The sequence below is a fragment of the Solanum lycopersicum genome, chromosome 9 (genome assembly GCF_036512215.1).
Source record: "Solanum lycopersicum chromosome 9, SLM_r2.1".
In the NCBI taxonomy this organism is placed as follows: domain Eukaryota; kingdom Viridiplantae; phylum Streptophyta; class Magnoliopsida; order Solanales; family Solanaceae; genus Solanum; species Solanum lycopersicum.
In genome coordinates, this window is record NC_090808.1 from 57,369,258 (window position 1) to 57,441,346 (window position 72,089).

Sequence of the window (72,089 nt, forward strand, 5' to 3'; positions counted from 1 at the left end):
GTCCTCCATATTAGAAGTATGTATGTGGATACAATGTGCATAATTTCTTAACACTAATCGGTTTATTACTCTATTCAGAGAGAGAGAGAGAGAGAGAGAGAGAAAGAGAGAGAGAGATACTAGCTTAAAGGTGATTGGTTTGTGGTTAAACTGGCATCACATCCTTACAACACAAGATCGAAAGGGAAACAGAAAATGGCCCCAGAGATGGAAATGAATCGGACAATGATGAGGAGATCCAAAACCAGATGACTTCACAAGAAACAGGGACAACAGAAGAGATAAGGGTGTTAAGACGACAAATGGAAGAGATGTACGAGGCTTGGATGAGTGGACAACCTCCACCATCTTCAATCCGAGACTATTTTAATACAAATATGTCTCACCCTATCCAGGTGTCGACAAGCGATCCGATATATCCCCCTGGATTCAGCCCCTATGCTAACACATTCAATGTCGCTGGAACTTCCATGGTGCGCCCTTCGAATACGCCTGTGATAAGTAATCCACTCTTTGTGTCAACTGCCCCAACTAACAGCATCCCGCAGCCAACGATGGTGCCCAAATCCAGCAGCGATCCTCTGCCCAAAGTTCGGCGTGATCAAAGTTACACTCTTGAAGAAGCCATTAAAATTCCAAGCTCTCATCCCCACATTCATCAATATAGTTCTCCTGTCGAAATTGAGAAGATGGTCAAGAATGAGGAACATGAAGAAATGACTAAGAAAATGAAGAGTTTGGAACAGAGTATAAGAGATATGCAAGGACTAGGAGGCCACAAAGGCGTTTCGTTCAGTGACTTGTGTATGTTTCCTCACATTCATTTACCTGCTGGTTTTAAAACTCCAAAGTTTGATAAATATGATGGTCACGGAGACCCCATAGCTCATCTAAAGAGATATTGCAACCAATTGAGGGGTGCAGAGGGCAAAGAAGCGTTACTTATGGCCTATTTTGGGGAAGGCTTAATAGGAATTGCATCTGAATGGTTCATAGATCAGGATATCACCAACTGGCACACATGGGATGATTTGGCTCGATGTTTTGTACAACAATTCCAATATAATATTGACATTGTTCCAGATCGCTCCTCGTTAGCTAACATGAGAAAAAAGACCACGAAAAATTTTCGTGAATATGCTATCAGATGGAGGGAACAAGCTGCTAGGATTAAACCACCGATGAAGGAGTCAGAGATGATTGACGTTTTTCTCCAGGCGCAAGACCTGATTACTTTCACTATCTACTTTCTGCCGTAGGGAAGACATTCGCTGAAGTTATTAAGGTAGGGGAAATGGTGGAAAATGGTATAAAGTCTGGAAAGATTGTAAGTCAAGCTGCCTTAAAAGCCACAACACAAGTGCTTCAAAATGGTTCTGGAAATATTGGAGGGAAGAAGAGAATGGAGGATGTGGTCCCTGTTGTATCAGCGCCTAGGACTCATGTCCAAGGTAATTCCTCACAACACTATTTTCCTTCCCAAGCTCCACAAGATTCTGTCCCATACACTCCATATCATGTTTTTAATGCACAACCAATTGCACCCCCTTCTTATCCACAATGGCGTGCACCAACTCGACAAAATCATCCACCACCCCCACAAGTTCATCAAAACACTGCTAGAATTCCTTTCTGTCCTAGAAGCCAATACAAAAAGGGAAATGGCGTTAAAGGTGAGTGCACTCCTATTGGGGAGTCGTATGCTAGCTTGTTTCAAAAATTAAGGACGTTGAATGTTTTGAGTCCTATTGAGAGAAAGATGTTTAATCCTTCCCCGAGAAATTTGGATTATTATCAACATTGCGCATATTGTTCTAATGCCCCAGGTCACACCATAGAGAGATGTTGGTATTTGAAAAGGGCCATTCAGGATTTGATCGATTCTAATTGAATTATAGTTGAAAGTCCGAGTGGACCCAACATCAATCAAAATCCATTGTCGAGGCGTACTAAAACAAACATGCTAGAAATGATGAAGGGTCATGAAGAGTTTGCATCTCCGTATAAGCCAATCCTTAGAGTTGGAACTGGCATTGAGAAGTCAGCAAATGTTGTTGATCTGACAAAAATGATGCCTTTAGGGGCGGAAAATGTGTTAGAAAAGTTGAGTCCATCAAACACACCCATCTTAACTGTGAAAGGAGCCCTTGAAGATGTTTGGGCAAGCCCAAGTAAGGCAAAATCGTTTGTTCCAAAAGGGCCAAACAAACCTATCTTAATTGTGCGAGGGGCCAATATTCCTCCTGTGATTATCAGGCCAGTACCCCAGCTCTCAATGACTAACCCCAAAGCTGTTCCTTGGAATTATGAGCTTACTGTCGTGACATACAAGGGAAAAGAAATAGATGAAGAAATAGATGAAGTGGGAGGAATAACCCGTTTAGGAAGATGTTATGTCCCGATGGAATTAAGGAAAACTAAAAATGACCAAACACAAATAAAGAGTCCGGTCACTGAAGGAGAGGCAGAGGAATTCCTAAGGAAGATGAAACTATCTGACTACTCCGTGGTGGAACAATTAAGAAAAACACCAGCCCAAATCTCTTTGTTGTCTTTGCTAATACATTCTGATGAACATCGTAAGGCTGTAATGAAAATTTTGAATGAAGCACATGTTCCTAGTAAAGTTACAGTGAGTCAGTTAGAGAAGATTGTTGGGAGAATATTTGAGGTAAACCGCATCACTTTTTCAGATGATGAACTACCCAAAGAAGGTACATGACATAACCAAGGCCTACATATCACTGTGAAGTGTGAGCTTTCATATGTCACTCAAGTTCTAATTGATGGAGGATCAGGAGCAAATATTTGTCCTTTATCAACTCTACAGAAATTGAATGTTAGTGCTGAAAGGGTCCGACCCAACAATGTATGTGTTAGAGCTTTTGATGGGTCAAAAACAAATATTATTGGTGAGATAGAGCTCGTACTAACCATAGGGCCTGTGGATTTCGCTGTGAATTTTAAAGTGTTGGATATCAATGCGTCCTACAATCTGTTGTTGGGAAGGCCATGGGTGCATAGGGCCGGAGCAGTCCCCTCAATGTTGCATCAAATAATTAAGTTTGAACACAACCGACAAGAGGTAATTGTTCATGGTGAGGGGGATTTGTCAATCTACAAAGACTCTTTCTTCCCTTTTATCAAGGCGGATAATGAGAATGAGGCACTAGTTTATCAAGCTTCTGAGGTAGTGGTTATTGAGCATGTCCCCAAGGGGACTGTCATTTCAAAACCAAATATGCCCATCGTGTCTGTAATGGTGGTGAATGAATTGCTGAAACATGGGTTTGAGCCGGGTAAAGGCTTAGGAATCATCTTGCAAGGAAGATTTTATCCTGTGAGTCTACGAAAGAGCATCGGTACTTTTGGCTTAGGCTACCAACCTAGATTTGAGGACAAAATGAAGGCAAAGAAGCAGAAGAGAGATGTATGGTTACTCACCAAGCCTATATAACCAATCTACAAATCTTTCATGAAAGCCCGCGCAACAGAATCTTATCAATCATCTTTTCCAGAGCCAGTGATGAAAGTTAGCGAAGAAATGATCAACTATTTTCAAGATTTATTTGTCGAGGTTGATATGGTGGAACTCGGAGAAGGTACTAGCGACAGAGATGTGCAACTCATTGGTCCTGATGTCAATCTAAACAATTGGGAGGCCACCCCTCTCCCCGTTAAAGACGAGTCTTGGTAGTCTGTCTTGTTTTTTCTTTTATCGTCCGATTCATTCAAGGATTGTAATTCGGATTTTATCTTGTCGTTTTATTTCAAACATTCTATTTCCCTTTCAATAGGATTTAGTTGCATCTTTATTTCAGTTTAATATATTTGTTTGTTTTCTTTTATACAGTTCTTTCTATGCCGATTCTAGTGATATGACATGCATGCAGAATTTTTCGCCAGATCTTAATATCCAATCTAATCTTCGACCTAATATTGAAATAATAAATCAAGAAATCGAATATGATGAAGACGGAGTATTTGAGGAAGTAAAGATGGATTTCAATCATTTTGAAAATAATCCAAATCCTAATATGAGTGAAACTGAGACGATAATTTGGGGGATCGGGAAATTATTAAGGAGACTAAGATAAGTGTACATGTTCGACATCAAAAGGACGATATAATCCAGGCCCTGCTTGATTACAAAGATGTTTTTGCATCATATTATGATGACATGCCTGGATTAAGCATTGACATGGTTGTAAGTTGCCAATTGATCCTAATTTTCCTCCGATAAATCAGAAGTTGAGAAAACTCAAAACCGACATGAGTGTAATAATTAGAGTGGAGATCACAAAGCAACTTGAGGCCAAAGTCATTGAAGTCTCTCAATATCCTTCTTGGTTAGCCAATATCATACCCGTTCCTAAGAAAGACGGCAAAGTTCAAATTTGTGTTGATTATCATGATTTGAATAAGGCTAGCCCAAAAGATGTTTTTCCTTTGCCTAACATCCATATTTTATTGGGTAGTTGTACTAAACATGAAGTTGCATCTTTTGTGGATTGTTACGAATCGTTGTGGAGGCTGAAATTGATGATGATGAATGGATCAAAACTCGGTTAGAGCAATCAAGTTTGATTGATGAAAAGCGTCTGACATCAGTATGTCATGGACAATTATATCAGAAAAGAATGGCACGGGCATACAACAAAAAGGTGCGTCACGGACATTAAGAGGGTCAATTAGTGTTGAGACGCATTTTGCCACATCATGCTGAAACCAAAGGCAAATTTTCTCCAAATTGGAGAGGACCATTCGTTGTTAAAAGGGTATTACCCAATGGTGCTCTTTACTTAGCAGATATAGAAGGCAAAGTGACACAAACGGTCATCAATGCTGATGCCGTGAAAAGATACTACTTATGATTGAGTTTCGACAGTAGAAACCCTTATGTTTGGGCTTGATATTTCAAGGGTTGATTCAACGGGATCTCTTGGTTATGCTGTGTCCTTGACTTTTCAAAAAAAAACAAAAAAAACAAAAAAAATATAATTAAAAAAAAAGAAAACAAAAACAAATTGCCTGAATTATGTTTGACCTGATTCTTGTTTCGGCAAGATACGTAGGCAGCCCTAATATTGGGTTCGTTCAACCAAATACAAATCCAAAAATTCATATTGTAATATACTGGGGAAAAAGTCATTTGTTTATTTATTCGGTCTCTCATCTCACAGCTCAAAATCAACCCCATCATCTAAAGTCAAAAAAAAAGTCTTTGCATCAGCCCTTGATATGTCGAGAATAAGTTGGTTAAAGGTAGGTAAAAATCCTGAATGGGCACCATAAGACAAATGTGAGTAAAAAGAAATAAAAATGAGAGAGTCTTATTGGTGAAAACCCTAAGTGGGCACCGTAAGGCGAAAAGGAGTTGAATATAAGAGAGTTTTATTGGTGAAAATCCTGACATGCACCATAAGGCAGACGTGAGCTGGAGCAATTAACATGATTGAGTTTTAGCGGCAAAGACCTTCATGAATACTACAAAGTCTATAAGGGTTCAGATTATTTATGACTTAGTGTTGGGATTCCACATCAAGATTGAATAATCAATAATGGTTGATGAATAGATTGGATAGCCAAGTCTGGAAATCAATTCAAATTGCATGGCATGATCAATAGACTCGGCTCCCACACTCAGATAAGTTTTTCTTTCTTCTTCTTACAAAAAAAAAATAGTCTTCATCGAATCTTTTCTTTTATTCTCATATAGTTCGTAATTTTCTTATACTTTTTTCGTCACTTTTTTTGGTATGTAATTGAGTTGAGTCTTTCTCAAAAAAAAACTATGAAAGAATTTCAAGACTCGCTACCAAGTCTCTAATCGGTACTAGACAAAGCATCAGGCTACTGAGTTAATATGTCTTCAAGTGTTGAATTCGAAAATTCTCTGATCCTATGAAGTCTAAACAATGAGTGTTGTGAGATAAAATACATTGGATTTAGGTCCTAAAGTAAGCAAATTCGGATGAAAGTACTATCAATCAATAAGAAGTATTGACCGTTGGAAACAATCAAAGCGTCATAAGTGTTTGAGCCGCCCTTGTCGAAAGATGGAACCTCAAACCAACCACCACCTTTTCAAACTCACAAATTTTCTTTGTTGAAGCAGGGACACAAGTTGTTTCATGATTGAGGATTCGAGGAACCTAGATGTTCAACCTAATTTGCAGCGAGCGAAATGGAAACCCTACAATAAAGATTTGTGGAATATTGTATGAAAATTGACTAATATATCAAAATAGCAATTACTTGAATGTTGGAATATTTATTTTATTTATTAATATTATTATTTTTTTCTCCTTGAAGGAACTTCCCAATAATGAAGATAACATTCACAATGTTTCGTTGGTATTATTAGTTTGTTGAAAATTATATTAGCAAGACTCTCCTGGATAACGGGATTAGCAGGACCCTCTTGGATAATGGGATTAGCAGGACCCTCCTGGATAATGGGATTAGCAGGACCCTCCCGGATAATGGGACTAGCAGGACCCTCCTGGATAATGGGATTAGCAGGAACCTCCTGGATAATGGGATTAGCAGGAACCTCCTGGATAATGGGATTAGCAGGACCCTCCTGGATAATGGGACTAGCTCCTGGATAATGGGATTAGCAGGACTCTTCTGGATAATGGGATTAGCAGGACCCTCCTGGATAATGGGATTAGCAGGACCCTTCTAGATAATGGGACTAGCAGGACCCTTCTGGATAATGGGATTAGCAGGACCCTCCTGAATAATGGGACTAGCAGGACCCTCCTGGATAATAGGACTAGCAGGACCCTCCTGAATAATGGGATTAGATTACTTTATCATAGGATTAACACTTCCTAGTCTAGATTTTTAGTTTTATTTTCTCCTGAAATAAACACTTCCTAGCCGAAGTTTATGTTTTATATTTATATTTGCTAATAACTCACAAAAAATTTTCCCAGTGAAAACTAAGGCAAAAATTTTATTTATTTTTTTGTTTGTGGTGGTTCTCAGGTTTCCTCAAGCGAGACCTGGATTTGAAATTCAAGAACAAAGTTTCAAATTTTTTTAGAATAATCAATTCCGTGATGGTTAGAATTAGCTTCTTCAATGCACGTAGCAGCTTGATTTCCACACATCTTTTACTAGTCAACTTTTGATCAAGAAAACACGCATTCATTCAAGAGCATTTTTCAAATTGTCATTTTTGAAGAATGTCAAAAGTTCCGCCTTAGTGGCAAGTTCAGCCTCCATTCCAATTCTAAGTTAAGATAATTACTCAAAAATCAGGGTGATATCTTAAAGTCAAAATTCAAGTGAAGATTCAAGAAAAGCTGCATGGATGGAAGTTTGTACATTTGTTTTTCTTTTGACTAATAGTTTTCAATTTTTATGTAAGGATAAGAGCCGCGATCTGGAGCCTCGATGGAATCTCACTTAACTTCCAACTCATCACTTTATCTCCTCGAACTACAAGTGGCCTGATTCCCTTATCACACGGGATATGTAGGATGTCCAAACAAGGACTCGGTCGCACAAATTTTGGTCTTTCAAATTAAAGTTCGGTCAAAACTTGTCACTTTGTCTACTTCTTTGTCTGAAAAACTCTTCGTGTTTCCAGTCAAAGAGGGGCAAACTGTAGACACGTAATTTTGACCGAATTTAAATTTAACACCAATTTTTAGAGCATAAATAATTTTATCAATCTAAATTAAATATATTTGACTTTTTTATTATTTTCATTAAGTTTATTTAAAAGATATAAAAATAAACAACATAAATATAATTTTTATTAGAAAAGTTTATTTTTGATTGTTAATATATATATATATATATATATATATATATATATATATATATATATATATATATATATATATATATATATATATATATATATATATATATATATATATAAAATTATCTATTTAGCTTTATTTATTTATTTACTCAAAACAATTAGCAATTAATATAATTATCATTTTCATATATATATTTAATATTTAAAAAAAAAGAAACACACGCACACAACCCACGATCCACTCCCCATCCCCACTTCCCCACTCACGCACACGTACACTACTACTACTATCTATATACATACAATTAAATAAAAGGGGGAGAGGGGATCAGAAAGGAGAAAAACACACGAGAAGGAGAGGGAAAAAAAGAAAGAAAGAAAAAGGGTGAAAAGAAAAAATACAAACAAAAAAAAAAGACTCTTCCACAAACAAAAATCAAAAAAATATATTTACATATTTTGCTTTGACTCAAAAACAAAGGTTGAAGTTGAGGTTTACTTTCGCGGTTCCTTATTCGAATTGTTTTCTTTTGGTGAAATAATTTCCACAAGAGGTAATACTAATTTAATTTTGTATTAGTTTTATGTCATGATAATACGAGAATGAATTGCAATATATATTAAAGTTGTTAAATTTCGCGTATGTTTAAACCATTAATATTTATTCATGTTATTGTATGAAGTATGTTCAAAAGTTCATATCAGTTTTATGTTTAGATCCTTGGTATAATTATATTTAGTGTGAAATTATTATATCAAACCATGATTTATTTTATATTTAAATAACCATAGTTTATTTTATATTTAAGTAAAATTATTGTCCAAGTCATGTAACTTTTAATATTTAGTTTATAATGATAACATGTGTAGCTATTATGTAAATATATTAATTTTAGTTAGTAGAATTTTTATTTAATGTTAGTGACATAAAAAAATCGAATAAAAAAAAAAAAAAATATAATAATAATAATAATAATAAGAAAAAGGGAAAGGGAAAAGTTAAAAAAAATAAATTGTGAAAAAGAACATACAAGAAAAAAAAAGAGGAAAAAGACAAAACAAGAAAAAAAAATAATAGAAAAGAAGTATAAAAATAATATAAAAAAATTCAATCGAAGAGGAAAGAATTTATTTTTATTTTTTTTGAAAGTTTCTTTGTCCAAACAAAAAAAAAGTTAAGTTGAAATCAAAAAAATAAATAAATAAAACCTCGAAAGTATAAAAAATAATAATAACAATAAAATAATAATAATAGCAAAAGATGAGAAGGTAAAAAAAAAAGAAGAAAAAAATGTAAAAAAAGAATAAAAAATAATAATAATAATAACAAAAGAAAAAGTAAAAATAAAGAATATCTTATTTTATTCTGCTTTGTTTGATTAAATTTATATGCGTATATATATATTTCTAATTAAAGGGCATAGATTAATAAAAATAAGGGTAAATGCGTTTGTCTTAATAATATAATATTCAAAAATTAGTTTAAGTCATAGAAGTCCATAAAGTGATCGTGCTAGAACCACGGGACTCGAGGGATGCCTAATACGTTCCCCTCGGTCAATAGAATTCCTTATCTGAACTGATTTGCAGACCAAATAAAGAGTCATTTCCTTTTGATTAGGGATTAAATAAAAGGTGACTTGGAACACCGTAACTCAATTCCAAGTGGCGACTCTGAAAAAGCTAAAATAATCCCCTAATTAATTACGTCACTTAAATTGGAAAAACCCTTAAGCCGCCGCGCGAAAAAGGGTTGTGACAGGGTAAAGTCTTGAAAGATTTACCTTGTGAGGGAGAATACTTTAGGGACTCTACACTCGAACAAAGTTCACTTGTTAGGCTCAAGAAAGTTCACTTGTTAGGCTCAACTTGAGTGCATCTAGTGAGGGAGAACCGATGGGAGACTCATCTGTCGAACCTAGTTCTTCTATTGAAAATCATATAAACTAGAATTTCGGATTGATGTCAAAAAGTATTATAGTTGGTGTTGCACCTGATAGTACCACGTTCAGGGAACAGATTGAGAGAACATGTTCCTTTTACAAATGATATTAAAGAAAATTTGTTCTTCTTACTGACTCTATTGAAATTAAAGATGAGTGAACTATTATTTCTGTAAATGGTACATTATTGATTGAACAAGTTCCTTGAAAATGATACAAAAAGAGAAGAAGAAAAAAAGAAATTGAGCGTGCATAGACCAAGAATACCTTTGAAATTGAGAAAGCTGCTTATTTTGTTAATCCAAAGATATTTTTGCTGCAGAAAAATGACTTTTATTTATCCTCTCATGCCCAATCTTTTGATATTAAGTAGACATTCTAACCTTTGACTTCCAAATTTTTCTCATCACAAGTGCTTGATTCTATCTTTAATTTTGATTACATTTGTAGTGTATATGCTTCTTGATTAATGCTAATGTTGGGTTTGAATTTCTGGATAACGTTGATCTCCTACGTTGTGCAAATGCTTTGCTATAGCTAACTGAATTCTTGACTTTTAATTGTTTGTGTAGGTGATAGCCCAGTGACCATGAGTATCAAATTTGTTTCTCTTAGTGTGATGTATGCCTTCACAGTGTTTTATGATGTCAAAAAGGAGAAGTGCATATTTGTGTAATATTTATAACCAATTGGTCTAACTTGATCCTCTAATGTGTTTGCTTTGTGGTTGAGTTTTAAGAAACTGAAATAAAACAGATTGATCTATTCACACAAGAAGCAATTGTTTGTCATCATAAAAAAGGGGGAATTTGATAGGTATATATTTTGAAGAATGACAAAGATAATATCATGGAACAAGTTTAGCATATGTGATTTGTGTTTAAGAAGCTCACTAGCAAGAATGATGTCTAAGAAACTCCGATTTCGTCTTAATCAAGCATCTGATAAATCAAGTATTTCTATCGATCAGTCTCATCTAATGAGAACTCTGATTTGGGTTACTAGAGCGGTACAATGAGAGCTAGATGAATGTCTCCTTGCTAGGTCCACTAAAAAGTCATCTGTCATGAAACGATGAAGCAAGGAAAGCAAGACTGCTGATGATAAATGTTAGTACATTCAGTGAAATACAACATAACTGCTGATGATAAATGTTAGTACACTCACTCAATGAAATGCAACATAGTGTAGTTACAAAATGCAGCATAAATTTGTCATAGTCAAAAAGGAAAAATTTGTTAAACTCATGTTATTTTGAAAGATGACAAAGTTGCATCGAACATGTACAGCAAATTCCAGTTTGCATAAGGAATAAAACACGTTTTAACAATTCAAGTTGAAGATGAAATAAGCAAATAAAAATATTTTCTTATTTAATTAAGGAAAACTTTGTGAAAGGTTTTCTTATTTAATTAAGGAAAGGTTTGTGTTATTACTTGGTAAAGACAAGTTCAATAAAAATTTGCTAAAGAAGATTACGTTGTAGCAGTAAGGGTAGAAACGAAGTTCCAAGTTGAGTGCAACGAGGATTTCTACGTGAAGAAGGATTTTGAGTTCAACAAGGTTTTGTTCAAATTGAGTTCGACAAGGTTTGTGTAGCGACAAAGAAAAAGTTGAATCAAACAAGAACTTGTTGAAGTTCTAAGTCTATAAATAGGGCGATAGGTTCGCTTGTGAAGATTGCGCACTTACGTTGAGAGAAAATCAAAACACTATCAAGAGTTTTGATATTAACTTGAGTATTGCGAGTTAAGTGAGAAGTTGTAAGATTATATTCAAGAGCTTTGTTTACAATCTGAGTTTTGTGAGTAAAAGTTGTTCGATAAGTTGTAGAACTTGAAGAACATTAAAAGATATAAAATCGGGGGATTTTGTGTCTTTGGATAGCTAGAAATTAGAGTTTACAATTTTATTAGAGTTTATAGTTCGTCTAAGAATTAGAGTTTATAATTCCTTAGGTTACAAAGATTTGTAATCGTTGTATTATTTGAAGTTTATAAATAATACAAAGTGTTGTTTGAATTGATTATCGTTAAGTTTCAAACAAATAGAAACACGTTGTCTGTACGTGTTTCTTGGAAGAATTTAGGAAGATAGAATTCTAACAAAAATATTGTCAATAACTTAAAAAGCGAAACTTTTATCGTCCAAAAATTAGTTTCTTCGACTTTGAAGTACTAGATTGAAGTTGGACTACCATAAATGTTTTTTTATTAGTTCACATTTGTTCCCAAGTCGTTTTTCTCCATTTAAGAAAAATAGAAAAGTGATGATGGCCTGTAAATTATAGAATTTCATAATAATAATAATAATAATAATAATAATAATAATAATAATAATAATAATACATATTTGAGAAAATAATAGAGGAACCATTTAATGCAACAGATTCATGGAGCTGTAGTGAGGGTTCTTTTTCCTCATTTTTAATACTTTTTTTTTTCAACTCCTAATTTTTAATTTAATAATACATATAAGTATGAACAAACTAAATCTTTGCCACAGAAATTATGTTTTTAAAATTTATTTATTAGTTTATGTTAGACTTAATTAATTATATGATCGATCATGGAGATTAAAGGACAGAAATAATTAATTAACATTGAACCAAATAGAGTCTCACATGGAGGGTTGTGTTAGCAATTATATGCCAGATAATTCTTAGTAGGAAGCCCATGTGAGCTAATATTAGTTATTAATCAATTTAATGGATCGGATAAGTCTTCTTATTTTCTAAAATTAAAAAAATATGAAAGATAAAATTAAGACAATACCTAATTGGATCATATGATAAAATTCATCAAGCTTTTCAAGATTAATTTTTTTTTTCTAAAAAATCAAGACTAGAAATATATCTGGTTATAGTATATGCATGCATAATTGGTATTTTAAGGAACTCTGTAGAAAAGACTTTGAAAATTATTTGACTCTAAAAATACGGATTTCGAGATAAGTCTATGCAAATTATATAGTATGCTCTACCTTAGAAATTAGTTATTTTCCAAAACATTTTTGGTGTTTAATTGAATAATACTAAGTACTATATAAGTTGGTGATGATACATGATCGTACAAAGCATAGTCGTATAGTGTACATGTAACATGATGCTATCTTTTCCTATTATATTTTAATTTTTAGTACTTAATTTGATAATAACATTTATATGATTGAGAATCTCAGGGCGTGTTCGGCATGAAGAAAAATATTTTCTTGAAAAATAAAAGTAAATAATTTTTTTACTTATTTAATTTGTAGTGGTTTTCTTATTCATTTAATTTTCAGTGCTCGATAAGTAAGCAAAATATATCATTCATATGATATTAATTTATGTGTAATCTAACAAAAAATTATATAGATGGGATAAGGTGGAGAGTAGCTAGGGGTTCGGGGTGGCGGGGGATGGTCAAGATGTAGTTGTGGGTGGGACATTAGAAGGAGATAATAAACTTGAAATGTCGCTTATGGAACTTGTTTTTCTCTATTTCTATGTCATTTTCCTCATTTTTAAGAAACCCGTTTTCCTAGAAAAAATATTTTGACCTATCAAACATGATAAACTGAAAAATATTTTATACATACCAAACACACCCTAATAACTCAATTAATTAGATACCTAAACCTTCCCTAAGAATTCTCATTTTATTTTCCCCTTTTAAGTGGAGGATTCATTTTTTTCACCACTCAAGGTAACTAAACAATAGACATTAATATTATCAAGGAATTTGAAACAATTTTGGAAATATCTACCACTCATATATGTCTTATAAAGACAGGCTGATTAATAGTCTAAAATCCAGAATCTTTTTTCTTGGTGTAGTGGAAGACCAATATGGAAAAGAATGGAGCACTTAATTAATTTCATCCCTAATGCTTTTGAGTTTGATCTCTACATTTAGTTTGATATTAGTGCTGTCTCTTTTATTTTACCTAATCATTTAGCAATTAAACATTTGGAATTTCACTTAATTAATGTCCTTAGCTTAATAATTACTAGTAATTTTATTATATTGTTTGACTTCAAAAAATAATTATTATTAATCTCCTTAATTGGTGTTTCAACATAACGTGTTGTTTGTTTCATATCATGGAGATTGAAAAAGAATTAACGAAAATAAAATGATAGCAACATTCTACTTATAACAACACTTATATTATAGTTATACACTTGTGTAACAAATATATTATGTGTAAAAATAAAATGATAGCACATAATAAAGTTTATGAATATCTAAAAGAAAAAAAATTATATTTAAATACTATACATCAGTTATGGTCATATCTTCACCAACAAAGGTTAATTGTGATGTTTGCCTTTTTTTAATATTTGTACGCTTTTTATTTTATTTGGTTAACACGTACATGTTTTCTTCTTTATACATAAAATCATTAAAATAAACTTTTCCATACTTTTGCTTATAACAGCTAAATGAGATTTGAACATTAAATATTGATATCCATATACATCACAATGATTATCTAAAAAATAATTTTTAGCAACAATTACTTAATAACATAGTTTAATTGTCTCTAAAAATATATTTTTAGCGCCATTTAACATTCTTTGCAAATGTACCTAAAGTCTATAGCGACATTGGATTCAATGACAATTAACTAATGTCGATAGATATTTTATTACTAATTGTTAATGTATATATTTATTATTGTTAAAAACTATTTTATTATAGTAAATCTCACCGTAACAACAATAAAACGGATTGATTCTTCAATTAATTGATTTGCGCAAATATATAGAAAAAAGAGTGGTTAATTTCTCCTAATGAAAACAAATTCTAGTTAGTTTATAAATTAATGACTAATCCTAGTCTCACGCATGCTTTTTTAAGTTGTTTTTTGAAGACTCTAAAATAGTAGTTAAAACATTTGAAACTAGGAATATTCGTAAAATGTTTCGATTAATATAGTATTAATCATCAAGACTAATTATCTTTATATATATTAATGAAAATTACATGGTCCAGATTCTGATAACTCTGATTAAGCATTAAGATGCTATCCATGTGAGGTTAGCACGTGAAAATTATTAAGGTCGTGTAATCTTATCTTATAAAAAATAAAATGTTCTGGGTGGCCAAAACGCAGATTCCCTCTAATTAATGCACAGATGGCAAGCAATGAATGAGACAACATAATAGGAGTAATATTATTCTAATGGAATTTCAGATTACTGAATAAACAAATACTATAGGTAATTAGAATATCTATCAATCAAGTAAAAAAAAATTAATAAGAGTATCGAATTTATATATATATATATATATATATATATATATATATATATATTAGAAGATAAAATATATTGTTGGTCCAACTTTTTCAAAATATCCACCGTGGAATGCTTTGTTCCATAAAAACAACAATTTGTTTCTCATAACATTTGTGTCCACTACCCATTTTTGAGGTTCTTTCTTTAACAAAATATGAAATCATTTTTCTTCTTCTTGTTTCAAAGAGATCGTAACCAAACCAACACCATACTTCAAGCTTTTTTTTTTTCAAAATTAAAATACAAAAGAAAGGTAATAAGATTTGATGTTTGATTCAAGTTAGATAATGAAAAAAAAGTTTGGGAATTAGATTTAGAGATATTCATGGCTTATGACTAGTAGCAGATTCAGAATTCAAACGATATACAATATTACTAGTAGGTGAATGTGACTTATAATTAGAGGTTATTTTTTATGATGATAATATTAGTCCTTTTTTTTTTTTACTTTTTTATTAAAGAGTTTGAGTTAGTATAGGTTTACTTTTTTTTTTTTAGTTTAAGTTAGTATATGTTTACACTATGTGATTGCTAACAATTTTATGTTAAAGGAGTGAGCACACATAATATTTAAATTCTAAATCCGCCAATGATTCAATAGATACTAAATTTAATTAAGGTATCTAAATGAATTAAAAGACAATTCTAAAAGACCATATATGACTTTAACCTTAATTTTGTGAACAAACCACGAATTCACGTTCTCCATTTTCAGGGTATAAACTCGTCCATCCATATATGTACGCAGGGCAAACAAATACTTCTCTCTCTTACCTTTCCATCTTTTAATAATCAGGGACTTGTTAGTTGTTAGGACAAAATAACTACCACTAGTACAATACTTTTTATTTATTACTTTCATCCTACGAAGATAAAAATATATTATTATTTTTTCATCTTTTTAGCCTACATATTAATTACTTCATTCTCTAAATTATTTTTTAAAATCTAAGATTATATTTAATTAATTAGAAAATACTCATATTAATTATAATTTTTTTACTAAACATGTTTAATATGAATAAGTAAAATTGAATAGATTGTAAATAATTAAATGTGTGAAGAAGTAGTTGTTCGTGGCAGGAGAGGAATATATAGGCAGTGCCGTAGCCACATGATGGTTAGACGTGTCTAATTAGACAGCTTTTGTTGAAAAAATATGATATATATATATATATAAGTAAAATGATATATAAAATAATTAAATATCATATTTTGGACACTCTTAACATAACAAGTTGTTATAGTCCACTAATTTTGCCTCCTTCAAATGAAGAAATGCTCGCTATTTCTTTATACCTTTTGTGAAATTTCTAGTCTCGCCACTTTATGGGACCCCTATTACCTTCCGTTAGGCAGCAAATATGAGAATTTCTCAGAAAAAGGCAAACACGCTTAAAACTAGAGAAAAATAGGCATGAAAAACTCAAACAACGAAAGGTATTGAAAGCTAAAATGTGGAAGAATTGACTGCCAAATAATTTATTTATGAGTCAAAACAGATTAACAAACAATTAAGTACCTTTTTGGTCTAGTTTGAGTTGGAATGCTCCCCCCCCCTCTCCCCCCCCCCCCACCCCTTTTTTTTTAAAAAAAAACACCGTAAATCACTCCATAAGAAATTGGTTGTTGACCTCTAAATCCTCCTTAATTTCTGCCTAATTAATCATCTGACTTTTCCTCCTAAATTTCAAATTACTAACTTGAAAAAATCATATAAGTAACGTAACTTAAATTGCGTTGATTAAGTATAAATTCATATACAAGTTTCAGATTATAGTAAATATATTTATTTTCCCGCTATTCGATCAAATTAAGCATGAGGTTTTCATGTTTCTCCTAACATGGTCAACCATTGTTATTAAATCAATTTTATTGAGAAAATTACGGTTTTAAAATGCTGTCACGGTCATGTTTAGTGATCTCAGTTGGTGGTTAATAGGATTTCTCCACATGTTATATATATATATATATATATATATATATATATATATATATATATATTTATATATAGCTATTTTGACAGCGTAGAAATTTTGAGTTTTAGCGTGTATTAAAATTCAGTTAGTCAGGTAAATGAATATTATTAAAGACTATCAATAATTTAAAAATAAAATTAATAATTCACGCCAAATTTAAAAATATTTTCAATACTTTTCTAGGTCCCAACTTCATTTCTACGTATACTTATGTTACTTCATTTTTAGGTTATAATTGGGGAAAAAGTCTGAAATATATTCGAATTTTGATTGAATTTACTATAATGATATCAAAATTTGAAAAGGTCCTTTTATCCCTGCACTATTTAATAATGTAGTTTAAAGGTATATATATTCTCACGTGGACATCATAATATTGCATCACTATAAATAATAGTGTATCTACGTGGAACATTTATATCCTTAAAATACACTATTAAATAATGAGAATGTAAAAAAAAATAATCAAAAATTTAAAATTATTACAATATTTCGATAAAAATTCAAATATATTTCAAACATTTTTTTCCTTATAAATTCACGAATAATGTCCACATCATACGTGTTACTAGAAATTTGTTTTGTGCAAATACATATCCTAAGCCTAATTAAGGGGATGATGATAAAATATAAAGTGAGGAAAGAGTATATGTTTATAATTTCGAAAAAGTGTTGCTTCCTAGGGTCATGGGTATATATATGGGCTCCTAGTTTTTCAGTGCTGTCGACTTGAGAAATAATAATGAAACTTTTTAATGGATATGCATGGAAAAATAGTTCTGTCTTTAATAAGCAACTACGAAGAAAATATAAATATATTCTCCAAACATGTTCTACGTAAGTTTAAATTGTTGGCATGATATTACTTTCATTGTTATGAAACAATCCCATTACCCCCCTAAAAGTTTAAACGTAAAGGTAATGTTTTTCAATTTCTGATAAATTATTAGTATATACATATTAACGGATTTCTTGGCAAAATAATACTAAGTTAATGCGCTCGAGCTTGATTGCATCAAGATTTCTAGCTTCGCCTCTATTTGGAGTATTATCTCATACTCTCTTCGTTCATTTTTATCTGTCATGTTGCATTTTTTGAAAATTAATTTAATTAATTTTTAAAGTTAAATTAGATTCCATTAATTTGATATGTTGAATTAAAATTTTAAATATCTAAAAACAATATATAAAGTATTATAAATTTTAATTTTTTGCATATTGTTGATGAAAAATACTGCTTAAAACGTAAATCAAAATTTTTATGGTTTAACTCTAGAATTAAAGTTATGACAAATAATAATAGACGAAGAGAGTATTTGTAACGGAAGAGATGAAAACCTTTGACATCTTATATGCTTCAATGATAATAAAATGAACAGTAAGAATCAAAATCCAGCTAATCATATTTCCCTAATCATGATTAACGAAATGAAAAAAATGTGTACGGACATTCACCGAGGAAACCGTTTTTTTAGAGGGCTGGCAACCTCGTGTAAAAGCCTATACTACCGGTGGCCAAAGGCGGATGAGAGGTAGCTGAGGCTCACTAAAACTCGTAAAATGTTATATCCAATATATAAGATTTTTTTTTAAAAAAAAAAATTATTTATAAAATTAATTTTGAACCTTCTGAACGTGTAAAATTAAAAATTAATTTGGTGATTGAAGATTTTAAAACTCACCTTAAAGTTTCAATCGCAATCTTAGGCACTACTTTTTAAAATTATATTTTGATCCGCCACTGTTATAAACGTGTAAAATTAAAAATTGTTTTGGTGGTTGATGACTCACCTTAGAGTTTCAATCTCAATCTTAGGCACCACTTTTTAAAATTATATCCCAAACCCCCACTGCTATTAAAAATTGTGATAGAATGAATAATACGTCTTCATCTTTAATTAGAGATTTCAAGTTCAAATGCTCTTAAATATAAAATACTTTTATTATCAAAAAAAATTATCTTATATAAATATTTTTATACAAATTTAAAACTAGTTAACAATTTTAGTGTAAATACTAAACACGTATCGATAGACCAAGAAAATTTGAATAGACAGGAATGAATAGCACAGACAATGCCGTACGGGGTCCGCAAAATTCGTCAACATCTTCCACATGGAAACGTGTCCACGTATCGAAACGGCACCGTCATCTGCAAGTGAGATAATTTCGATTAATAATATTATTTGCTTTAATTTATTTATCTTTTTTTTAATTTACTCTTTAAAAAGGTGCTCTAACTTGGACAATAGAAAATTATACCATGGAAAAGTTTTTTTTCTTTTTTTAACAGTTATCTAATTTTTTCGCACTACACATTAAAATTACAAAACAAATATTTTTAAATATTTTTTAATTTTCAGATTAGAAAAAATCAAAAATAATCTTTATTTTAGAACTTCAAGTCAAACCTAAAATAGACAAAAAAAATTTGAAACAAAAAAATAGAAACCATTTTTTAAATCACACTCTGTGACAACCTAACGCATATACATATTTCTGTTTACACCCTCTCATCAAAACTTTTTGCTTGCCATAATTTTATACACATAAAAAATTGAATCAAATTAATCAAATAAATAATTAATTTGAGTTTGATTTTTATATATATTAAATTTAATTTTGATTTTTTTCAAAAAATTGAAAATAAAAAGATGAATTGAATCAACTATATATATATATATATATATATATATATATATATATATATATATATATATATATATATATATATATATTTGTTTAAGATAGATTAATTGAATCAATGGATTATATACATGTATATATTATATTATTGTTTAAGAAGAATTTTAAATATCTTATAGATATTTTCATCAGAATTTATTTTTAAAAATAAATTTAAAAATTAAGAGAAGTGCATTAATAATTCTTAATGGTAAATGGAACAAAAATATAACATTAATTAAAAAAATAAAGAATAAGGAATATACACTCTTATGTCAAATTTCAATATTACACAAAATAAATTCCATTGCAACTTAAGTAAATATAATTTTTTTTAAAAAAATAAAATGACAAGTCTATAATTTCAATAAATAATGGAACTGTGTTTTAACTCAAATATTAAAATAATAACACACTTATTCTGAATGCAGAAAAATATGTTCAATTACGTTGAATCACGAGATTAAAAGTTGAAAAATGAGAAAAAAAAGAAAAGAAAATGAGAAGATAAATAATGTAGGATAAAAAAATTCAAAAGTTAAATTGAAAAAATACAAAGAAGAAATTTAAAATAACATTGCAATTATATTACGTAATTACGCCCAATTATCAACCTTCTTCAAGATTGAAGAGTGCAACTATATGCTTCTAATTATACTCAATCCCCTCTAAATTGATAATTACTAGGTCAACTAAACAGTAAAACTCAATTTCAATTGACAAAGTTCATAAAGAACACTAACATATGTGTTAATTATTTAACACATCAATAGTTCAATAATCATATATCTTGTAGGTACATCATATTTGCCCCTAGGTACACAATATCTTGTCTTTCTTTGTATATCAATTGCATTCAGTATTTTAATAGCAATTTCAAATGTTTAACATGAAAATACATTGATACATCCAATATTTCTGTGTAGAGATGGAAGGAGGCGAGGCGGACGTAGGGCATGGTGGGTTTAAGATTATGCGGGCCTGGATGAGCTTAAGGTTGTGGGGGATGAATGTGGGGCAGGTTGAAGTGGGTTTCTTAAAAAACTAATGAGGGGCGAGGGCAGGGTGGGGGTGGAATATGTGGTTTTATGCGGATCCAAACTTAATTTTGACTTTTTAAATGTTATAAGAGTGATAGAACATTATTTATTGAGATAATGCACAAATATCCCCCTCTCCCTAGAGACTATGACCGAAATCCCAAAGACACACCTTAACTATACTAAGATCCTATTATCCCCCTAAACTTATTTTTTTTTTGTAATTTTATACACCTTTTGTCTTACGTGACACACTCCGTGACTCGACGCGATTGAAGTGAGAGATATTTGGATGCCACGTAAGCCAAAGAGGTGCACAAAATTACAAAAAAAATATGTTCGGGGGAAGAGTGGGGGGGGGGGGGGGATAATAGGACCTTAGTTTAGTTAAAATGTGTCTCTGAGATTTCGGTCATAGTCTAAGAGGGTACTTGTGCATTTTCCCTTATTTATTTATAAAGATAATTTCTTTGAATCTACTAAAATATTCAAGATAGTGTAAAAAAATAAAAATATTCAAGATATTAGATACTAGATAGTAAATGAAGAAGATCCGATAAAAAAATACTCAATAGAATTCTTATATGTTTCCCAATTGACCTTTTAAAAAAATAAATTTTAAGTTACTATACATTAAATTAGTATCAATTTATTTTATGAATTTTACTTTTAGTATCAAACTCAACTAGAAAAAGAAAAACTTTAGGCAAGGTGTATTCATGCGAGATTGTCACGCCCTGAGGACACCCCTAGGCATGACACAATGTACAAGACTCCGAAAAGTCTCGTAGCATTTCATTGCATTCGATATAGAAATAGTGCTAAATTAAAACTCATTTAAATCCGAAATATCAAAAACTTCATTAAAAGAAATACTTGAAATAGACAACGGAAGTCTAAGTCTCACATGACCATCTAGGCATAATCTTTAAGCATATTAGTGACACGACCCTTTACAATTGAAAAGACTACTAAATGTCTATTATACGAGTAAAAGGAAACATAAAGGTTGTTGTCCTCGAAACGATGAGAACATACCAAGTCTTGGAGAATTAGCAATCCAAGCACTTCAATCTACCTAGAGAAGATCACTTTTGCCAAAACATGTTAGGTAGTAGAGATTGATTAATATATATAACTGTTTCTGCGGTTTAACCTCCGAGGTGAGGTTGCCAGGGGGTTATGGGGGGCGGGAGCCCTCCATCCGAAGGCGGGGTTTGGGGCAGCGCCCCGACCTAAATTTTAGGCTTTCCTATTTATTCTCTGTAACAAAAAAATACTCTAATTTATTAATATAAATATATCTCACCGCCGTGGAAGTTTACTCACGGGGTGTTACCACGAAATATTGATTTTCTCTTTCTCTCTCTAAATCTCTCATCTCTTTCTCTTAAAAGTTCTTGTGTTCTTCATTCATCTAGTGTGTGTGCGTGAATTCGATCCTAACAAAACCTACACTTGTAGTAAAAACATGAAGAAATATATATTCACACACAAAAAAGTACTATGTATGATGACCTTGCAAAAACATGCTTTAAAAAGGGACATTTTTTTTGAAAGTCATGCATGTCAATTTGATAAAAACTTCATGAATAGAAGCACGATAGACGTAATATCCATACATAAGCCAAACACATGTCATATATTCACATTAGGACATAATCAACATTTAAACCATTATCTCTACATTTAGTCTCCACCTCGAGTAACCTTGAAGCTATACCATGTGCAATGTATGAATGACGTTCCATACCACAAACCACACTATACACCACCTTAAGGTCAACAAAAATGAACTTATCATTCAACCTTTTCATCTTAGGACAATTCATTCATAAGATATATAAACAATTCATAAGTCATAACATCACATTAAGACCCTCATCTAAGACAACCCCTAAGTCATACTTGTGCAATGCATGAGTAACATCCAATACTTCTACTCACACTAAATACTCCTTTTGAAGCCACCACAAACTAGACACACTCACATTCATTAAGTCATGACAAGGAAAGTAAAGCATAAGTACAATCCAAGTAAAACATGCATATTCTCATTTAGACTTTAAGTCAACATTCTTCATATGCTTCATTTAGACTCTTTTCGTTCTTTAAGGACACATTTATTCATTAGTCATTAAGACTTAGAGAACTCACTATAACCCTCTTAAAACCTACTCGTGCAATGCATGGATGACATCCCATATGACCACCCACATGTCATAGAGCCTCTCAAGAATCATAATGTACATCTCACGTGATGGGAATAAGCGTTTAAGTGACATAGACCGTGAAAGATAGATCATGGAATCCGATCTTCTTTCACCACACTGAAATTAGAGGTGGTCTACTTGCTTAAGGTAAATCGATATTTAGCTTAAGTGGATCTACTAGCTAGACCTATGCGGACACATAGTTATGATATAAGGAGGTTGATACTAGATACCCCGCCTCAACTCATGGATGTGTACCCATCTTATTAAATATCCACTCGGTGCTTAGCCTACGTTCCCATAGAGTTATTTATTTTTTAGTTCATTATTAAGGGGAAAAAATTGTTATTAAATACCCCGCCTCAACTCATGGTTGTGTAACTATCTCATAGGATTGCTACTAGGTATCCCGCCTCAACTCATGGATGAGTATCTATCCCATCCCAACATTCATATATTGAATAACTTAAGGAGTATTGACATTAGCAGTAGATACTCTGTCTCAACTCATGGATGAACATCTATCTCAAACCCTATATTCATTCAATATGAAAAGATAAACGGATTGTTACTAGACACTCCGACTCAACTCATGAATGAGCATCCATCTCCAATCCTCAATTCATTCATTAGGAAGGGATATACTAATTGTTACTAGACACTTCTCCTCAACTCAAAGATGAGTATCCATCCTCAATCCCACATTCATTCATAAGTGAACAATGAGAATAACCTTTCAATGGACACTTCTTCATTGACTTAGTCATAGAAACTTCATTCATTCTTCATTCATGAGTCTGTATGTAAGAATAACCTTTCACATAAAATCTCATCATTCATAAGTGTTAATTAAGAATAAGGCTTCATTCATAATATTATTACATTTGAGACATGATTATATCACCTTCATAGAGATCAGACACATGCACTTCACTTTATGATCATACATAGACCTTTCATGCATATGTAGGTACAAGAAGATATTCATCAACTCAATACCATATTATACTTACACGTTCACCTTTCAAGTGGATCAACATCAAATTTACAATTCTAATTTATCAAGTGATTGATCAAAACTTGCCTTCAAGGCCATGAATCGCAAATCACCAATACACCAAAAATCCACTATGATCAAGGCATATACAATTCAATAATCTAAAGTAATCTAGACATAATTCATTCACATACATTTATCATCAATCAACCCACTTCATAAATTTCAATTTAAAAATTGAAGGGAGTCATATGTTCAAATAGTATTCTTTCATAAATAATCAATCAAACAGTGATTCAATCATATAATGACATTAAAAACACTTTAAGATTGTTTAGTAACCCATGAGATTGAATGAAACTTGATGTTTATCTTGAACTTGAAAACTTGAAATTGTTTTGAAATTGACTCTAGGGTGAAACTAACCCTAGATGAAGGATTACCATACCTCAATAGATGAAATCCACTAAAACTGCACTCAATTAGCCCTCCTCTTCAAGAACTAGGACTTTTTCTTCTCTTGGTTCTTTAGTGGAGTTATAAAGAGAAGATATTTGAGAGAGAGCGATTTTGATTAATGAATCTAAAATAGTCCTTTCACATTTAAATATTCTTAAAATATGTTAATAACACAAAAATAACTGTGGATATACTTATTAGGACTTGGTGAATTTACCAATTTACCCCTACCAAGGTCGAACTTAAATCAGATTGCAGGTGCTAAACGACAGATCCCCGTCCACGGACCCTGGATGGGTTGAGGCCTCATACTCTCACCTCATCTTTGGTTTAGAGACATGGATTTGGGGGCCATGACCCACAGAGTCCATCCACGAGGCGTGGATGGACCTACGAGCCGTGGTGCCCTTCCGCGGTTCACCATATTTTGGGCATCTTGGTGGTTTCAAAGGGTCTTGGGGGTTAGACTTTAAGGTCCTCCTCAAGGACCATTAGGGTGGTCCTTGGAGGTTTGTACCTTGGCGTCTAACCCATAAACACCTCAACCATGACTCGAGACAACATCAAACACCTACAAAACTCAAGACAAACTCACACACTTACTAATTAGGCTCTAGTTTCACTAATTCAATTTTTAGGGTCGTTACAAGGGTGAGTCTTATTAACCTTATTTACTTTCGTATGTTTTAATAATGATAATTACATTCACTAACTAGTTATATGATGCAGGAAAAGAACGAGACGCCTTACCATAAACAAACTCTAAATCCAAGAAGGATTGCAGGAATCAAGCAAATCATGAAGAGATCCAGTTAAGAAGGAAAGTGAATATTTGATCAATCAGATCAAATATCACAGCTTGCGAAAGTCAAAGTACACGAGAAAGTTTTCTCAAGTAAAATCATAAAGACAAATCGAAAAGAAATACAGGTTCAAGCAGTCAAGCTCACAATTAGGGGAAATCAAATCAAAGAATGAAGATCAAGCGAAGACTCAAGATCATCAAGCAAAGGAAAAACATGATTTTTCATGCACATATCTGATATGGACATGACTCAAAAAATTAATCACAAAGTGACTCAAGGATAAAATCGAAGATACTTAATTCAAACACCTTTGGGTTTTTGACAAGAGCACTCACTATATAAACCTTCTCAACTGTTAGTGTAAATGACACAACTTCACTTAAACTTATCTATTTCTTCTTTCATCTTTGATAAAGTGTTGTACACGTGAGTGAACAATTGTAAAAGAAAAAGAGAAGGAAAAATTATGAGAGTAGGTTATACAAGTAGATGTAGTGTCGAAAGTAGAATATCTGATTTGCATATCCAACAGAATTGGAAGACTACTCATTTTGTACAACCTAGTCTAGAGCGAGCTCTAATAGGAAACCCTTGAAACTTAAGGGGATTAGAGTAGACACTACATTGGTGATCCGAACCAGCATAAAATTTTCCGTGTTCATTTACTTTTAGTCAATTACATTGTTTTACTCTATGAACTAACTTGCATGATCAGTCAACTATCTCACGTAGACAGTCGACTATACAAATATTTTAATTCACTTCCTTCTCTTGAATTTCAGGTCTATGTGAGGTAGGCTGAAAATTTTAAAAAAAAAGTTATGTTGACTGGGTTAAAAAATTTGCGAGTTAAGCTCAATCTACACTCTTCTCCCCATTACCATCCATATTTTTGTGTATAATAGCTACTATATCTATGCATGATTATAGATTTGTTTGAGAAGACACTTATATATATTGAATGTATACATAAATTACATCTACCTAGTATCAAATTTATGATATAACGATGAACAACTTTCACATATAACAAACAAACAAATCGTATTCGTATGTTATTACTATAGTTTGCATAATTGCACTCCATAGCAAACTTTATGTTTGCTATGACTATTTCGCTATACATATATATATACATATATATATATATATACACACACACACACACACACACACACACACAAAAGAAGCTGACTATTTCGCCATACATATATACAAAAGAAGCAATTGTATAATCTATTTCGGTATACATATACAAAAAAATTAATTGTATAATTTGTGTTTGTATAAAGAGAGAAAAACAAAAGAAAACTGACAGGGGAAAATCGTATTTGTATAATCATAAGTGTATGAGACAAAAATATATGCATTTGAATTTGTATATACAATTTTCTCTCGCTTTATACAAATAGTGTATACAAAGTAAGAGATGTGAGTGCGAGTGACGAGCGAGATGTGGAAGAGGGGAGAGAGAAGAACGAAAATATATGTATATACAATTTCTCTTTCTTTATTCAAACACAAATACATTTGTATTTGTATAAAAGCGAGAGAGGCGAGCGAGACTGCCAGCGAGAACGAGAGTGATGAGCGAGATTCCAATAGGAAGAGAGGAGAAATAACAACCATTTACTAAGGATACAATTAAATCAAACTATGTTTATAACATTTAATTTGAACTAATAACTTGCTATTATATATAATTTTCCCCATAGCTACGCAAATACACATACTTATAAATAGATGTGTGTATAATATGATTATGTTTTAAATAGTGTCTTTTCAATAACAAAAAACGAAATCAATTACATAGCAAGAAAAAAAAGGTAGAGAGGAAGTACGAGCAGAAGAAATAGTGATAAATTATTAAATTATTTTACGGGTACAGTGAAATTTAGACGGGTACAGTGAAATTTAGTAAATCTGATAGAAATGTTAGTTCGAATTATAAATTCTTTCCAAACGTGCCCATAATTAGTGAGGTTGAAAAGGTGGTCCCACGTATGCGGTGAATAGATTGACTAAAACCATATATAGGTGGTTGAATTTAATATTTAACGAAAGAGGAAGAATTTTTAAGAAAAAGGGACGACTCCATTTTTCCATTAACAAGTGTGGTACGTGAGTGACCGACGCAACTTCACACGTGTAGGTCGGTGGCAGTTTAATTAGGTATAAGAAGATATTGTTATAATTCCTTTTCTCAAATTACTAATATTTAGGAAATTTAACTTTTACATATTTGATGGTGTAATAATTTTTTTTTTACAGTACAAGTAAACCTATAAAAGTATAGAAAACCACTTATAAGTTATAATTAGTGAAATTAACAATTTTGTTTTAAAGTAATCTTCTTCAAAAAGTTAAAATATACTAATATTATAAAAAAAATTAAATGGCTAGGGTATATAAATGAAACTCACATTTTTTGAAAAATCGTTATCAAACTTTCTCAAACTATTTTAAGATACAAAGAAATTATACGACACACTCTTATTGTTATTATAGTTAGGCTCCCAAAATAAGGAAGCGGTATCTAAATTAGTAACATCATAATTTTGATCTAAAAAACTAATATCAATAATTAAATTGTAGATAGCCACAATATCAAATTTAAATATAAGAATTGATATCCTTACCATGATAACTAATGACTCCTTACCGTATGTGAATTAAGTAAAAATCATTCTTTCTTGCTTATCTTCAAAATGGCAGTTGGTTAATACAAAAATTAACAAAATAAATCCTTATACAATTAGGGGTGGATTATACTCTTGTTATTTATTATTCTGTGCTAGTTTATCCTACCCTTAGGTGGGGTAAACTAATATCAATTTTGATATATAAATTTAGCTTAAAATTAGTTGTATTTAAAATCAAATAAAATCTTTTGTGTTGGTTTTGAAAGCATTTTAATATTAAAAAATTATGATTTTCACCAATATTTTGCTTCAATTTTATATGATTATTTTTTTTAATGCGTCCCCAAAATTTTCTTTTACATTTTCATAGTCGAAATGATTCAACTTTAAAATTTCTCACTTACTCTTAATAAAATAATACATAGTTATACAAATAGTCACAAAGTATTTTAGGTCATAAATTTCAAATTTTTTTATTTTAATTCCTAATTATCTTTAAGCTTTGATTTATAAACAAAAAATTATAAGTTAAAAATACTCAACTTATGACACATTTTAACTTAAAATTAAATGTTTATAAACAGTCTATAAATTGACCAAAACACATTACTTAGAAATTATTTTAACTAAAAAATATTTGTACCAGAACTACCAGTTATTTTGAAACGAGTTAAACAAATATTGTAAATTGGGGGTTAAGTCTAATTCGAAGAATGTCAAAAGTTAGGCAACTAGAGAGTATCACTAGCACTTTCCGCTATCTTCTCTCTCTTACTTTTTTCTCCTATAAAAACGTTTCTTCCATTCAACCTTTTTCCCCGACTCAATTTCACTCACATTTTTATAGAGAGAGCTCTGTTTTTTTATTTCTCCAATGGCGATTTATTGGAGATCGTGTCTCTCTCTTTCTGCATTGCTAATTTTGGTGCTACTAGTCATCAATGTCAACCCCAGTCACAGGTAATTGAACCTTTTCCATTCATCCAGAAGCTAATTTTCGACAATGTCGAAGCAAACAACTTGAATTTCTGAATTTGAGTGTGACTCTGTTTCTGATTAGTTTGAAATTATTACGATTTGCTCATTGGATGTACTTTTTTTTTAAAAAAAAAATTCAGTGCTGAAGAAGCAGAGCAATTCCAGAGCTTAAAGAACTTGACAATGACGAATAGGTACATTTTTTATTTTCTTCTAACATCTCGTTGTTAAATACCATTTGATTTGCTCTTGTACAATATAGCTGTGCATGTAGTATTTTCCTACAACACCATCCTGATCGTATAGATTGGATCAGGAAAAAATTGGTTCTCGAGCAAATAATTGCCCCATAATGATCTGCTCCTTCACCGTCATATTCAACATTGAATTTGAAAAAAGTCTCACATTGATGTTTGATGAGATGAGTGATGTCATTGAGCTAGTTTTGGAGTGTGAGTTCAGTCCAAGACATAATTTTACATAATTCTTTTCATTTTGCCTGAAATTGGGCGTTGAATTCATTATCTATACTTCTCATTTTGTATTTGCAAATCAAGGCTCAATTTCGATGGTTCTGTTCCTAACATTCAATTTTCTATTTCAAATTTTGCAGTTTAAGCGAAGAAAATGTACCAAACCATGAACATGCTGTAGATGATCCAGAAAAGGTGGTTTCAATGGTAGATATGTAAGTTCTCTCTGCTTTCTCTCTCATCAGAATGCTGCTAATATTTGGTCAGTAGGGAGTACTAAAAAATTCCAATATTTATTTTCCCTATTCCCTTTACCTATCTACATTCATGTGCTTACATAAATGAACTGTACTAGAAGTAATTAACCCCTCACATGATCCATTTACATCATCAACACACAAAATTAAATGCATTACCCCAGTTACTACACCATTTACCCCTCCCCCCACCTACTCAATTTTCACCAAATTCATCCCCTCTCAATTCTCTTGTTTGACAGTAAAGAATATATCGCACATGCGATGTGCCCTAAGTCAGCTTTTATGAGCCCAATTAACTTAAACTAATCCTGTTATTAAGTTAATCAGAAAATTCAGTTTAAATATATGCTACGAGTTATGTGATAGCAGTACTTTATAATATAGGCAGGCATCCAATCCGGTATTAGTAAGGAACTCGAAATACCTTTTTGGAGAATTTAATCATTGATTAGCAAGGGCAAGGCCATGTTATGTTATGTTGTAGCATCTCCTTTTTGTTTTCACATGCTATTTGTTGCCAGATCCGCACATTTTGCTTTGTTTCATGTGTCTTTTTCTTTCACGTTATCTATGGATTATGTTGGAGGTAGCTTTACATACCAAGAACATAGTTGGTTCAGTTTTGTGTTTTAACTTATTTTTCAATCCACCACTCACCTTTATCTTAAATCACAGGCCAAAATCACCCTATTTGCTTCACGTGAATTAAAGATTAGCTAAATAGTGTGTTGTGCTTTCACTTGTATTATGTGACAAAGTGAAAGCGATCAGATCTGAGCTCACACCAGTAAATCCAAAGATCCAGCAACTGGCTGAACAGAACTGACATACACATGCCCATATTAAATGACACTTGTATGTTAATAAAAATAAAAATTATACTACCGACATTATAGATGCATTTATCAGCCCACCTTATAGATTTATTAATTGCACAAGGCAAACGGAAAAAGTAACAGTTCCGTAAGGACCCGTATTCCCCAGCCCCACTTGTATCACCTTTAATAACTAACTACTTCACCTCAAATGCATTACTAAATTTGTTCATATATGTCTAATCAAGATCAACCAATTTTTATTGATATACTAGAATTATTAGTAATTGAATAGGTTTAGTGACTTCCTACATTTAATCATGTGAACTAACATTGTTGATAATACAGGAGCATTAAGAATAGTACAGAGAGGAGGAAATTGGGTTTTTTCTCATGTGGAACTGGAAATCCTATTGATGATTGTTGGCGTTGTGACCGTAATTGGCAACGTAACCGCAAGCGCCTAGCTGATTGTGCTATTGGATTCGGACGTAATGCTATTGGTGGCCGTGATGGCAAGTACTATGTTGTCACTGACCCAAACGATGATGACCCTGTAAATCCCAGACCTGGAACACTTCGTCATGCTGTAATTCAGGACAGACCGTTGTGGATTGTGTTTAAACGAGATATGGTTATTACACTTAAACAAGAGCTAATTATGAACAGTTTCAAGACAATTGATGGCCGTGGTGTCAATGTTCATATTGCCAATGGGGCTTGTATAACCGTCCAATTTGTTACTAATATTATTATTCATGGCATCAATATTCATGATTGTAAACCAACTGGTAACGCCATGGTACGTAGTTCACCAAGTCACTTTGGATGGAGGACAATTGCTGATGGAGATGGCATTTCCATTTTTGGGTCTAGCCATATTTGGGTTGATCACAACTCTCTTGCTAACTGTGCTGATGGCCTAATCGACGCGATAATGGGATCAACTGCTATTACCATCTCCAACAATTATTTTACACACCATAATGAGGTGATGTTATTAGGCCACAGCGACTCCTATGTTAGAGATAAGATTATGCAGGTGACTATTGCTTACAACCATTTTGGTGAGGGTCTTATTCAGAGAATGCCAAGGTAAAATTTGTTTTATTCCACTTCTTAACATTTTTATTCTCTGTAAATTCTAGTGCTAAAAGGTATTATCAATTAATCGATATGCAGGTGTAGACATGGTTATTTTCATGTGGTGAACAATGACTATACACATTGGGAGATGTATGCCATTGGTGGCAGCGCGTCTCCTACGATAAACAGCCAAGGCAACAGATATCTCGCTCCGGCCAACCCTTTTGCCAAACAGGTTAATTTCAGTCTTTTGCTGCTTCTCTTTTTGGGGGGTAATTAGTTAATTAACACTAATGACTAAGCTTAATCTGTTGCTAAGTTTAGTCGAACTCATACTCCGGAAATACAAAACCACCAAAAGAAAATAGAATGGACTAAAATTGGAGCTCAAAGTGATTCATTTTGGACTCAAAATCAAGGACTTTTTGGTTGGCAGGTGACACATAGAGTGGAGCAATCAGATGTGTGGAAGCATTGGAACTGGAGATCAGAGGGAGACCTTATGCTTAATGGAGCCTTCTTTACGCCATCTGGACACGGTGCTGCAGCCAGCTATGCTAGGGCTTCAAGCTTAGCAGCAAAGGCCTCTTCCCTGGTTGGCACTCTTACTTCAAATGCTGGTGCACTTACATGTCGCAGGGGCTACCAATGTTAATGTCTAAGACATTGACACAACCACATATTACCTTTACCTGTCCCGTGAAATTGTCGTGTAATCTAGCCAATTTTATACCTTCTTTACCTTGCATCCCTTTCTAAATACCTCACCAGCAAGATACATATGTATTTCCTTGATACATTAAAAGTATTCGAAACCCCCTTGTTCAGTGTTCCATCTGTCTAATGTAGCAACGCTCAACCTCGCCCTGCCTCAACGAGAAAATTTTAACTCAGAGGATCTGTGGAACAGGTGTTGAAGTGTTGTACCCTACACATTACATTTCTCCTTAGTCATTCCCTTTCTCTCCTACCACGTTTGCTTAAAATCTGATCACCAACTACTTCTCTTGCTTACGGTTGATAGGAAACCGACCTTTTTCTTCCCTCTCCTCTTGATATGGAGCATTCAGAAACATAGTACCAAAGAGATTGCAGAAAACATGCACAATAAAAAGAAGAAGACAATGAAAGCTGATTTTTCTGGTTTATTGTTAAACATGTTTAGCATTAAGTGTTGAAACTGGCATCTTATATAATGTAATTATTATGCTTTTTCTTCATAATTCAAGTTATTTCTGCCTAATTTTTATCACTTTCCCCTCTGTTTAATTTTCCATAAATATCACCAAAAGTTGAGTTATTATGATGACAATTACAGTTTTGCTTCACCTTAATTATCAGTATTGCAGTAGATGAATATTTGGTGAGGGCTATTCATTATTTAAATTAGATTGGTTCTGACTTTTAAGGTACTTTTGAAATTATTAGTTCAGACTTAGTGCTTGTTGAAACTTCAGTAATTTAATTTTTCACATAAATATTTAAATCACGGGTCAATAATATTGGATTCTATTGAGATCACAGCACAGGGGGCTGCATCCACCACGATATGGATGCCACAAGAATTGCATGTGAGATTCGGCAGGTGGTACATGCCTATTCCTTACCTATACAACATCCCATTTTCTTTCCCATGAGTATCTTCCAGGCTGCATACAGCCATGTGAAAGTACTTCATCATGAGTCCGACATCAAAACAGACACTTTTTGAATCATAAATACCAAAAGGAACTTCTCTCTAAAAACACACATCAAAACAGACAATTCAGCCATTTGAAACTAGATAATAAAGTATTCATATCAAATTGGCTTTAATAATTTCTCATTTTCACCACAGTTATCCAAATGAAATGTTAATTCAAGCAATAACATTATTATCAAGGAAATTTCTAATCTAAATAAAATAAAACCAAGTCTAGATAGACCATACTACTACTAGTTCATATTCAAATTCAAGTCAACCATTTCTCGACTCTTATAAACTCTATGCAATTTTAACATCAATTAATATGCTTCAACTAGACACTGGTGCCACAACTCCTCAAGCGACAGTGAAAAAAACGTCATCCTGAAGGCATCTTAGATCATGTTTGACAATTGACATTGTGGCTAAAATAACTTATATTTAGAAACACTTTTTTTTTTAAATATAACTTTTTATAAAACTACTTTAAAAAATAATAATTTTTGTTTGACTAATTATTTGAAAAATGCTTTTGATAAGCCAACTCTGTTTGATTAATCATTTAAAAAAAATATTTTTGATGGTCAAATTACGAAAATTGACAAGTATCAATGCATTTTTAATATTAAGATTATTTTGTAGAGAGATTATTTTAAAATATTTATTATTAAATTTTAATTAATTTTTTATTTTTACTAAATTAATAGACATATTTAAATTTTCAACTAATATCATACATAAAATAATTTTTTTAAATGTTGAGATAATATTAATAAAATAGTTTGAATATAATTAAAAACATCAATCAAATGAGTTTAAAAATCATTCTACAAATTAAATCACTACATATGGACCTTTTCGCAAACAAAGTGATAATCAATTTCAATATGCTTCGACCTTTGATGAAAGACAGGATTGGCAGTGAGATAAATGACACTGATGTTATTACAGAATATCACAGGAGGACAAGGACAAGGCAATCAGAGTTCCTTGATCAAACTAGCTATCCAAGATATTTCTGATGCGGCAAATGCAATGGCACGATATTCAGCTTCAGTGCTGGACCGAGCTACTACCTTTTGCTTCCGTGATGACCAACTGATTAGATTAGGACCATAATATACAACAAAGCCATGATGAGAACGACGATCATCAGGATCAGCAGCCCATCTGCATCACAGTAGACATTTATAGTACATGAAGTGGATGGATTGAAGGAGATACCATGCGTAAGGGAGCCTTTGAGATAGCGAAGGATCCTGTTTCACGACTTTTCAATGATCCAATGTAGGATTCTGCATGTATTGGCAAACACGACTAACCGAGAAGGAGATCTCTGGTCGCGTAATGGTCGCATACTTAAGAGCACCAACAATGCTCCTAAATGATAATGGATCATCAAAGGTTTCACTATGTTTGGACAAATGAAATGTGGTGTCCGCTAGAGAAGGAGAAGGCTTGCAATTTGTCATTTTTGTTCGAGTGAGTAAATCTCGAACGTAGCTAGTTTGAGAGAGATGCATCTCAGATCCGACACGACTAACTTCAATACCCAAGAAAAATGTGAGATTACCAAGGTCTTTTAAAGAGAACTCGAGATCAAGAGATTGGGTGAATGAGGATATATAAGAGGGATCACTACCCGTTATGATGATGTCGTCCACATAAACTAAGAGGTAGGTAGTGGAGGAAGGAGTATGACGGACAAACAAGGATGAGTCAGAGTAACAACAAGTATAACCATGCGATAGGAGAAATGTTTTGAGCTTGAGAAACCAGGCACGAGGATCTTGCTTTAATCCATATAATGCTTTCGACAAGTGACACATAAAATGTGGGTGAGACTTGTCAATAAATCATGGTGGTTGAGACATGTAAACAACCTCCGTAAGGTCACCATTAAGGAATGCATTGTTAACGTCTAATTGCTTAAGAGCCCAACCTTTAGTCACTACATAAAATAAAACAAGTCTGATGGTTGAAGGTTTGACAACTGGGCTGAATGTATCATGTAAATCCACCCCTCTTCTTGATGAAAACCTTTGGCAACTAAGCGAGCTTTGTACCTTTCGATTGAACCATCTGCTCGTCGCTTAATACGGTATACCCATTTGCAACCCACCACATTTGCATTGGGAGGGCAGGGAACAAGTGTCCAAGTGCAGTTACGGCGGAATGCTTGATAATCAGCTTCCATGGCGCACAACCACTCAGGAGAGGATGCAGCTTGCACTTGGGTTTTTGGTTCACTTGCTATAACGGATGAAACTAGGGTAGGATGGTGAGATACAAAAAGTGTTTTAGGCTTGAGGGATTTTGTTTGAGATCGTGTGGTCATACGATGATTGGAAGAAGTAGTAGGCTGGAAATATGTGGGAGCATTCTGATATGTGCTTGAAGCAGAGGACGTGACGATGGGCAGAAATGTATTGTGTCGTGGAGATGTTGTGGTATATGAATGAGGTACTGGTAGGACTTGAGTGGGTAGTGAGGATGAGGAAGGGGGATCTGCTCGTGAATGGAGTAAAGGTGAGGCAGCAGATGTGGGAAAAACATTGGAAATTGATTGTAGAGACGTTAAGGATGAGGGTGGTGAGTTGTGACTGGAGCAAGAAGAAATTTTTTTGTAATGAGGATAGGGAAATTTATCTTCATCGAACGTCACATGACGAGCAATATGCATCCTATTGGTTGGGGGATAATAACATATATAACCTTTATGCTTCGAACTATAACTCAAGAAGACACACGGAAGAGAGCAAAAATCAATTTTATGATGAATGTAAGGACGTAGAAAAGGGTAGCATAGACACCCAAATTTTCGAAGGAGTTGGTAGTCCGGTGGATGATAATATAGAGCTTGATAGGGTGATTTAAAGGATAATATGGGAGTGATGGTACAGTTATGTAGGTATGTGGCGGTAGAAAAAGCATGCTCCCAGTATTGATATGAAAGACATACGTGAGCAAGTAAAGTTAGTCTTTTCTCCACAATGGTGCGGTTACGTCTTTCTGGAGCCCCATTTTGTTCGTGAGTGTGAGGAAAAGAGAAACGATGAGTTATGCCGATGGATTGGGCATATGAAGACACATTACGATACTCCCCACCCCAATCAGTTTGCAAAGTTTTGATGTTTTTGCCAAATCGTGTGGAACCAATCTTATGAAAGTATTTAAAAACATCAAAAACTTGTGATTTTGTTAACAAGAAAAATATCCAAACAGATTTAGTAGAATCATCAAGAAACTGAACAAAATACTTATTTCTATTAATAGAAAGATGTGGAGAAGGCCCCCAAACATCATAATACACCAAATCGAAAGGGAATAAACTACGACTTGAGGAAGACGCTAACGGGAGCCTATTGTCATGGGGTCAATTTTCGCACCTCATGGGATAGTAAAGAAGGCTTGCATGGCTCCTCTAAACTCAGTCCAAACCAAACATAAATGGAACGCTAAGCAAGACAGTCCACCATGTAGTCACAAACAAATAAGGAAAGCAAGAAAGGAAGCCAAGTTTTGGGAGGCTAACAAGCCAATTTTCCAATAATCTTCCAAGTTTTGTATAAGAGAGCAAATACAAAGTAAGAGAGAGATACAAAGAGTATGCTAAGTATGCTATGTGATAATCTGTCTAACAACACTATACAAGGCTTCTAAGTAAGCCAAAAACGTTTGGCCCTAAGCTTCAAAGAGAAGGCTACATGTGGCAGATTTTCTAAGACTGGAAAATAGGCAGTTTTGTCTTTCCTGCTTTACTGCCACATGGCAGACTGGCTGCATAGATTTTTGTCTTCAAGCATTTGGCTGGCCTAGTTAGCATGGCAAGTTTCTTCTTTCTTGCAAGGCACCTCCATCAGTTGGGCCAGAGTTTGGCAAGGCTTTTGACCCTCCGATTTTGTGATGAGATGCTGTTGCTTTGTTGGAGACGTTGGATTTTAATGTACCGCCTTGCGGAGCGGTACATGCTCCCCCGCGTGAATTGGTGACGACCCCGACGCCACACAACTGCAAGTATTGATGGACTTTGTCGCGAAACTGCCACAAGTCCTCGTACTTCTCCCAAGTGGCCTCCTCCGGTGCCGTTCCCTTCCTGTGAACTATGAACTGTGAACTAGAATTGTTCCAGCCTTTTCCACGAACAAGCTGGTGATCGATGATAGCCTCAATCCGTTTATCCACTGTAGGCGGCGTGATGAAGATTATGGCCCTCTCGGACTGCCCCCGTTCTTTGTCTTCCTTGTCTTCGAAATAAGGCTTCAATTGACTAGCATGGAAGACTGGGTGAATCTTCAAGTGATGAGGAATGTCAATCCGATAAGAAATTTTGCCAGCCTTGGCAATAATCTCGAATGGCCCCTCGTATTTGTGAATCAAATTCTGATTCACGCTTTGCAGCGACTTAAATTGCCTGCGATTGAGTTTCACCATGACTCAATCCCCAATTCTGTAATCCACCGGACGTTGCTTACGATCCGTAAATTTCTTCATCTTCTTGGCAGCCTTGTCAAGGTACGACCGTGCAAGGTCGACTTGTTCTTCCCAGACTTTGGCCATTTGATAGGCACTTGGACTTTTGAAACCGGCGTCGACGGGCAAGGATTGTGGCATGTTAGGCTGTTGCCCCGTTGCTAACTCAAAAGGACTCCTCCCCGTCGCCTCACTTCTCTGCAAGTTGTATGAGAATTGGGCAATATCTAGCAGCCTTGCCCAATCCTTCTGATTGGCACTAACATAGTGCTGCAAGTAGCACTCCAACAGCGCGTTGATCCTCTCAGTTTGCCCGTCTGTCTGAGGGTGAAAGCTGGTCGAGAAGTGCTACTCCGACCCCAATAAGCTGAATAATTCCCTCCAGAATGAGTCAGTAAACCTTGGACCCCGATCACTGATTATCTGCTTAAGGATGCCCCAGTATTTAACATCACGCAGAAAGATCCTGGCAGCTTCTTTGGCTTTGCAGTTAGCCGTCATGGCAGTGAATGTAGCATATTTGGAGAAGCGATCCACCACGACCATTATCGTCCCAAACCCCTCCGAGTTCGGCAAGCAAGTGATAAATTCCATAGTGACGCTATCCCAAAGCTTTTCGGCAATGGGCAGCGGCTCCAACAATCCACCCGGCACCTTTGTCTCAACCTTGTCTTATTGACAAATGAGGCAAGTTCGGACATATGCCTCGACGTCATCCCACATCCGAGGCAAATAGTAGGAAGCTTTAATTAAGGCCAAGGTTCTCTTCTGCCCCGGGTGACCAGCCCAAGCAGAGTCGTGGCCTTCTTTAATAAAGGTACGCCGAAAGTTAGCCCACTTCGGAACGTACAAACGCCTGCCCGTTGTATAGAGCAGGACACCTTCCTCCCAAAACTTCTTCGTCTTGCCTTGCTGGGCCAAGGCGAAGAGTTTTCTGGCTATGGGATCATGCTGTAATCCCTCCTTTATGTCATCAACAAGTGAGCTGCAACTCGAGCTCAAGATGTCAGCCAACGAAGTCTTGCGGCTAAAGGAGTCGGCAACCACATTCGCTTTCCCCCGTTTGTACTCCCAGAGTGAAGTCGAATTCTGCTAAAAAGTCTTGCCATCGGGCTTGCTTGGCGGACAGCTTCTTTTGGGATTGGAAATATGTCGTCGCAACGTTGTACATCTTGACGACAAAGTGAGCTCCCAGCAAGTAATGGCGCCACGTTCTCAAGCAGTGAACCACGACTTTCATCTTCTTCTCATGCGTTAAATACCGCCGCTTCGCTTCGTTCAACTTTCTGCTCTCAAAGGCTATCGGGTGGCCCTCTTGCATTAGGACGCCACCGATAGCGAAGTCCGATGCATCAGTGTGGACTTCGAATGCCTTAGAGAAGTCTGGCAAGGACAAAACAGGCTATTCCATCACAGCAGTCTTTAGCCTCTCAAAGGCAGCTTGGCAAGCCTCCGACCAATTCCAATCACGATCCTTCTTCAACAAATTCGTGAGAGGAGCTGCAATTGCTGAGTAATTAAAGATGAATCGATGATAGTTATTGGCAAGGACAAGGAAGGACCTTAATTCTGGTACCTTCGTTGGAGCCTCTCAATTCTTGATAGCATCTATCTTGTCGCTATCCATCCTAATCTCGCCATGGCTGATAGTATGCCCAAGGAAATGGACGGTCGGTAGGGCGAAGCTGCATTTTTTCCACTTCACATACAGCTCGTTGTCGTGCAAGATCTTGAACACTTTGCACAAGTGCTCTACATGGTCTTCCATGTTGTTGCTGTAGACAACAATATCATCCAAATAAATAACAACAAACTGATCCAAGTAGGAGTGGAACAGTTTGTTCATCAGTGTGCAGAACATCGCCGGTGCGTTCGTCAACCCAAATGGCATTACCAGCCAATCGAAGGCACCATAGCGCGTTACGCAAGAAGTCTGTGGTTTATCACCTTCTGCAATCCCAACTTGGTGATTACCCTTTCTCAAGTCCATCTTGGTGAACACCTTTGCCTGTCCCAATCTATCAAATAAATCCACAATCAAAGGAACGGGGTACTTGTTCTTCACCGTGACCTTATTGAGGGCCCGGTAGTCAATGCATAACCGCAGCGTCCCGTCCTTCTTCTTTTGGAATAAAACAGGTGCACCAAACGGCGCCTTGGACGTCCTGATGTGTCTAGCATCCAGCAACTCCTTGAGCTGCTTCCTTAACTCCTCCAGTTCCGGGGGCGCAATATGATAAGACATCATGGCAGGCGGCTTTGCCCCTGGAACCAGCTCAATTTGGTGATCAACTTCCCTTCGGGGTGGCAGCCATTGGGGAAGTTCTGTTGGCATCACGTCCTTGTTATTTCTAAGGACTTGTTCGATGCAAGGCGGCAATTGAACTGCCTCTGTGCAGCTTTCGACGTCTTCAATCAGAGTGGCAAGAAATGTTGGCTCGCCTCTCTTGAAGCCCTTGATAATTTGCATTGCCGATAAATGCATCCTATTTTGTGGTACCCGAATAAGGGGTACACCACGCAAGAACCACCGGTGTCACTGATGTGCATCTGGTTGTGACGCGGTGAGATGAACGCATTGACTTCATACCAAAAGTTAAGCCCTAAGATGACATCAAACACATCCATTGGGGCGATTGTGAAATCAGTCTGCCCCGTCCAATCTCATAACTCAATTGGAACTTTAGGTGCAATGCCATGGATGGTAGTAGGAGTGGCGTTGACTGTCTTCATTTTTGTGTTGCTTGCAACATAACTTAGGCCAAGCTCCCTGGCCTTCTGCTCAGTCACAAAATTGTGAGTTGCCCCTGTGTCTACCATGATCCGCACGTCTTTGCCATTCAACTTGGCATCGACGAAGAGTGATTCTCGCGGCCTGACGTTAGCTGGTTTGGAAGCCAAAGCAACAATGGAAATGTGGTTGATCAGCGCCATGTGGTTGAACATGCCCACGACAACGTTTTTGCCTTTGTCTGACCCGCTACTCTGCCCACGTTGCTCACCGATAGAACTTCCGGCTTGCACTGCAGCCTTTTCTTGCTGCTTTTCGGCAGCCACCATAGCGCTCAACTTCCTCAATGACAGACAGTACCGAGCAGCGTGGGTCGTCTCCCCACAGATGTAACAACCTTCCTGCTGAGGAGCACCCCTCTTGCGGTCCTCATAATTCTTTCAGAAATTGGAAGGCTGATCACGAGCATTGCTTCTCGTGTCGCTGCTTCGGTTGGGATTTGGTCTGCTTCAGCCTTGTTGTTGTTGTCGACTTTGGGAGGAATAGTTTTGCTCCTGTTATCCCTCTCTTTTGCCGTATCAACACGAAAATCGTTGAGCGATCCCACCACTACAATCGCCTCATCTACGTCATGCACTTGACGTCTTTGCAGCTCCTGCTTGGCCTAATTTTGAAGGCCATCTAGAAAGTAAAGCAGTAAGTCCTCACTCGTCATGCTTGGAATTTGAAGTGTTAACTTCGTAAATTCCTTAACATAATCTCGAATGGAGGAGGTCTGCTTTAACTCCCTCAACCTCCTACGGGCTTCGTGAACGACATTTTGGGGGTAGAACTGCCGTTTGAGCTCAGCTTTGAACTGCTCTCAATTATCAATCTGGCAAGGCCCCCTCTTCATATCTGCCTTCTTCCATAGCCACCACAGCATGGCTGTGTCCGTCAAGTACATAGCTGCCGTTATGATCTTGGCAGCTTCGTTGTGCATGTCAATGTGTTCAAAATAGGCATCCATATGCCATATGAAGTTCTCCACGTCTTGAGCACTCCTTTTCCCACGAAATTCTTTGGGTTTAGGAGCCTCAATACGAGTTTCTCAGACTGTAATGGGAGGAGCAACTCCCACCTCGGCAGCCTCATCAACCTGCCTTCTTAACGCCTCCACCTCTCTTTGAAGGGAAGAGATGGCCTCGTTGAGTTTGAGTTCAAGGGTGGACAGACCCTCTTTTTGAACATCCTCATTTTCAACCAGGTTGTTCTTCACCTCGTCCAGCCCTTCAATGGCTACGAACTCGAGGGAACTAAAGTTGTTTTCAACCATAGCAATCCTTCGGTTCAAGGCCGACAACCCCACCTCAACTCCGACGACTCTCTCGTCGAGTGGGTTGTTGTCTGCACCTTCTTATTCTTCACCAGCAGCTCTACCAACAAGAGAAGGGTTGCAAGAAGGTTTTATTACCTTGTTCATGTCACGTTTCTTGGAAGGTTCCTTCCGAACTTCAGGCTCCTTGTCTTAGACATCCTCTTCATTACGTTGTGACTTCGATGTCATGCTTCAACTGCTGCTCTGATACCACTTGTCACGGGGTCAATTTTCGCACCTCGTGGGACAGTAAAGAAGGCTTGCACGTCTCCTCTAAACTCAGTCCAAACCAAACACAAACGGAATGCTAAGCAAGATAGTCCACCATGCAGCCACAAACAAATAAGGCAAGCAAGAAAGGAAGCCAAGTTTTGGGAGGCCAACAAGCCAATTTTCCAATAATCTTCCAAGTTTTGTACAAGAGAGAAAATACAAAGTAAGATAGAGATACAAATAGTATTCTAAGTATGCTATGTGATAATCTGTCTAACAACACTATACAAGGCTTCTAAGTAAGCCAAAAACGTTTGGCCCCAAGCTTCAAAGAGAAGGCTACATGTGGTAGATTTTCTTAGGCTGGAAAATAGGCAGTTTTGTCTACCCTGCTTTACTGCCACAAGGCAGACTGGCTGCACAGATCTTTGTCTTCAAGCATTTGGCTGGCCTGGTTAGCATGGCAAGTTTCTTCTTTCTTGCAAGGCACCTCCATAAGTTGGGCCAGAGTTTGGCAAGGCTTTTGACCCTCCGATTTTGTGATGAGATGCTGTTGCTTTGTTGGAGACGTTGGATTTTAATGTACTGCCTTGCGGGGCGGTACACTATGACTTTTTCCTAATTGACAAGATCCTCAAACTGTAGGCATTTTGTTGAAAGTCATTGGAAGATAAAAATTAGAGACTAGACGACGTAAAATTTGCTCATGAGGATGATCAAGGCGTTCATGCCACACTTGGAATGATGCTCGAGATATGAAAAAGGCGCGAGGAGTTGAGGATGAGATAATAAAAAGCCCACCACCTTTCAAACGATATAAACCATCATCAATTGACCCGCAGAGTAGTATTTTTCCCTGAGGATTCTTCACAAAACAACACGAGGGGTGAAATTCCATAAATACATTATTATCTTTAGTAAATTGATAAACACTCAGTAAACTCTTGGTGATGGAAAGAACATGAAGAATTTTATTAAGATGAAGAGGTCGAGTAGCACAAGAAATCTTAGAGGAGCCGATGTGATTAATAGAGAGTTTTTGGCCATTACCTACAACAAGATGATCCTCACCATTATAGTCCGTGTGAATAGATAGTTGAGACAAGTCTGACGTAACATGATTAGTGGCACCTGAGTCCACCAACCATGAATTATCAATATAGCTGAAGGAGACATCATAGAATTAGTCGAGGGAGTAACCATATTGGCTTGTGGACGGTTAGAGGATCGGTTTGGTGGGTAGGTATCCATGTTGTTGCGGTTGTAGCAATTATGAGCATGGTGGTTGGGTTTCTCACATATTTGACAGATTATGCGAGGTGATGATCTATTAGAGGAACGAGGGAGGTTGGTATTGGTCGGGCGAGTGGAGGATTTTCGAGAGGTGGTGACACTTTGTTCATTAGGATATCCAGTGATTGGGGAGCGATTAGAGTATTGACGAGATATGGCATTGGCTTGAAGTTGGAGGGATTTGGTTTCCTCAGCCAATTTCTCCTCTTCTTGGAGAAGTAAACCAAGAAGTGAGTCAGTGGTGAGGTTATCAAGGTGAGGGTTAATTGCAGAGCGAAAAAGGTCCATAGGAAGATTCTAGTCCGAACAAAATAGCACTCATAAGTTCTTCGTCTGTTATGGGATGGGCAGCAAGGGCTAGACTATGGGATATAGTTCGTTTCTTGTCAACATAGTCCATAATGGTTGAAGAACCCTTAGTGGTGGTTTGGAGTTGGTGCCGAAGTTGCATGACGCGAGATCGATATTGAGATTGATAAAGGTTGGAAAGATATGACCAAGTTTCACGAGTGGTACAAATGTTCATTATTTAAGGTATGATAGAATGACTCATGGTAGTTTTGAGCCAAAGAAGAAGGATTTTGTCCCGCTTCTTCCAAGTCGTGAAGGCTGGATTTGTTGTGGATTCAGAGGTGACCTGAGTAGTGGTTAAGATAGTGTCAGATGGAGCATTAGTTCCATCAAGTTGACCCTCCAAATCAAAGGCTTCAAAGGCAGAATATACGGTAGATTGCCAAAGGTAATAATTTTCTTGATCAAGTTTTATCGGAAGGCCGGGAAGGGCAATTGTTTGGGATTTGGAGTCAGTTATGGAGAGATGTGTGGAAGAAGATGAATGTGGCTGAACGACAGCGGCAAAGGACTGATTAAGGTTGCCCATGGTGGCGGAAAGAAAAAAAAGTTGGATCTTGATACCAAATGAAAAACGTAAAAGAAGAGGTCAGAACTTGGTCTTTTCTGCAGTGACCAAGGCTGCCATAATATATATATATATGTGTGTGTGTGTGTGTGTGTGTGTGTGTGTGTGTCTGTGTGTGCGCTGATGATGTACATGATAGAGTTTGAATACAAATAGAAAAGAGCTATCCTAATTAATAAAGGATTTTGAGTTTACATAAAAGACTTATTATAATATCTATAGAGGAATCCTACATTCCAGCCAAGAAGGATTTATTGTCATCTAACATGGATAAATAAATACATATAAAAGATATATTAATAAATATGTATATACAACCAAGATAGTTTTGGTCTTGCAAAAATATCTTTCTTGCTAAACTTGTTTTAGAATTGACTGAAAACTTCTTTGGTAAAACTAATATACTTCCTTTGAAACTAGTCATGTTCTTGTTATGAAAGTAATAGACTTGGAACTATTCAAGCTACTTAAAACTCTTTCTCAAGTTTTTTCTTTAATACTAGAAATTTTCTTTGAATATGAAATTTTACATAATAAAATGAGAAACTTACATAAATATACTAAAATAAAAAAAAATTTACCACTTATAGCAATAATATCTTTTTTTCATTTGATTACTTTTAATTCATTTATAATACAAGTTTAATACATATTACAAAGAACAATTTAATATTCATATATAATACAAGTTTTAATGATGGATAATACACTCATCATACATTTTAGTACACTTATAATACAATGTGTCAAACTTTTACCAAACAAACATATTATGTCAAAAAACAATTATAATTCCTATGTATTACATACATAATTCACTTTAATTCATATTGCAAATTTAACATAATATTGTTATAAATGGTAATAAATATAAAAGTATTGCTAAAATCAGTAATTATTTCTTAAAATGTTCTAATTTATGTAATTTTTTCAAAATTATATGCCCCGAAGCACAATCTTTACTTAAATAGAGTTCATGTGGTATAATAAACATTAACAACTATCAAAGATCATAGATGTATAGAGAGGAACTAAATCACTACAAGGAAATCAAGAATAAAAAGTTGAAGTGTACGGAGGATTTCGCATAAGGTTAACTTGGGGTCACCCTAGTTTTAATCTTGTTAACTGAAAATAGAAAATAAATGTAGGGCGCAATGAAGGACTCATTCACTCATTATGATAGATTTTTCACCTTAAACACTTTATGATTCTTGAAGAAAACCTCAACTTAATGAAGAGCAATCAAGAAACCTTTTTCTTGAAATTCTTGAATTCGTTTTCTAGGAAGCCCCATGGTCAAGATTTAAATTTTCTATCACCGATTCATGAATAACTAAAGAAACTTGCGTAGGAGAGATTGAAATCCATGGAGAAGAACTTATATTAACGAATGAGGATGAGGGAAGGAAAGAAACCACTTTTAAGAATTGAAAGAGTTGTCAAAAGTAAGAAAATTAGACAAAAACCGACTTAAATAATTTGTCGTCATCCACTGGCTTTTTAACTGGTGCAACCCTTATCAACACTGTTCTACGCCAGTGAAATGCATGTTCAAAAAAGAAAACCTCTTATTTTTTCCTCAATCGGCGCTAGACCAACGTTTCACCATTTTAGAATTGTTCAACACCGATGAAATACATGTCAAGGAAAAATGTGAAACAAAACTAAAATGACCATAACTTTTGACTCAAATATCGATTTGAACAATCTTGGTAGAGTTGGAAAGAAAGATCACAGACCTCCAAATTGATAGGTTATAAGCTACCTATTTTTACATGATTGGAGATATGATCATTTAAAGTTGACTCTTGGATGAATTAGTGCAACAACCTTAGCTGATAGGAAGAGTTCGAGCTCGACTTAGTGCAAGAGGTCTCTTATGACCCTAAAATTACTTCTGATACACTTCCTACACTCGGTAAAAGAACGTTAAACACATGATAAAATAAGACATCATCTGGTTCAAGCTCATGTACTTACGAAGAACGATTTAGATTCTAAGAGTAGTATTGTAAAGTGTTACAATATCTCCCACTTAAGATCATTTGTCATTGAATGATGATCAGGCTAGGATAACCAACTTAAGCTAACCGTCTCTGAACCAAATTTACTTATCAAGGTCATAAGAATTCAAAAGTGTAGACAACGTACAAATATAACGCATAAATAGAACATTCAAAACACAAGTCACATGTTAGAACTTTGATATAAGAGAATATATTTTACCTTCAATATCTTCATCATAAGGAATGAATAAATGAGGGTATCTAATTTTCATATCCTTTTCAGCTTCTCGGGTAGTCTCGTCAACTAATTGATTTCTCGATTAAACCTTGACACGTGTGACCTCTTTGGTCCTCAATTTGTGAACCTGATGATCAAGCTTCTGAAACTGATCTATGGGAACGATGAGTGATGGTCATCTTTACACTTTTTAAGTATGGAAATGTGAAGCACTCGGTAGATTATTATTAACTCTAATGGTAACTCTAACTCATAAGATACTTTACCCATCTTCTTCCAAATTCAATATGGAACAATATAGTGGGGGATTGAGATTTTCTTTCTTCCTAAATATCATAACACCCTACATGAGTGAAACTTTAAATAAACTCAATCATCTACCCCGAATTCTAGGTACTTTTGCTTAACATTAGTATAGAAATTTTGATGGCTCTGCGCAATCTTTAAGCTTTCATGAACCAATTGGAGATCATATATACATTTGCCATTAAAGAGCGTAAGTACTTGAGTGATAACTATTATGTGTACCCAAACTCTATGAGAGGCAAGTGGTCATCCCAATTTCTCTTTGAAGTCACTAACATAAGCCCATAACATGTCTTCTAGAGTCTGAATCATATGTCTACCTTCCGTTTATCTGTAGGTGAAAACCGGTACTAAGGTTCATCTTTGAACCCACTTTCGAAAATAACTTTGAAAATTTGGTGATTAATTGAGAACCCCTATTTGAAATAGTGGATAATGGAACTCCATGATGTTTTATTATTGCCCTAATGTGAAAGTTAGCACAATCCTCGGCTAAACTAGTAGTCTTTACTAGCAAGAAATAGGTTGACTTGGCCGTTTGATCTATAATCACCCAAATAAAGTCGGGTTTTTCCTGAGATCACAATAAGCTAGTAATAAAGTCTGTGTTGATCATCTCATACTTGCACGCAAAGGATAGCTATTTTTAGAGCCATGCCACATGTCTTTTAGTGCTTAACTTCAACTTGGTGAAGATTCAGACGCCTAGACACAAAATCTACAATGTCCCTTTTCATTCCATTACATTGGTAGGCTTCTCTGAATTCATAGTGCATCATGGTGGAACCTAGATGACTTGAATACCTGGAACCGTCGTCCTCTAAGATGATTCTATCTCAGAGACCATCCACATTTGGAATACACAAGATACAGTGGTACCAATATACCATCTCCCTCTTGTTCAAAAGGCATCATACTCTATATATGAAATTCTTCCTTTAATTGAAGTAGGATGGGTCATTTTAATGATTCACCTTAACTTCCACTATTAGAGATGATTCAACCCCTTTTAGGATAAGAACTCCACATTCCCTCCAAATCTACAAAGCAAACCCCCAAACGTGCAAGTCTATGCACTTTGTTAGATCATTCTCTTTCCCCTTAACATGAGTTATACTTTCTATGGATAATATGCTAAGAGCATCATCAACAATGTTAGACTTACTTGGATGGTAGATAATACTCACATCATAGTCCTTAAGCAATGTGAGCCATCTTTTTTGTTTGAGATTTAAATCCTTATGAATAAAGACATATTGGAGGCTATTGTGATCAGTGAACACATACACATGCATACCAAGGATATAGTGACGTCATATTTTAAATGCAAATACTACCGTTGCCAACACGAAATTATGTGTCAGATAATTTCTGTAGTGGATATTAAGTTGCCTGGAAGATAAGTGATAACCTTGTCATTCTACTTCAGCACACAACTAATTCTTATTTGGGCGGATCACAATACACAATAAAAACTTTTGTCCCCTATTACGGGGTCGACACTAGAACAAAAATATAACGAGCTTTCAACTCCTTAAAGTTTTTCTCGCAAGCGTCAAACCATTGAACCTTTGTCTTATTCTAGGTCAACATAGTCAAAGAAGATGAAATCGATGGAAACCTTTCTATAAACCTTCTTCTGGGTCAACTTAGTCAAAAAAGTTAGGCAAGTGCATGGGTTTATAGCATAAAATAATGATAAACAATAGAAGTTGTGGAGGAAATAATGTGATGAGTAAGAAACTTAGTGTCATGACTCGATCCTATACCCTGAATATGACCGACACTCGAGAATCATTATTGGGCCTCTAAGAGAACCCTCATCCTGGATGACTACAATTGAAACTAACTAAAGTATACATAAACATAAATTTGAAAGAAACATTTAAAATAATTAAGTGAATCTCAAGACTGAACTGAATATACTGAGTATGAAACATAAATTTTAATAAAACATTTGAAACTGAAAAAATCTTCAAACTATCTATCTATGAAGCCTCTATTGTATAAAGATAAGTGTCAAGACAAGAGTCACGACTCCTTAAAAATATTACTAATAACTCATAAAACTATAGTCCTCCGGAAGCATATAGATCTTACTCAAAGCTAACGTGCTATTGAAGTGATCTCATTGGACTCTTGTTGAGGATTCTAAGAATATATATCTGCATTATTAAAAAATGCACATCGAATGACATCAATACATTAAATATACAAGTATGTATTATGGCTGAATAACTAATAACTAATGAAAGAATTGCAGTAGATATATATATATATATATATATACTCAACTCGATGTATAAAATTAAACAAATGAAATCATTTACAACTTTACCAAAACACTTACTCATCTATTAACCACAACATAATAAGTGATCATAAAAATATACTTTTAACTTTATTTGGGAGATTCTCTAACCGATAACCACTACTATGAGCTACGTGATGATACAACGTCTCGCCCACACTGCTAGAACGTTTATATACCTTGGTGGGTTATAGAACACCTCGACTAAATGGATCCACTAGGCTCTGACCGAAGGCACTTAGAATTCATCCAAAGGGATGATCTTGACATACATGGTTTTTGAGGAATGTGAGTTTCTTGAACTTATCGCCATATCAATGTTGAATTCTACTCTCAATAATATATGATGATGCTCAATGTTTAAAAACATCTTCCTCATCTGGTTTGAGATATTTACTCAAAGTATCCTCTAAAAAGAGGTAACTGCTATGAAAAGTCTCTTAACTCATAAACTCATTTAGAAGTCAATCGTTTTCTTTTCTTAATGTACTGTTACTCAAATTATATTTGAAAACTCTTTCTAAAAAATATATGAAAATTATATTGCGATATGATCATTAATGACTCATGAAGTTATACTGCATAAACATTGATGGCATATCTAGAAACCATACTACTTAAACATTGATGACATACTCGACTGTCATACTTATCATGTTTTAGAAACTATTTATCAAAACTCATCTTTACTTCCTCAAAAACTCAGTTTAAAACTCAAGTGTTGCCTTTAAGAAGGTTCTCAAGTTTATAACTTAAAATGGGGTTCTACTGAATTATCGATATGAACAAATCAATTCAAGGATCTCAATAACAATATATAAACTCAATACTCAGAACTCAATGACTTAAGAACTCAAAACTCAATGCTAATTCTCATCTCAAGAATACTCAATTCATAGTGTTCATGCTGAAAAATAGGCATAAACGAATTTACTCAATAATACTAATGCATAAAATATAACAATTAAATAATTAAAAATTGAATTTAAAAAAGAATCAGGAATTCAAGAACTCAAAATCAACCCATCTAAATCTAGAGATAAAAACCTAGATTACTCATTTACTAATTTGTAAGTAGATGTAGGGCGTGAGGATAAACTAGTCTAACACTATGATAATATTACATGCCGGAGAGAACAAGGATCTTGAAGAATCGTGAAGAAATATTTAATTAGACGCCTTGAAACGCTAGCTTGAAGGAGAATAATGAAGAAAACCTTTATTGAGATTCTTAATTAGTTTCTTTAAATCTCTATGACCAAGAATTATAATTTTCATGAGTGATTCATAATTGTATGGAAGAATTTGAGTTTGTAATAATAGAATTTTTGGAGAATGACTTACCTTGAAGAAGAATCTTGAAAAAGATTGAAAGAATCTTGAATCCAAGTCCTCTAGTTTTATTTTTCCTTAGGGTTTTGCCTTATGATTTGAGAGAGAAGAGAATGGAGGATTAAAATATGAAAATCTGATTGAGTTGGAACTTTAATTACTCAAGAAATTCAGTTAGGGTTTTCATAGAGGTAAAAGCACAAAAAAATCCTTTTTAATGTTTTTCTGTTGGCTAATCTGTCACTACAGTGTATCAGATTACTAAAATTGTCATAACTTTTTACTTGTAACTCAGATTGTTGCGTAATTGGTGGCAGTGAAAGAAGATTCAAGTATTTATAATTTTATAGGTTAAGGGTCACATAAATTTTATATTCTTAGAGAAATGATTGTTTGAAATTGACCCAAGTAGAATCTTACATCTCAACTTAATCGGTATGAAATCTTTCAACTCAATTTTGTGACCTTAATTCATATTCATATCCATTCTACACTAAATAGTTGACCTTTACACATATGATAAATTTAAGAATAACCAGATACCATCTTATATGTGAATGAAGAATAGTTCGACCTAGCTTAGAAATTTTTTGGGTGTTACAATATCTCCCCATTTCGTATCATTCATCCTCAATTGATGGTTAAACTATGCATGGAAGGGGAAATATTTTTTTAAATAAATGATTGTGCACAGAGGGATTTTTTAGTGAACATGTCACAAGCTTACTCCTATCTTTTTGTAAAGTCACTCTTACTATCTTTTTGACTTCTGAACTTGCCTATTAACACAGACGAAACTGAATCACACAATGGTCGTGGAACTTTCTATAGCACATAAGCCAAGAACGATATTAGTTTGTGATGAGTCCACGATCTGGACTCATTTAGGAATATATTTTGATAGATTTATTGTCCTCAAATACACATTTTGTCTTAATAATTAATGAATAACCTTAAGTTTCAGGGATTTAGACCTGCAGACAAAACATGGATGCAATTAAGCAAAAAGGAACAAGGAAGTTCAAAGATTGAAGAAAAGAAGTCCTGAAGATCTCCCAATCCATAAGGCGAGTCGCCAAATGGCCTTATACTCGCGTAATGTTCCAATTTTGTGAGCCCTGATGGAAAGGATCAAGTCGGCGGTGAAAAAGAGTAGTTGTTGTTTTGCCGAGCAGTTCCGCAAAGCAATACTAGATCACCTAATAATATAGAACGCGAATATTTTGAAGTCTAAATAAAGACAGGGATCGAATATACCAAAGGGCGAATCGCCTAAATAACCAGTGATCCCAATTAATTGCACCTAGTGATCCTTCAAAACACAATTTTTCAAAAAACTATAAATACTAGATCAGATTTTTATTATTCAAATTTTGTGTATTTAGATAGATAATTCTAGTTTTAGTTCTTAAAAGCTGTCATGTCAGGTGGTAGGTGAAAAGTGCAGTATCCTACATCAATAAAAAGAGTGGACGAGATTGTATGTTTCAGTATCTCACAAATGCAGGGACCTGGTACCAGGCAGAGTTTCCTCCATCAGATACATAATTGGTTACAATTGTAAATCTGTCACGTTAGAGGTTGGTAAGGCGTCAGTGTACTACACCAATCAGAATGGAGGAGGGTGTTTGTCAAACGGATAATAACTCTTTATGTTTGATACTTTTAGCATGAAAAACACCATATTATATTCATTCATCCAAAGAAGGAAGTCAGCCAACAAGCCTTTTCAAGAACTCATATAGAAGTTTGCAAGGGACCTGGTACCCAAAAGCAAGGGACCTGGTACCCGCAAGACTGTGACGTGAAAAGGACGAAAAGACAGCTGTCAGAAAAGCTGTCATCTCTGATGCGGTAGGTGCACAGCCTTTCCAACAGCAGGTCTTCAGCCAATGGGATGAGTTCAAAGAATTTGTTGGAAATTATATCATCTCTTTCCAACAAACACAATTGTAAGACTTGGCAAATTAAACTTGGATTTTCTCTGAAAATTCACAAGCTTGAACATAAGGCCATCTTCAAGGAAGAACATTGCTCAACTCAACAAAAGGACCTGATAGAGTAAAGAAGAATCTTTGATGTAAATATGTTCCTAATCTATAAAGGATTCAGATATTTGTTTTGGGTTTGTAAAAGTCTAAATCAGTTAAGGTTAACTGATTTAGTGGGGAACATTGTTTTGTTGCTTAGTCAAATTCTAAGTCATCTAGAGTTAGCTGGTTTAGTGGGCGGTGTGGTATCCGCTTAGGCTCTTCAAGTAATAGGTAGATTACTTGATCGTGAGATCAATAACTTTTTCTCACATTGATTGTAACCGGGTTTCACTTTTGCTTGAGAAGATTAGTGAAGACGGTTGTAAATCCTGTGTAACAGGTCGTGGTTTTACTTTCTTGAGCAAGGAGGTTTCCACGTAAATTGCTTGTGTTGTGTTCTTCATATTGTTTAATCTTCTGCACTGTTTTTGCTGTGTCAAGGGACCTGGTCCATTGACTGGTAGTGGACGCACATATTTCAACAAGTGGTATCAGAGCAGGTGCTCTCTATCTGGTTTACACTAAGAGAGAAGTTCCTGCGAGAAATGGCTTCACTACTGGATAAGCAAAGAAATCAGTCTCCCGCAAGACCTCCTCTGTTTGATAGTAAGCTATATAAATATTGGAAGATTCGGATGAGAGACTATCTCATGGCTGAGGACAGTGAAGTATGGGATGTCATATGTAAAGGTCCTTATGTGCCAACTATGGAGGTTAAAGATGGAGAGGTCACAAGAGTCATTCCCAAAACTAGAAAATAATATAATGACTCTGACAGACTATTAGTCCAGAAAAATCATAAAGCAAGGAAGCTATTGATGTGTGGCCTTAGTAGAAATGAATACGATCTGATTTCATCTTGTGAATCAGCCAAGGAAATTTGGGATATGTTAAAAACAACTTATGAGGGCACTGAGGAAATAAGGAAATCTAAGCTTGATCTCTTTTCTACAAAGTTTGAAGATTTCACCATGAATGATGGTGAACTCATCCATGAAGTGCGCACCAGATTCTCAAACATCACAGATGAGCTCATGTTCCTTGAAGAACCTGTTCCTATTGTCAAGACTGCAGATGGTAAAGACAAATGAGGGGACCAGGTCTTTCCCAAGATAAGCAGAAGAGAAGTCTTCTTCGGGGCAGTAAAAATAGAAATGGCTGCATGGGAAAAATCCTCAAGTGATTCAGATGACTCTGAAACCACAGATAATGGTTTTATGGCAAAGTCAGACAAGGAAGATTCTGATGAAAAGGTAACTCTTTCTTATTTCAAGCAAAACTTAAATACCTTTTCTACTAGTAAGTTGAGAAAGTTGGCTATTGTATTACTTGATTTGATAAGTGAGATGAAAGATGAGAAGGATCTCGTAAACAACAACCTAGATATCTCTCAAGATGGAAAAATTGCATTAGTTGCCCAAATATTTGATATTAAAGTCAAATGCTTGGTCTAGAAGCTGAAAATCTAGAACTGAAGAAAAGGATGAAAGAGGTAACTAATAAAACTTTTAAAGGAAAGAATGAGGAAAGAAGCTAGCAGCTGGAGCTTGAAAATAAGCTGCACACTGCTGAAATGAAGACCAAAATTGGATTAGAAAGAAATCTTGAGTTAGAGAGGGACCTGGTCCGTGTAAAAGAGGAACTGAAAAAATCTCTCAAATGAACCAATTCCTCTAAGATTCTTACAAATCTGGTCGGTAAAGACAACAACAGTAGAAGAGGGTTAGGTTGTGACAAGATAAAATCCTCCTACAATCCTCGAAGAAAAAGTGTTCCTGATGCTGACAATCTGTTGTCTGAGAATTGTTGATGAGATGGAAATCATAAGAAAGATTGTCCAATTTTGGAAAAATTTGAAGGAGGTTCGTCAAATTATTCCAAACAACTGAAAAGATCTAAAGAAAGGCATGTGAAATTTGTCCGATCTGAAAATAATCAAGAAAAGAAAGAAAGGGGACCTGGTCTTCATGCAAAAATTTTCAGATCTGACAGTAATGTGGAAACGGAGCATAAGGGACCTGGTCCTCGCTATCGTTTTAGCAAGAAAACTTTGCCCCCTTGGACAAGAAGGTTTCTTGTTAAACCTTTTGACAGTTATTGGGAACTCTGTTTGAAGTGGGTTCCTAAGTCTAACAAGTAATTCTGGTGCAGAAGAGAGTGTTGGTTTATAAATAGCAGATGCTCAAAACACATGACTCAGAAAGTTACAAAACTTCCTCTCTCTCAAGACACTTCAAGGTGGAGGTGTCTCTTTTGGCGAATGGCAAGAAACACTACATTCTTGGTGTAGATTTATGATGAATGAAATGAAGCTAAGCTCTTATCAGATAACTATTTTGTCACAAACTTGCTCTCTCGGGCGATGATTTTTGATAGAAAAGAGATGCAAGAACATGTATATTGCTGATCTCTTTATTTCTCATTGTGATAGTCTCACTGAACTTAATGCTCAAGGTATGAATGCTGAGGTATAATTAAGGAGACGTGCTCATGAGTGTTGCTTTGCTGCACAAACCTGTGTCAGAGGACCTGGTCCAGTCTGCATAAAATAATATTTGCAAATGACAAAGGTTGTGATGATGATGTTAAGGAGAAGCAGATCAGACCTCTTTCAGGTGAAATATGCAGACTTTGAATCTTTCAAGAAACTTTCGACTAAGTGATAAATGGTACATGTTTGTGACCAAAATGATGATAATGAGAAGTTTGATCTCAACATTGATAAAAGAATAATTGTGGTACACTCTTCCTCCAGCAAGGCTTATCAGGGTTATACTAAAAATGGTCATGTGTTTATTGATGAGTCTAGAAGATTTTAGAAGTTGCAAGGAAAAAAGTTTTTGAGATAGAAGATTTGCTTCAGAATCAGAGAGATGGTTTAAATAGTGAGCTTGTTGAAGAACATCCTCTTCATGAATTCAACAATCTCAAAGAAGATGACGTAGATGATGAACCTGATGAGAGACCTGGTCCTCTAGACAGTGCTGAACAAAGATGATGCAGTTCAAACTGATAATGTGAATTTTGAAGGTGAGAATGAAGAAGCTAATCAAGCTCAGTTTGAAAGAAGCAAACTCTGATAGTCGATTCCCTAACAAGCTGATCGGTTGTCCAAGTTGATCCTCAACAATGTATTCAAGAGAGGTAAAAATGTCAAAAACTCTACTCTTTGAATTCAATATGCAAGGAACTGCTGATCATTCAGGTACAAATTGATGATGTCATCTTTGAGGCAATCTTTGAGGTGTTGTGTGAAGAGAAGTTTTGTTAAAAGGCAAGATTCAATTGCTCTTTCATCAACTGACGCAATAAATGTAGGAAGTGCAGCTTGATGGGTTCAACTCTTGTGGATCAGGAAACATCTTGAAGCTCATAAAAAATCTGGCTGAATTAATCAAGATGATGATGGAAATGGTAAAACCTTCTTGAATGGATCCTACCTGAAGCAATCAACTCTTTTAATGACTATGAAAAAGGAGCAGGTATCCTTGCTTTTTTGGTTATGTATGTTTTAGCAAATTCAGTTTCATACCTTTTGTAGGTATACACACATGGAAAAGGGGATGAAGAAAAAGGTAGGTGAGGATAGATCTAGGCAATGACATTCAAACTACAGAGAGGGACCTAGTCCTTTCTCGAAGGTTAGCAATCTTAACATTGCAGTTTGAATTATGCATGAGAACCATTGAAATTTCCACATGTCTGTCCTTCAGGAATCTGACTGTTGTTTCATCTTTTAAGTGCAAAAATGATACCTTATTTCTCTTTCTTTTATATATTCCATATTTCTTTCTATTTCCCCAGAAAAATTGAGTTGCCTTCCAAATATCAAGGTGCTTCAAAATTTTCTTTTTCTCTTCTTTTCAAACACACTTCAAATTGTTAACCCCTTTATTCTTGCTGGAGAATTCTCCGTGGAAAATGAAGAAGTAAAAAAGATGATGCTCAAAAAAGGGGAAGTTGATATTCTAAGAAATCAAAGTTTTCTGAAGAGGAAGGTGTAAAAAAAAGAAAAAAAATAATTCAAAAAAAAGGGAAAATCTTCTTGGTTCCACAATTGTTGATCCATTCATCTCGGAGGCCTTGAGTTGTTTGTGTTACCAATATTTCTGTTATGAGAAACTCAGGCTGGTGTTGGAAGCTATGACAGTTGCTCGTGTTAACTGGAATACTGAAATGGGTTGTATAAAAGTCTAGCTTCTGAAACAATACCATCAGAGGGACCAGGTGCCAAAAAAAAATTTGCAGCCCTGAAGGTTAAACATACAGGTTGGGCTGCACATTATGTTGTACGCTAAGAGAAGATTCTTGAAATTTTATGCTAGGGATATGCTCTACTAATTCTATTCTTTCAATCCCTTGCCTCTAAATCATCCCTTCTATTCCTACCTCGCTATGTTAGTCCTCATTTGTCTCCTGGGCATTGTTCTGGTTTTCATCTGTAATCATACATGCAATGTTTTGATGACTGATCTTTTGTTTATGGATGTTAAATGTCTTGTTTCTACTGACTTGTCTCATTACTTTATGCCTTTTTGCTCATGCTCTGTGTTGCCCAAGTGGCCATGAATTTGCAAGAACTGTATTTCTGTCAACTTGGTTTACTGCTTTAATCCTTTTTTATGATGTCAAAAGGGGGAAAGTTGTTAAGGTAAGGTATGAGATCAATAGTGTTATAACTGCTTGAAGAAGACATGGTCACATCGATAGGAGGAATCAATGGTACCTACTTGAAGAAATAGGTCATACTTAAAGGGGGAATAAATGCTTGCTGCTTGCTACCTGATGAGGACCTGGTCCTATCGATAGGCGGAAGAAGATGTTTGTCATCATCAAAAAGGGGTAAGATGATATGTTGATGTTTTGATGATTTGACAAACTTTAGGGATGATTAAACTCCAATTACCCCAAAAATTCTTTTTGATAGGGGGAACTGATGAATAAGTATGTCATCATCAAAAAGGAGGAAAATGCTATGTTGATATTTTGATGAGTTGACAAACTTCGAGATGATGAACTCAAGTTACCCTAAGAATTCTTTTTGATAGGGGGAACTGGTGAATAAGTATGTTATCAACAAAAAGGGGGAAAATGTTAGTTCGAAGCTGAGTTAAGATGATAGCTCGAACTTGATATGAAGTTTTAATGATTTAACAAACTTATCGATCTAACAAGGAACCAAATCCTTGTTATTGGAACTGCTGACAATAAGATGAATGATAAACTTAGTGTGAGGTTTATTTGTGTGCTATCATCAAAAAGGGGGAAAATTTTATATTCTAGGTGGTTTGATGATCCTCACAAATGCGAGGACCCGGTTCCTAGCAGAGTGCTCTCGTCCATGTACAAATGGGGTACAGTCATAAAAGCTGTCATGTCAGGTGGTAGGTGAAAAGTGCAGTATCCTACATCAATAAAAAGAGTGGACGAGATTGTATGTTTCAGTATCTCACAAATGCAGGGACCTGGTACCAGGCAGAGTTTCCTCCATCAGATACATAATTGGTTACAGCTGTAAAGCTGTCACGTCAGAGGTTGGTAAGGCGTCGGTGTACTACACCAATCAGAATGGAGGAGGGTGTTTGTCCAACGGATAATAACTCTTTATGTTTGATACTTTTAGCATGACAAACACCATATTATATTAATTCATCCAAAGAAGGAAGTCAGCCAACAAGCCTTTTCAAGAACTCATATAGAAGTTTGCAAGGGACTTGGTACCCAAAAGCAAGGAAACCGGTACCCGCAAGACTGTGACGTGAAAAGGACGAAAAGACAGCTGTCAGAAAAGCTATCATCTCTGATGTGGTAGGTGCACAACTTTTCCAACAGCAGGTCTTCAGCCAATGGGATGAGTTCAATGAATTTGTGGGAAATTATATCATCTCTTTCCAACAAACACAATTGTAAGACTTGGCATATTAAACTTGGATTTTCTTTGAAAATTCACAAGCTTGAACATAAGGCCATCTTCAAGGAAGAACATTGCTCAACTCAACAGAAGGACCTGATAGAGTAAAGAAGAATCTTTGTTGTATTTAGAGAATAGTGTGTATGTACTTACATTGTAAATCTGTTCCTAATCTATAAAGGATTCAGATATTCATTTTGGGTTTGTAAAAGTCTAAATCAGTTAAGGTGAACTGATTTAGTGGGCAACATTGTTTTGTTGCTTAGTCAAATTCTAAGTCATCTAGAGTTATGTGGTTTAGTGGGCGGTGTGGTATCCGCTTAGGCTCTTCAAGTATTAGGTAGATTACTTGATCGTGAGATTAATAACTTTTTCTCACATTGATTGTAACCGGGTTTCACTTTTGCTTGAGAAGATTAGTAAAGACGGTTGTAAATCCTGTGCAAGAGGTCGTGGTTTTACTCCCTTGAGCAAGGAGGTTTCCACGTAAACTGTTTGTGTTATGTTCTTCATATTGTTTAATCTTCTGAACTATTTTTGCTGTGTCAAGGTACCTGGTCCATTGACTGGTAGCGGACGCACATATTTCAACAGTTTTCGATATCGATTTTTACCTCTTTCTACGTTTAGCTAAAACCCCAATTCTTGGGGTGTAGTTTTGTGAATATGGGTTGAATTTACTGCCAGGTCTTGCTTATCAATAGTTTTTTGTTGTTTAAATGTGATTTCGTTCACTAATTGTGTATGAACTTAATGGTATTATAGTTGCAAATATGATTTCATCTCTGTGTCTTTTGCTTGCTCAAGAGAGAGGTCTTAAGATCAAACTAGTGAATTGATAGCGTGTGGTTATTTGGTTGACACAGTTCAACTAGAGAGTGAATCCTAAACCATGTTCCACACATTTAGCTTGAGCCAATGAGTAGAATAAGGCAAAGGCTGGGCGTAATTAGAGCTTATCATTATTTGAGAGAAACCAATTTGATTTGGGGTAAATTTCTCAAAAGAAAATTTACCCCCACTAACGTCTAGCTTAGTTACAAATTCACAGCGATTTACTATCATTAGCATGTACCTGGTTGTTTATTTTAGCTCATATTTCTATCACATTCAAAGAATCCTATCTCAATATATGTATACTCATTTTTTTATTATTTTAGATGATAATTAGCTATAACCCCCCTCCCTTTTGATAATTGACACTTGTGTTACCCCTTGAACTTATTATACTTTCATTAGTAAATGTCTTTTATCTATGACTTACATGAACTGATTTTTACTTGGTTGTTAATCCTTGTAACCACTCCCTATGGGATTAGACCCCAACTCACTTAGTTGGTTTATATTACTGACTAACGACCATCGATACTTAGTATTGGATAAAGTGTCTTAGTATTGGATGAAGTGTCCTGATACGTCAAGTCAGTTTGAACATAGTCACGCTCTGTCTGAAGCTATTTTTACCTAGAAAAAATGTATGTGGGTTGAAGTAAGAACGAAAACAATGTCTTAATTGATATGACTAATAACTTTCAAGCTTAGAAACATTTCTCAACTATGTTCTCATTTTTTATTACTACACTTCATTAGCTATAACTCCTATCTCCTAATTAACGTTTCAAGCACACCTCATCCAATTCTAGGTGAAACGATTGTTAAGCAATATAAAACCTGATAAATGAGTTGGGGTCGAATTCCAAATGGGACTGTACGTTTTTAAATTCAATTGGAAGTACGAATGTGATCTAACTAGATATAAAAATATATTATCGAAAAAAGACATATCAAGTCAAAAGAAGTGATACAAATGTCAATGGGGATTTTGGTGTGTAATTATCAACTATAATGCAATTAAATAATAATGAAATAACAATAATGAGAGGAGTTCTCGGAGTGTAATAGATTATAGGAAAATTTGATATATGGGTACTTGAAACTACTAGTAAATTGCTAAATATAATTGGGTAAGCTAGACTATAATTGATATAACTTTCTCGTGAACAAGTATTTTCAATTCAAGTGATTTCTCTCGAAGATCAACAAGCATAGTCATAAAGAACAACCCATTACCTTAATACATCTTCTCTCTCGAGCAAGATGGGTGGGATTGAGTTTAGGATTCACTCTCTTGGGTTGAACCCAAAGCAACCCAATGCCTACAAATCATTAGATAATAATCTTAGTTCTAAACTTCTTCTATCTCGAGAAAGTTAAGAACAAAAAGATAGAACTGCATTTACAAATACAATTCATAAATTCAACCACAATTAATGATTAAACCCACTTCAATATAACATTTACTAGAAATTAGAAATACCCATAAACTAATTCAACCCATAATCACATGATCACACCCTAACAAATGGGGTTTTAGTTGAACATCGTAAAAAGATAAAACTGGACACCAAATCGATTAGACATCAAGTGGGTAAGAGTAATTAAGCCTTTACAATGATCCAATTGGCATAAAATTTGAATCCCACTTGAAAAATCTCTAAATTGAGTCTCAAAGCCTTCAAGGCTACTAAGAAACTCTAGAGAGAACTCTTCTAGACTAAAAAATCCTTATAAAGTTCTCCAAAAGTTAGTAAATAATTTTTTTAAAATCTAATTCATAGTCATAAAAAATAAGCCACGAAAGCCCTTTTGGAAAAGTAAGTCGGGCTACCCAGAACACTCTGTGAGCCACCCTTTAACCTATTCCATTGCCTTTTTGCGTTGGCATTCAACAACCTCGAGTTCTGTAACTTTTGGTGATCAATCCTTTCTTCACGAAACTGCTCGGCGATTCATTGACTGCTCCTTTTTGTTGCCGACTTGGTTTTTTCCTTTAGGGCTTGGCACACTAGAACATTAGGTGGTCAAATGGGACACTCGTTTACACGCCAAGTTCTCTTGGCGATCCTCAGGCTCACCCTTCTTCATTCCTTTATCTTGTTTTGTTTCTTTTTGTGTGTTAGTGTCTTTGATTTGTTCCTCAATCAATATACCTTAAAATAAAGGATTTAACATCAGTTTATGGAACAAATTAAGAATTTGATAACACTAATTCGATATAAGCATACGCTAAATGAGTCCAAATATCAAACTCATAAATACCGCTAGCTTAAACTTTTGCTTGTCCTCAAGTAAAACTTAAGATTAGTAGTTTAGAAATGATGTCTGAAATAGTGCTACATACGAATTTACATGAATGAACAAAATAAGTCTCAACTTACTTATGCGATGATCAATTATGCACTTAAAGATTCAAATTGTGACTCACCATTATCAAAGATGCTCAAGTTCACAATACTTGCTTCAAATGCAAGTTCAAGCTCAAAAATTTTACTCAAATGCCCTCACAACAAGGGTGATTCTATGTTCACACAAAGTTGTTCAATAATTTAGAGTACTGGAATCACATACGACTCTCACACTCACAAAGGTTAACACATTTACGGCTTCACCCATAGGTTTGCCTTTATTTTCTAGTCAACATTTTTTTCAGCTCACTGAAGGTCACAAAGGTCTTTTCAGGGCTTCTAACCGAGATGAGTATTAAGGTATGCTCATTTAGGCTTATTTGTTGCTACCTTTATAAAGTATGGTCTGATCATCACTTTTATCTTTTTCTTTAACATTTAAAAAATGCTCATAATGCACCTCTTATTCAATTTCAAATGGACTACTGCATACCTCATTTCTTTTGCAATTTCCACCACATTATTTCACAACTTTTTCATCATTTTTTCATTGCTTATTTTCTCATTTGTTTTATTTTTTTACACGAAAGGGTTCTATATTTTTCAAAATCGTTACTCAAAGGTGGATTGCTCACACTTCTTGACTTTCCTTCTCTTTTGGCCTAAGTTGTCTATTCAAACAACCCACACTTCATGAAAAGTTATGGGTGAATGGAATAAAGAGAGGTCACATTGTTCAAATTTCTATCAAGAAAAAGGGTAAGATTTGACATGTGCCAAGAAAGGTTCACTTATCTCACAAGGTTGTCCACAAGAGAGGCATATCATCAAATTAGTTCACTCTTCAATTTTCTTTTTCCTAAGATCATGACAAGTGCTTTCATTACTTAATCAACCAGACCAATGAGGAAAATTATATGTGTCATCACACCCACTGTTCAAGGTAATCTCATCATACAAGACATTTGCACCAATATTTAATGAGAATTCATACTTTCTTGCTAGTGTGCAATGTTCTTCACAAGAGACTCATTTGATAATCGGCTAGTCATAATGAGATGCTAAAGTCCACACATTATCAATAAAACTTCATTGGCCTCATCATAGATGCAAATTCATTTTGGTCAATTAAGCGGAAACTAACTATGTATGAAAATAGCCTCTAACTGACTAGAAATGTTGGGACAGACCCCAACTAAGTCTAGCAAAAACTGAAACTAAATAACTAAAAATACTGGAAAGAAATTTATGACTATTGTCCTCGGAGAACGAGGACTCGCCACTGATTCTTCTAAAATGGAGATCGAGAACCAATCTAAGCATGATTTGGATGTTGAGAAGCTGAACCTATATCACAAGATGATGTAGCACATGTATGCCTATGTACTTGAAAAGTACTAAGCATGTAGGATAGAGTAACGTTGAAATAATACATAACTGAATAAGCACAAAAGCAAGTATAATATTCTAAATATGATAGACTTAATTTTGAGCTAGCTTGATCCAATGACCAAAACTTATAACATGCTAAGATTGAATACTAACTGAATTGTAAATATGGTCAATGCAATAGTGTCTGTCTAAACCGTGAGAGCCACTAATAACCAATAATAAAACCACATGAGTTAAATGTGGAGTCTGATGTATACGCCCCATCGAAAGGACCCAATATACCCTGCAAGAGGTATAAAGGCATGCTGGCATGATCACTAAACTGATGCCCACAGAGGGGACTTACAACCTACTAGTATTTCTAGAAACCCTAGGTCAATTCATAATAAGGGAATCAAGAAACTAATTGAATTATAGGGATCCAATGGGCGAAAGGAATCCACTAGTAAAATCCCACATACATGATGAGGAAATATACAGAGAAATATTTATATTTTGGGGCTGGAACTGATGGAACCTTGCTGCGTTCTTGAACTAGGATTCTTGACATTTTTCTCCTTTGTTGCTTCTAATTTTCTAAGTTTTGATTAATGATTTGACTTAGTTAAGTTTTAGTTATTTTTACGCATAAAATAACTAAAATATCATGATTTAGGGTCCAAATGACGTATCTTAGGGGTTAAATGAAGTAGGAAAAGACCAAAAGATCCCTGACTTAAAAGCCGTCGGAGTCACTAACAGAGTCGACTAACGGACCGTAAGTTGACTGATGGTCCGTATTGGTTGACCATCGTTTGTAATTGAGAGATGAATGTTAGCTGGCGAATCGGCGGAGTCGAGTGACAGACCATAAGTCTACTAACGACCTGTAGTGGCTTTGTCGCTGGCACATGCAACTTCTGAAAGTTTGCATTTTCATGGTCTATTTTGGATACAGTCTGTTACAAGAACAACCACAATCACACAAATGATGTGGAACAGAAGTGTTAACATTTGGTTCAAAACAAATTCCGTTCAAAACAACGAGCCACAACCGCAAAAATCCACAATATATAGCTCCAAACATAATCAAAACACAATCACAGATCACAAAACCCAATATATACAAATAAAAATGTTAATTACAAGTCATAAGAGGTAGGCATGAAAATACCTCACCCTACCCACAAAATAAAAGCCATTGTTCTCAAATGCAACTAAAAAATAATAATCAATATAAACAATAGAGAGGGAGGTAAAGAATGATTCTGTCTAATTAGTTACCTTTTTTTCAGTGCATTAGTGCCCGAGGTAGCATCAATACTAGATCCACTAGAGCCTTCCATGAAAGTCTCTCTCAATGAAGTCTGAATGGTTGAATGCACCATAGACTCCTTAACCTCAGTTAGGACCTCATTTGTAGTCTCCTTTTGAACATGAACTGCTCCTCATTAGTCTCAGCCTCGGACTCTACAACCATATTATAAGCTATAATCTTATCTCTGGTGGTATCTAGAGGCATATCAAAATAGGCTGGAATATATATGTCCAGGTCACCACGGATCTATACGGTCCCCAAAATCATCGACATGTCAGTGGACTTTAGTAAGTCCACATCCTTTCTAAACTCTTCAATTGTGACCTTTAAGGCTCTCACCCCATGAGTGTCTCTATGAAATCTCTCACACACCTTTATCCTTGTCGTGAGGGCATCAATAGAATCTCTAAGGTTTTTCAAAGCCGCTGTGAGAGCTTTCTCAATAATACTAGGAACTGCAGCCTCTATCCTGGAGGCAAGTACATAAGTAGAATGGGTTAGGTTCCCTATCCATAGTGGCATGGCCTGGGTTAGTAGAGGTCGGGAATCTGTACTAGCAGCAGACCTAGGAGGCAAGACATTAGCAGAAGAACTGAACATCATAGAAGGGGTGGATCTAAAAGTACCTAAAGGCCCAGAGTCCAGAGTAGGAAATACTGCCTCTACAGGTAGTGTCTCAATATCAACAATATGTGATGTATCCACCAGAACTGCCCTCTTCTTAGCTTCATCTTTAAAATACTCGGACTCCATGCGCTAGATGTCCGTAGAGGAGGTGGGAATCATTTCCACATCCTTCTTCTTATCCCATGGCACCTGTGCACGTTTTCACAACACGGTGATCAACACTGGAAAATGGAGAGATGTCTGTTGATGCCTAGCTCTCATGGCCCTCTCCTGTCTTATAATCACACCTAGATTGATGTGCTTCCCTGCAATAATAGATATAAGACAGGTTGCCTTTGTATGGTGGAGGATAGAATTATTATGGGAAGGTATAATTGTACAATTGATAAATCCAAACCAATGTCTCACTACCACATTGAGGCCTTTATTCTCTATAAGCACTCTGGCCTCGAGCTACCTAGAGGTATTGTCGGATAGGAGAGAGGGGCCAACCAACCTTTTATGTCCTCTAAGTTTTTTATGTTGATCACGCATTGATATTCATTTGCAATGTTGGAAGTGCATCCCAAAACAACGTTTATATCCTCATTATCACATTTTACCTTCCTTCCCCTAACAACTACATAGTCTACTAGCTTAAAGGTGGAAACCTTCGTCTTCCTTTATGTAACCGAAACTCCATAGGCAGTGTAGAACTCTCGAACCTAATTAGAAATTTAACGGCCCCTGGTGTGATAAAAATCTAAAATTTGTGGGACTTAGGGTGTACCATATGTTTCGATATCTTTACACCACACCTTCTATGGAAAATATCTTCTCCTCAATGATAGTTCTTAGTCCCACAACCTTTAGTATGTTTAGAGACTGGGGAGGAGGACCATGTACTGGCGGTGTACGGACTATAGTCTGCACTGAAGCTGGGGGGAGAAGGAAGAATCTGGGGTACCCGAAGCCTAGACATATCATGTATCCTTTTGGATCCATTCTATCACCTCTAAACTTGTTTACATTCCATTTACTCCAATACTGGGGAAAAACTTATCTCATGCTTATTGAACTCTTCATAAGAAGTTACTAAGACTCCTTATAAGACCTCTTTATAAGATGTTTCTCTTAATGTTTTCTCATTGGCTTATAAGAACACTTAATCTGACAGTTGATATTTTGACTTGTTGTTCTTTATCCTACTAATATTGTCATTTTAAATTCATATCTAGTTAACTAGAAGAAACATGATCTATATTAAAGAGGATCATCATTGGATATATATGATCTCTATAGCCAAACTTTTAAGGGTAATAAATCATGTTTACATCAACATGCTCCAAATTGACACTCAATTATGGTATGAAGCAAGTACATGGAAACAATAACTTATTATAACCTCATTTCACTTTGTACGATCTCGAGTACACCTTCTAATACTTTTGCTAATCTACTAACTTTTTGATACCTCATTACTCAAATCAAAAAGTTAGAATCTCACATTCGTACCACTCATATTCATTGTAACTAACCTCTTAGCACTCACCTACTTTATATCAAGTTTACAAGATCAGATCTTACAACTAACATCATTACCCTCAGGTTACCATTCTTTTTATGACGACACTCATGTCAAATTCAATCTTGTGTGTATTACTAAATAGGGATTTCAATATGATTGCTCACTTACTATACCAACATACAACTACTAGAGAAAATTAAGAAACACTCGCCTAATAAGACCTCATGACAAGTAGCCAAACTTTATCTTTTACTCTTAATATTTACATTTTATAGTCACATTCCATTTTCATTACTCAAGTGCTACTTACCCCTTCACTATACATCATTGCCTAGTTAGATTTGTATCCCTCAAATATTATGGGCTCTCCCTCAAGATATAAGCCTAGCTTAAGTCTATCACCTCATTAATACTCTTTTGTTCTATTCAACACCAATACATAGTCATCACTAACGTGATGGAACATAGATTTAAATTCCATTCTAGTTAAAGAATACTTTAACTCATCCTGACTAAAATCGGGTACAAGAACGTATTGTCGCCGCAGTTAACGGAAGAGTCCCCGAGGACGAATAAATTGAACCCAGTCAATCCAATTGGGATGCCCTGGACCTGACATGTCACTTGGAAAGAGTAACATGAAGCTCAGAATTGGGGTGTAGTCAATACTCCCAAATAAAAAGGGAATTGATCATCAAAATCCAGAAAAAACTCAAAAAAATTCGAAAAAATTCTTTTTTGATTGGATGGGAATGAATGAAAAAATATTTAATCGTCCCATATTGAATCTGGAATTTTGGTTCTTCCCAGAATTTGTAAATATCGAATCAAGTCTCCGCTCTTTAGATCAGTCCATCCGTAGTGGAGGAATTCTGGTAAATTTTTTTTTAATATGACCTTCCCCTCCCATAAAGAGAGTTTCTTGTTCCTTTTCTAACAAGGATGATGAGCGACAATGACATGAATTCAATACTAATAAAAAAGGTAAGCCCGCCGCTGAAAGAGACCGAAGAAGGTTCAACTAGCGCCGGTGCGAGGCCTTCAGATAGTTAGCGCTTTGCACGAGCTTCAAAAGAAAGAGAGATCGAGTCACTAAGCAGAGAATTAGATCCGAGAGCGAAAGAGATTATGAAAGTTCTAACTATTCTCCTGTATCATATCATTAACTCTTCACAAGATTTTTATTCCTTAGTCTACTCATAAAAAAACTCCTCCTTAATACTTACAGGTACATGACTACAATAAGATAATTTGCCTTATCATATTTCCCTTTCTTAGATAATTGAACCTCTGCATGGATTCTTCTAACTTTGGGAACTTCTACTAATATTGCTTATAACATCATTACTCATACTATATTTTAGGGTGAGAATACTACCTATCTTTAAAACCACTTCTTCATACGAGACTCAACTAAAACAATATTTAGATAAATGAGTACATCTTGATTTTAGCTTGAATGGATGATTCATATGAATAAGAGTGCATTCTTTAAAAACTCAACACTTAAATACTCATAGGCTTCCTCAAGCCCCTATGTAGTCTCATGACCTTCTTAAGATTTTCGTTGAGAGTAACTCATTGATAAGAATTTGACAATTTTTATCTACCTTAAGTATGAGGGGTAGTTGAATGGATTATTAGAAATGCACAAGTTAGAATAAGTTCAATATGACACAATTCTATCGTACGATTTAGACTATGAAATAAGAGTAACTTTTATTAAATGTCTATAGTCCCTCCTTTATAGAACTGGGGTCGGCCCTCACGACCATAAATAAGATCCTAATTGGCATGAATTAATACACACCCAAGAACACTTGAACTATGTGATCTTATACAAATTCTGTCACAATCCAAGCCCACAACCTGGATGTGGATGGTGCTCGAGAACATCGTTGGTCCCTAAGCAAACACTTATCATGTCTAACTACAAGCAGAAGACTAACTCAAGCATACATAAGCATCAAATTGAACAAAATGTTTAAAACAGTTTTCTAAATCTCAAAACTGAACTGAATATAATGAGTATGAAACATAATTTTTGAATAAAACATGTGAAACTGAAAGACTCTCCAAACTGTCTATCGATGAATCTCTACTCTATATAGATGAGTCTCGAGACAAAACCCACAACTCCTAAAAAACTATTATAAATAACTCATAAAATTGGACTCCTACAAAAGCAATGAGGTCTTACTCAAAAGATGACGAGTGGACGAAATAATCTCAATGGGCTCTTGTTGAGGATCCTAAGATCCTATATTTGCATCACTTAAAGGTGCAGGTTGAATGACATCAGTACATTGAATATAAGATGTAGCAAAATAAAATCACGAAATGGAAGAACTATAATAAATATAGGTACTTACTCAACTGGATGTAAAGACTTAAAGGAATGAAATCATTTAAAACTTTAGCAAAAATACATACTCATCTCTGAATCTCAACATAATAAGTGATATAGTCAAAATAAACTTTTAATTTTATTTGGGAGATTCTTTAATTGACAATTCTCACTATAAGTTATGTTATGATACATGTCTAAACCACACTACAAGAATTGTCCTATACCTTGCATAAGTATAGAACACCTTAACTAAGTAGATCTACTAATCTCTGCCAAAGCAACTTAACATTCATCTAAAATGAATGATCTTGTACCCATATTGACGTACATGGTTTACGATTGAATATGAGTTGTTTGAACTCATCACCTGGTCGATGCTCAATACTATTCCTAATAATATATACCCGGGATCAATGATAAAAAAAACATACTCTTCCTCTGGTTTGAGATAATTTCTGAAACTATTCTCATAAAATAGGTAAAAACTCTAAAAGATCTCTAAACTCATTAACTCATTTAGAAATCAATGTTTCTCTTTTGTCAATGTAAAAACTGATACCTTTGAGAGTACTTAGTTTTCTTTTACTCATACTCGATTCATATTTAAAAATTATTTCTAAAAAATATATCAAAACCATATTGTGATATGATCTTTGATGATTGATGAATTGGGAAGCCATAATGCATAAAAATTGACGGCATATCTAGATACAATATTTCTTAAATACTGATAACATATTAGATTGTCATATTAATAATGTTTTAAGAAACCTTTTTCAAAACACATTTTTAATTTCTCAAAAACATAGTTTAAAACTCAAGTGTTGGCTTTAAAAAACTTCTTAAGATTTATAAAATAAAATAGGATTCATGTTGAATTATAGACATGAAAAAAAATCAACTTAAGGATCTACATAACAATATAGAAACTCAATACTCAGAACTAAAGGATTCAAGAACTCAAAACTCAAAAATACTTCTCATCTCAAGAATAGTCTATTCATAGGGTTCATGCTGAAATATAGTATGAACGAATCTAGTCAAGAATCTTAATGCATAAAATATCATAATCCAACAATTAGGAATATAATTTCAAAAATAATAAAGAATTCAAGAACTCAAAATCAAATCATCTTAATTCTAGGTATAGAAATCGATATTACTCATTTACTAGTTTTGAAAGAAGATGTAGGGCGTGCGGACGAACTTGTACAACACTATGATAGACTTGAAATCCTTGCTTAAAGAGAACAATCAAGAAAACCTTTCTTGACGTTCATAAATTAGATTCTTGATATCTCTATGACCAAAAATTATGATTTTCATTAGTGATTCATAATTTTATAGAAGAATTTGAGTTGGAATTAATGGAATTCTTGCGAGAATGACTTACCTTGAAAAAGAATCTTGAACAAAAGTATTCTAGCTTGATTTTCCTTAGGGTTTTACCTTAGGGTTTGGTATAAAAGAGAAAGGAGGATGAAAAGAGTAAAATATGATTGATTTTGGGCCCTTAAATAGTCAAGAAATTCGTCTACAATTTTCTTAGAGGTAAATAGACAAAAATGACCAATTTTAATGTTTTTCCATTGGCTAATATGTCACTGCAATGTATCAGGTAACTAAAATGGTCATATATTTTTACTTGCAACTCGGATTGTTGAGAAATTTGTGGCATTAGAAAGAAATATTCAAGTAACTTGTTTTGATAGATTTTGGGAAACTTAAATCTTTATATTCTATGAGATATGATTATTTGAAGTTGATCCAAGTAGAATCTTACATCAAAACTTAATCGATATGGAACCTTTCAACTCAACTTTGTGCTAGGGGTTTCTAATGACCTTAATTCATATTCAAATATACTCCACACTAATTTGACCTTTACACATATGAGAAATTTAGGAATAACCCGGTACGACCTTCTATGCAAATAAAGAATAGTTCGGGCTTTAACTTAGAAATTTTTGGATTGTTATACTTAGCTTGTAAAAAGAATTTATGATTCATAAAAGTTATCAACTATATTAATTATTTTTCAAAATATTATTTTTATCTATAACAGGTTCATAGTCCAAAATATCCCAAATAAATTTCATTATACTTAAAACTGGGGACATCAAATGTGTAGGTTGGATGGATGTTAGAGATATTAAAGTATCTTGAAATAGAAATCAATTATTCATGACCTGCCCAATTTACATAGGGCTCAAATGAGTTAGGCTCAAATTGGTTAAAAATCAGTTGGACCATGAGCACCCAACATGACCCGCTTAATATCGATAATATTAACATATTCTTATTTAAATTTTATAGCCATAACTTGAATTTCAATTCAAGAATTAAAAAAGTAAGTTAAATTAGATAGATAAATCCTAGAAGATATAAAGTATTTAGTAATTCGTACCTACAATATGAGAACATACATTACACCAATGCAAATAAAGAGTCTTAGAATGGGTTGAAATTGAAGATTAAATTGACACAACTTAAGATTATTTTAAATGGGTTAAGGCTTGAAATCCAATTCAAATTATGTTGAGCGCAACCCACAAAATTTCTGGTGGGTCGAACATATTACCAATATTTAGGCTCATTTTGACACGCGTACTCAAAGTCCATCTATATTTTTAAGTTTTGCAATATTTTGAAATATCTCTTATAAAATAATTCGGGATTATTAAAAAATTTAGTATTATCTCTATAGGAAAAAAATTGTCTCTCAATTCTCTAATGACTAGTTAACGGCTAGTTTGGCTCAATTAAATGTACCATAAATAATTTAGCTGATAATATGTATACCAACTTTCAAGAGATAGATTGTGTTACCTTAATTTTATAGTATCTCTGATAAAATATGTCTGCATTATTTTAAAAAAATTAGTATTACCTATAAAGGAAAAAAAATTATCTCTCATTTATCCAATGACTAGTTAACGGCTAGTTTGGCTCTATTAAATGTACCAAAGATAATTTACCTAAAAATATATATACAACCTTTCAAGAGATAGATTGTGTTACCTTAATTTTATAATATCTCTTATAAAATATGTCGAAATTATAAAAATAATTTAGTATTATCTCTAATGGAAAAAAAATTGTCTCTCATTTCTCCAGTGACTAGTTAACGGCTAGTTTGATTCTATTAAAATGTACCAAAAATAATTTAGCTAATAATATGCATACCAACTTTTAAGATATAGATTGTGTTACCTTAATTTTATCAAACTTTTCCGTTATAAAACCAATCTCCAATCCAAACCAAGGAAGTCATATTCTTCTCCTCTATCTATTAACAATGAGTGATAAAGGTTTTTCACAAATTGGTTATCATCGTCCGAGACCATGGGATGAGGATGATTTAAGAACTTTTCGTGGAAAATCACACATCAATGACAACAAGAATAGCGGGGAAAATGAGTATATGATTAATCTTTTCATCAGAAGAGCTTCAAATGTTTTACCAATACTGGAGGGC

General features: G+C 34.7%; 1 protein-coding gene across 1 annotated transcript; it reads left to right on the plus strand.

Moving 5' to 3' along the window:
• The first annotated feature begins 28,539 nt into the window (after positions 1-28,539).
• LOC101263458 (probable pectate lyase 8) lies at positions 28,540-32,686 on the plus strand. Its single transcript, XM_004247057.4, has 6 exons — positions 28,540-28,791; positions 28,950-29,003; positions 29,423-29,497; positions 30,706-31,452; positions 31,540-31,678; positions 31,880-32,686. Exons 1-6 carry the CDS (start codon positions 28,706-28,708, stop codon positions 32,096-32,098), a joined length of 1,320 nt encoding a protein of 439 aa, XP_004247105.1. The 5' UTR covers positions 28,540-28,705; the 3' UTR covers positions 32,099-32,686.
• Positions 32,687-72,089: the final 39,403 nt, after the last annotated feature.

Coding starts and splice junctions, on each gene's coding strand:
- LOC101263458 (XM_004247057.4), top strand. CDS start 28,706: ATGGCGATTTATTGGAGATCGTGTCTCTCTCTTTCTGCATTGCTAATT. Junction 28,792..28,949: donor AATGTCAACCCCAGTCACAG/GTAATTGAACCT, acceptor AAAAAAATTCAG/TGCTGAAGAAGCAGAGCAAT. Junction 29,004..29,422: donor AACTTGACAATGACGAATAG/GTACATTTTTTA, acceptor CAAATTTTGCAG/TTTAAGCGAAGAAAATGTAC.